The 72,089-nt window shown below is 44.8% G+C and overlaps 1 protein-coding gene across 1 annotated transcript; it reads left to right on the top strand.

The window, feature by feature from the left end:
* The first annotated feature begins 16,361 nt into the window (after positions 1–16,361).
* Positions 16,362–59,816, top strand: LOC113406142 (G-protein coupled receptor 143-like). The gene is made up of 9 exons (XM_026649062.1): positions 16,362–16,605; positions 18,237–18,346; positions 24,667–24,761; positions 27,455–27,547; positions 29,853–29,962; positions 34,389–34,497; positions 42,428–42,545; positions 45,038–45,290; positions 59,737–59,816. Exons 1-9 carry the CDS (start codon positions 16,362–16,364, stop codon positions 59,814–59,816), a joined length of 1,212 nt encoding a protein of 403 aa, XP_026504847.1.
* Positions 59,817–72,089: the final 12,273 nt, after the last annotated feature.

Genomic DNA, 72,089 nt, shown 5'->3' with positions numbered 1-72,089 from the left:
TGGGAGTTTTCAGTGAGAATAGGATCAAGCCATTGGTGCTGGAACTAGGGTGCTGCCTCACCCCCTGGCTTGACGTGGTTTCCATCATATACAGGGTTTACAGTTTGGTTCAATGGCCCTCAGCACCCCCACTAAAAAATTGTTTCACCACCCCGGATCAAGCCATGCAACAATACCTCACTTTTACTGGCACACCACATGTTGTTCAATTATAGGCAAAACCATCTCTCTGTTTACTTACTGTTTTCCCTTTCCTGCCTTTTTTCCCTTAGGCTCCTAACGTGTAAACCCTTATCTTCATAAACACAACAGCCCAAATTATTCTCTGGTGTAACATCACTGATCCTGATTCTCTGGCCTGCTCTGGCTCCTCCTCTGCACGTCTAGACTGGTTCATGGAGCTCAGAAACTGGCTAGATCTTGCCAGCTGAGAATTTCCCTGGGATTATGGGGGCCCCAGAATTCTGGCAGATCTGTGTCCCAGCTTGACTTAACCACTCCTGTGTAAAGGCATCTTTGCATGTGTTCTGGCACCTATCCATATACCGGTGAGTCACTTCATTTTCTTTTTTAATCAGATGTGCCATATGTGTCCTGCCTCCAGCAGGAAGAATTCAGTGGAGAAATAATTTACTCCATTTGTTTAATTGAATTATATCCTTGTATAAGTATAACTGGGTTCATAGAAGAATTAGAGAAGTTCATGGGGGATTGGTCCATCAATGGCTATTAGCCAGGATGGGAGGGACACAATCCTTTGCTCTGGGGATCCCTAAACCAAGGACTGCTAGAAGCAGGGACTGGATGACAGGGGATGGTTCACTGGATAAATTGCCCTGTTCTGTTCACTCCCTCTGACACAGGCCACTGTTTGAAATCAGGATACTTGGCTAGATGGACCATTGGTCTGGCCACATATGGCCATTCTTGTGTCCTTGAAGTAGTAGGAGAGAGGCTGTGAGGAAGTTTTGGGGCTGGTTCCCACTCATTGCCCTGACAGCACACGCTGCCCGGGTGCCTCTGCACACATAGCCTCAGGGAAGGCAGAAGCAAGGACTAGAGAGCAGAGTGGCTGCATGCAGTGCTGCTCTTCTGCTGCGGGGAACTCTGGGATACATCTGGAGGACTTCTGGGACCCAAGTCAAGCCACGGCTGCTTGCACACAGGAAAGTAATAGGGCTCGGAACCTAGGTCCCAGCTTAACATGGACTCGGACCCATTAGTCCTGCAGAGTTCTGGGTCCCTGGGTCTGAGCCCTAGGTTAGCACAATTGGTGTGTGAATGCAAGGGAGGTTTGGCTTGAGCCTTACATTGCTATGTAGACATACCCTAAGCCTCCTGAATCTGAGCCCAGGCACTGCCCCTGGCTGGAGTATCTTGGTACACCCTTGGGGTGCAGATCCTATGTCTAGTACTCCCTTCTTAAAGCTGAGATCTCCACGATCCAAGTGCCTAGCCCCTGTGATTAGTGCTGACCCCTCAGACTTAAGCTTAGGCACACCCTCCCCCAGAACTCCATCCACATCCGCACACTGTGGATTTAGGATTTAACTCTTCAGGAGCACATGACAGTGAAAACAAACAGACACACAGACTTTGCACAAGATTCTTAACACAATTAATTTTTACTTAGCATGAAAGAGATAGATCTAGACAAAATAATACACCACAGCAAGTTTCCCTGCCTCAGTTTACTCATCACTCTGGACAGCACTTTGGTCTTGGTCAGAGCCCTATGTGGTATCTAGGATTCATCTCCTACTGCTCATGGCTTCTCTTCAGATGCATGGAGCCTTGCTCCTCTCTCTAGGTCAGCTAGCTTTCTCTGACCTTGGCTGGTCCCACAATTAAACAGGATACCCTGCTACAAAGCATGCCCCTTTCTCTTCCACAAAGCTTCTTGTGTGCCCCATGAGTTCCTTAAGTTTACATGCCTTCCTACCAACACCTTATTTCTTTGTTCTGCTGTTGGTGATTTTCCATTCTCCATCCCTGCAGAGATATTGTAGGAGAGATATTAGCTTCTCCCCTCTTCAGCTACCCATTGTCCCAAGATATTTCCATCAGAATAGGTGACCATTAAGGATAACAATCAGCTTTTGCCCTTGGCGTGGCAAAGATGTTCTACAGCCTCTTTTAGCAAATGGTGGGTTTTATACCCACATAGTAGCATTCCATGATACAACAATGTCATAACATCAACCAGCATTCACAATTGTATATGGACAGATTCCCCAAATTGTCACAACCTCTAATATAGAGATAATGGCCAGCCACAAATGTGGTTCCAGATTCAAACCTCTCACATTCCAGAGTGCTGAGAGATGGACTTTGATACAAGACCCACCTACTGTGACAGCCTGTACTCTTATGGTCACCACTTTTACAAGACTAGGATAAATTTTGGACAAAGTATGCCTTGTGAAGTATCATTTGAAAACTCATAATCGGCTGAATATTATTGTTCTGGTAAAATATTTGTAGCAACATTATATGAGACAGGAAAGTAATAAGTGTCTACTGTATAATATTGCTGTAACATGTTCCAGAGTTAGAAAGGCAGGCCCAAACTAGCTCTTCAGAGACAAGGACACACAAGGGCCCCCAACCAGGTATCAGCATAATCAATTGGACAGTCACCTAGTTAAATGGCTATTCCTCAGCAGGAAGGAAGATGTGAATAAGAAATTTACATTGCATCACAGGAATGTTTCATACCTCATGTCCACAAGAGACTACACCCTAGCTTCAATCCTTGAAGAAGGGAGAGGGATATAAAAATGATAGTCAGTGACCTCCAACTCATCTCTCATTCTCCTGTCTCTCTGCTCATGACATCAACCACTCTCAGAGAACTGAACTAAGGGAGGAGTGGTCCCAAGCTGAAAGGAGATGCAGCCTGTGAAATTTACTGCAGTGTACGGTGAGCAAAACCTTTGCTTTTAAGTTCACTTAGCTTGTTAAATTAGGTATTTGCTTGAGTATTCCTCTTTTATTTTCTTTTTTAACCAATCCTGACTTTTATACATCATCACTGATAATCTCTTAAAATTTACCTTTCTGTAGTTAATAAACTTATCTTATTGTTTTATCCTAAACAGTGTGTTTGGATTACTGTGTGGGGAAACTCCATTTGGGATAATAAGGCTGGCGCATTACCATTTTCCTTTGATGAAATGATGGACTTTCTATGGGCTTGCATTGTTCAGTAGTGTGCTGGACAGTATAAGATGCACATTTCTGGGGGGGACTAGGAATTTGCAGGTGTTGCCTTGTATGTAATTCATGAATGACTGGCCAGAGGGCTCATGTAACTTAGCTGGGAGTGACTTTACAAGCTGAAGGCTGTGAGAGCAGGTTAGGAGTGGATGTTCTGACAGCGAAGCAGTTTCAGAGAGACCCCAGGCTACAGAATTAAGAGGACACAGCTGTTCAACAGTCCAGATTGTACCCAGGGAATGTCACACCTACCCATTGCTTTAGCAGCGTCACCATATTTCCAAGAGTCTCAGATGGAAAAAATGATGAAAATGTAATAATGAAGAAGACCAAACAGATGAGAAAGTAGCCAATGACTTCATTTTTCACATTTTCTTTAATAAGCTGGTGATATCAAAAATTCAGATGTAATCCTGTTCTTTCTATCTTTACATATACATAATTCCACTAAGCACAATGGCAGCTTTGTGTGCACAAGGACAGTAGGGTCAGGCATACAATGAAGCATGGGATCAATACTACAGACTCCAGCATGGCATACTGAGATATTCTATAAAATTTTTCATACAGCTCTTCCAGCTCTACCAATCGTGATTATCCAGCCCTGAGCCTAAGTGTATCAATTACATTGAATTGTGAGGTCATTTTATCATGTAGAAAGACTTCCTCTATGAGGTACAGTGAAACCAAGAAAATCACTTTGTTTGTGATGTGGAAGCAGAGAAAGAACTGACAGGAAGGGGATTGCAATGCATGAAAGTTTGTTAGCAAGAGTCAGGCTAACTGTAACCCTAATAACGCGAGATTTGTAGAAGCGAGGAATGTGTGAGGTGAGTGGGAAAGAACTGTGTGAGAAGTTGTTGCAACCTTGTGTAGATAATGTGTAGATAATATGGAATGTAGACTAAGAGTCTACATTAGTGAGCAAAACGAGATATCAGAATGACCTATGTATAAACAAAATGCAGCTGTTGCTCATTATTGTCTGTAACAAAAGGTATAAATGCTTGCTGTAATTGTTTACCTGTTGAGAGACCTGTTTAGCTCTCTCCCTCTATGCAATTGATAGAGAGAAAATAAAGTATCTGACTTGCTATACCCAAACAAAAAGTGAGAACTCTGTTATTCTCCGACAATTTGGGGGCTCGTCCGGGATGGCAACGCCCGCAGAGGCACCGGCAGCTGCTACGCATCGTTCCCCTTCGAACCCCATGGCGCCACAATAGAGGTAGGAAACCTTTTGAAATCTCTATTGGGGTGTCGGAGGAGGACTGTCCATGGGGCCGTCTGTCCCTGTTGGGCTCACGCCATCCGAACTTATTGACTGTGCAGCAAGGTCAGATGCAGAGCGGTTCTGGGGAATTGTTTTGCCGCCCCCACTAAGGTAGTAGTTGCGGTTCTGGGGACCTGTTAGTTTGGCCGCCCCCATATGCATATGAGAGATGCATAGGTATGCACCGGTGCTGAGGGGTTTTTACCGCCTCAAGAGGGGTTGTTACCGCCTCATAGTGTATTGAGTCCGGACAGAGGGGTTGTTTACCGCCTCAAGAGGGGTTGTTACCGCCTCATAGTGTAGATGCATCGTGGTACTTGGAAATAGAGGCCTTGGTGTGTGTGTGTGTGTGTACACCAGTGTGAATTGAGAGTTACCGGAAGACGCCCAGAGTACTCTGCGAAGTCTTTTGGCTTGTGACCAGAACTACTCTAACGCAAGCCCAGTAACTAGAGGATCTTTTTGGAGATCCGACCCACGGTGGGCTAACTCGGCCTGGCATCGTCCGGCGAGGAGGCTACCTTGGGTCTAGGAGTGTGTGAACCCATCTTCCCTCACCCTTTTCCTCTCTGTGTGAGCCACTGACAGTCTGATCATCTTGCTGGATGCAACGAGAGTAAGCGGCGCCGTCTCTCTGAGACTAGCCGACGCTCTTTGCTGAAGGGAGGTGTAGGAGGGTCGTGGCCATCCTCGTTAGCCTCTCCTGTGTGAGTACCCTGTAGGGAGAGATCCTTAATTTATGTGCCGCTAGCGCGGACAGGGCATCCTCCCTGTGTGTGTGATTGGAAAATGGGTGGGAGACAGTCAAGCATTCTTGCATGATCTAAAAAATAAAAAGGAGTCATATAAAAAATGGAAACTAGGACAGATTACAAAGGATGAATATAGGCAAACAACACAGGAATGCAGGGGCAAGATTAGAAAGGCAAAGGCACAAAATGAGCTCAAACTAGCTAAGGGAATAAAGGGGAACAAGAAGACTTTTTATCAATACATTAGAAGCAAGAGGAAGACCAAAGACAGGGTAGGCCCACTGCTTAGTGAAGAGGGAGAAACAGTAACAGGAAACTTGGAAATGGCAGAGATGCTTAATGACTTCTTTGTTTCGGTCTTCACCGAGAAGTCTGAAGGAATGCCTAACCTAGTGAATGCTAATGGGAAGGGGGTAGGTTTAGCAGATAAAATAAAAAAAGAACAAGTTAAAAATCACTTAGAAAAGTTAGATGCCTGCAAGTCACCAGGGCCTGATGAAATGCATCCTAGAATACTCAAGGAGCTAATAGAGGAGGTATCTGAGCCTCTAGCTATTATCTTTGGAAAATCATGGGAGACGGGAGAGATTCCAGAAGACTGGAAAAGGGCAAATATAGTGCCCATCTATAAAAAGGGAAATAAAAACAACCCAGGAAACTACAGACCAGTTAGTTTAACTTCTGTGCCAGGGAAGATAATGGAGCAAGTAATTAAGGAAATCATCTGCAAACACTTGGAAGGTGGTAAGGTGATAGGGAACAGCCAGCATGGATTTGTAAAGAACAAATCATGTCAAACCAATCTGATAGCTTTCTTCGATAGGATAACGAGTCTTGTGGATAAGGGAGAAGCTGTGGATGTGGTATACCTAGACTTTAGTAAGGCATTTGATACGGTCTCACATGATATTCTTATCGACAAACTAGGCAAATACAATTTAGATGGGGCTACTATAAGGTGGGTGCATAACTGGCTGGATAACCGTACTCAGAGAGTTGTTATTAATGGTTCCCAATCCTGCTGGAAAGGCATAACGAGTGGGGTTCCGCAGGGGTCTGTTTTGGGACCGGCTCTGTTCAATATCTTCATTAACGACTTAGATATTGGTATAGAAAGTACGATTATTAAGTTTGCGGATGATACCAAACTGGGAGGGATTGCAACTGCTTTGGAGGACAGGGTCATAATTCAAAATGATCTGGACAAATTGGAGAAATGGTCTGAGTTAAACAGGATGAAGTTTAACAAAGACAAATGCAAAGTGCTCCACTTAGGAAGAAAAAATCAGTTTCACACATACAGAATGGGAAGAGACTGTCTAGGAAGGAGTACGGCAGAAAGGGATCTAGGGGTTATAGTGGACCACAAGCTAAATATGAGTCAACAGTGTGATGCTGTTGCAAAAAAAGCAAACGTGATTCTGGGATGTATTAACTGGTGTGTTGTGAGCAAGACACGAGAAGTCATTCTTCCGCTCTACTCTGCTCTGGTTAGGCCTCAACTGGAGTATTGTGTCCAGTTCTGGGCACCGCATTTCAAGAAAGATGTGGAGAAATTGGAAAGGGTCCAGAGAAGAGCAACAAGAATGACTAAAGGCCTTGAGAACATGACCTATGAAGGAAGGCTGAAAGAATTGGGTTTGTTTAGTTTGGAAAAGAGAAGACTGAGAGGAGACATGATAGCAGTTTTCAGGTATCTAAAAGGGTGTCATAAGGAGGAGGGAGAAAACTTGTTCACCTTAGCCTCTGAGGATAGAACAAGAAGCAATGGGCTTAAACTGCAGCAAGGGAGGTTTAGGTTGGACATTAGGAAAAAGTTCCTAACTGTCAGGGTGGTTAAATACTGGAATAAATTGCCTAGGGAGGTTGTGGAATCTCCATCTCTGGAGATATTTAAGAGTAGGTTAGATAAATGTCTATCAGGGATGGTCTAGACAGTATTTGGTCCTGCCATGCGGGCAGGGGACTGGACTCGATGACCTCTCGAGGTCCCTTCCAGTCCTAGAATCTATCTATGAATTCCCTCTCACCCCCTAAGGGTACCCCATCTGATTTCATGTACGTACATTATGGTCCTAAAACCTGCAGGTATTTAGAGAATTGGAATCATTACACACGTGAAAGTTCATCTAAACAATGCCCACTAGAAGGTACCTTCAATCTAGATAAGATCATACATCTCAGAGGAGCTTTAATCACCAAAAAGCCTCTGACACACAATGGGAGCAATTTGTCTATTGAGGAAAGGAACGGGTTAATTTGAAATTCAGCTTGGTCCAGAGATAAAGAGAAAGTTAATCTGCGTTCAAGGTCAAGAATCAACACAGACCAGGCTAAGTACAAAAAAAAACTGCTTTCGGCCCCAGCTGGCTGTGAAAAAATATAGACATAGTCAAACCAAAGGCAATACAAGTTACAGTGCTGAGATTACATTTGCAAAGCTTAACTGTCCAGTGAGATCCAACAGTCTGCCTTTGCGACCCTGGAGCTGGCGTGGTTTGGGGACACTGAAGAAGCCACAGGCAGCCGGCCTGGACTGGAATCACTGAAAAGACGCCCCAGGAGACCCCAGGGCATAAAAGAACTGCCCTCCCAAGAGAGGAAGCAAGTTGGAGATTGCACAGCGCCTTCTCTCAACGTTATACACAGACGTGGCCAATCTGGATGTACGTGTGTGAGTATGAAAGTGTGCCTATTCTCAGCCGCAGTAAGTCTGAGAACCAGAGAGGGATTTAGCATTCCTCTCTCCACCCCGGTTGACCGGGAAGGGTGTCAGGTGGATCTACCCCAGTCGTAGCAGGACTGGGCAATAGAGAAGTTGGAGAAAAGGGAAGAGTTGTGTACTTGATAACTAGAATTGAGCAATTAAGAGCATAGATCATGAACCAGGCAGCAACTCAAACCTACGCCCAGGGCAAGTTGCAAGCCTTGAGACAGGACTTCCAGGCAGAAAAGGAAGCACTGGCTAAGCAAGTACCTTCAGGGACTTGTCAAAATTTAATTATTTGTGCTCAGTATATGCTGTAACAGCAGTGTGTTTGCCACAAGAGAAAATTGAATAGTTAAACGCCAATGGGCAATATGTTTTGCCCAGGTGGCAAGCCTCACGAGGGAGGACTCGGGTAGCCTTGTGAGTAAGAATGTTTAAGGGAAGAGACCAGGAAGGGTGGGGGCTAGTTGAGAAGCCCACCCTCCTAGCTAAATTGGTAGTGAAAAAGCCGGTGCCCATGGAAGGGACGGTTCAGCGAGAAAAGCAGGATCGGGCCCAAGCGGGCAGGCAACAGATAGAGAGATTGAAAACAGGTTGGAAACTTTGAGGGCATAGTCGAAGGAAAGGAGTAAGTAATTACACTGCTCTACAGCCAAAATGCTTCTGAAATAAATGTAGTCAAACTTTACTAATTCTGGGTCACTGAGAACGAAAATGATGCTTAAAATTGTTGATTGGCTCTAGTTTTCAAGATATGCTATTGGGTCAGTATATATGACCCTTGACTTGGGAATGGCGGAGGATAAGTGAGTTATAAAGGGAAGGGATCTCAATTTAAACCAGAAATGACTAAAATACATCTTTGACTGGATCTATGAATAAATCTATGACTGGGTTTGGACAGTACTTGCTTTTTAGGCAAAACAATGAATGATGCAATCTGAAGCTGGTATTGCGTCATACATGATATGAATTGCATCATGTTATTCCTAGAAGTCCTGGATGATGCAATCATAACGAAGCTTACATCACTCTGCTGAACAAATTGCCCTATATCAGCTCTAGAAATCATACAGTGTCGTGCTCTCTTATTTGTCAGTGTTTGATTTTGCAAAGGGACATATTTCTGTTTAGCCAAAGTGAGCAGAGATGCCTCGTACTTGTGTGAACTGTGCAGATAACTTCTGCTAGGTTTGTGGTGAAGTGACTTTCGCATCACAAAAGCACAGTATAACCACTATGGTTAAGAAAGCCTATCAGCTTTATTTTGGCTGCAAAATTGGAGATCAGGACAAGAGGTGGGCCCCACACATATGCTGCAACACTTGTGCAACAAATCTTTGCCAGTGGTTGAACAGGAAAAGGAAATCTATGCCTTTTGCAGTGCCAATGATTTGAAGAGAGCCAACAGATCATACCAGCAATTGTTACTTCTGCATGGTGCCTCCAGTTGGGAAAGGTGTGTCAAAGAAGAAAAAGTGGACTGTGCATTATCCAAACATTCCATCAGCTATACGCCCAGTACCCCACGGAGAAGGACTGCCAGTTCCTGATGCACCAGAATCATTCTCACTTGAGTCAGACGAGGAAGAGGAAGAGGATGAAACTTCTGGTCCTGAACCATCAATGTCACAGGACCCACATTTTCTCCCATCCTCCTCCTCTGAACCACACCTCATAACACAAGGTGAACTGAATGACCTTGTCAGGGATTTGGAACTACCCAAGAGTAAGGCAGAGCTGTTGGGCTCCGGACTACAGCAGTGGAATCTCCTGGCAGGTGATGTTAGGGTTTCCATGTTCCGTGACCGTCAAAAGGATCTTGTCCCATTCTTCTTCATGGAAGGTGATCTTGTAGCCTGCAACAACATCGATGGTGTGATGGCAGCCCTCAACATCGTTCACGATCCAGATGAGTGGAGACTGTTCATTGATTCATCGAAGACGAGTCTTAAAGCTGTTTTACTGCATAATGGCAATGTTTTGCCATCAATTCCAGTTGGTCATGCAGTCCATATGAAGGAAACCTATGACAACACGAAACAACTTTTGAGGTGCATAAACTATGACCAACATCAGTGGCAGCTTTGTGGCGATTTGAAGGTTGTTGCTCTCTTGCTTGGTCTGCAGACTGGATACACAAAGTACTGCTGTTTTCTCTGCAAATGGGATAGTCGTGCAAGAGATTCCCACTACATCAAGAAAGATTGGCCACTCCGACAGTCATTGGAGCCTGTGAGGAAAAGTGTTCAGCATCCACCACTTGTTCAATCAAGGAAGATTTTGTTACCACCCTTACACATCAAGCTGGGTCTGATGAAGAACTGTGTCAAGGCCATTGACAAAACACAAGCAGCTTTCAAGTACCTCTGTGGAAAATTTCCAAGGTTAAGTGAAGCTAAGATAAAGGAAGGTGTCTTTGTTGGTCCTCAGATTCGTGAACTCCTTTGAGATGATGCATTTGACCATGCACTGCGTGGCAAGGAAAAGACGGCATGGAAAGCCTTCCAGTTAGTGGCAATAAATTTTCTCGGAAACAACAAGGCAGACAACTACAGGTTGTTGGTGGAAAACCTCCTCAAGGCATACAAAAGCCTTGGTTGCAACATGTCACTAAAGATACATTTTTTGCACTCTCATCTAGATTTTTTTCCACCGAACTGCGGAGCAGTGAGCGACGAGCACGGCGAGCGATTTCACCAGGACATTGCAACAATGGAGAAACGCTATCAGGGCAAATGGAGCCCATCAATGCTTGCAGACTATTGCTGGACAGTGACAAGAGATGCTCCATTTAATGAATACAAGAGACAAGCCAAGAAGCACCGAGTAGACACTGAATAGGACTAAACTATGTACATAATAGTTTTTTGCCTTTTGTTTCATAATAAATTTTATTTATATAACCCCTTTTGCTGATTTTGAAAGTGTTACATAAACAGGACAGGTGAAATATTATCATGTAAAGCAACCATAAACACATGAAAAGACCTAGGTTTACAATTTATGATTAAAACTCTACTATCTACACAATATATATAGACATAAAATGTAAAAACTTAAATATCTTAGAAACAGTAGCCAATCAGTTGTTTCAATTGTCATATTTGAATTCAGCACATCAAAATACATAATAAATAGCACATTTTATCTCTGAAGCAGACGACGTCTCAAAAATTGTAGACCAGTGTTATAAGCATGGGGATTTCAAATCCCCAGGATAATAATTGGAATGGTAAAATGTGTGTAAGACAGAGTCTTTGTACCAAGGTGCAAGGCTCTCCTTTCTTCTGCAGAATAAAGCAACTCTTCCTTATCCCTGTCTGGCTGTTATTGGCTCTCAGCTAGGTGGACCCGATATTTCGGTGACAGTTTCTGGAGACTCCGCCGGGACTCTCCTAGCTCGGACATTGGACTCCGGATGGCTGCGGCGAACTGGGAACTGCGCCAACGGGGTGTTTCGCCCCTTTTCTCTGCTTCACCGCAGCCCCTGGGGTTCGTGCTCCGATAAGGTGAGTCCTAATAGGATAAGGAGACACTATCTGGTTCTGGTCTGGTTCTGTTTTGGTTAACCGGTTAATGAATTTCTGTCTTATACATTTGGGCGTTAGGTGTGTGGACGGAACTGAGCCTCTCATTCGTAATTCCTCAGAGTGGAAGCCATCGCGTGCGATGAAACTCTGAGGTCGAATTGGGATCCTTCTGTCCCATCCCCTGCAGCGGTCAGTATTAGTAGAAATTCCTGTAATAGGATCCTATTAGGCCATAATTCCCTCTGTTCTCTGTGTAATTCTCTGTTAGAGTGTCAGCAGGCAGATGGGTGTGTCTCTGGTAAAACCCTCTAAGGATAGCCCTTTGAATTGTATGTTAAGTAAATGGCCTTTACCTGGTGTTCAAAAAAAAAAAAGTTACACCTTGTGTAAAAATTGATGTGGCTAGTGTTGTGGAAATTGAATTGTGGAGAGGATGTGCATTTTCCCCAGAACATGTGCAGTGTATATTGTAGCTATTCTCCGACAGTGACTAAGCTAGATTTGAATATACTGTAGATGCCTGCTTGTGAAAGTTGTCAGTACATTGACACATAAGAATTACATAGACTTTCTTTTGAAATTTCCTTTTCCTCCGAATAATTTCTCCTGTTTGTCTTTTGCTGCTGCTGTTCTGACAGGAAAGATGCTTGTCTATTTTGAAGTGGAATATAATGGATCTGTTTTTCCTTGTTCATTTTTCTGCTGTATAGGATATCCACAAAATGGTTAAAGTGTGAACGTTGATGCTGAGAAGTTGTTAGGCAAAAGTGTTATGCTTTTAACGTACTACTCCTGAGGGATTTTGGCATAAAAAAAAATAAAAAATCGGCACACAATATTTTAAAATTCTGCAAAATCCTGCAAGTTTTATTTGTCAATAAATAAATGTGGAGGCTCCAGCATGGCAGTGGGGAGCACAGGCCACTGGCTGCACAGAGGTGGGAGATCACCCTACAGCCCCCTCCTCCCCGAGACACAGACTCGGCAGTGAGGCTGCACCTGACCCTGACACAGCGCAAGGGCCGGGCCTGCCCCAGAAACACCCCGTGGCCCTGCCCCTCCATGCCAGGTGCAACAAGCAGGCAAGAGGGACAGAGTCTCACATGTATGCCCGCCCAGTCCTGGCCCCCGAATCCAGGTGTGGGGTCAGGAAGGCTTAGTGTTGGGGGATCCAAGTGAGAGGGTTTTGTGTGGGTTAATCTGGGTGCAGGCAGCTCAGTGGGGGGTCTGGATGCACAGGGGCTTGTTGGGGGGTTCTGGGTGCAGGGGTAATAGGACTCTGCAGGGGAGTCGAGGTGAAGGTTGTTGGGGCTCAGCGGGGAGGAGGGGTCTGGGTTTGGGGAGATGAGGCTCAACAGTGGGGGAGGGGTCTGGGTGTGGGGGACTCAGTGGGGGGGTCTGGATGCTAGGGGAGTGGGGCTTGGTGGGGTGGGAGTCCAGGTGCAGCTGGTTGGGGCTCAATGGGGTGGGGGTCCAGGAGCAGGGGGTGGAGCTCAGCAGGATGGGTCTCAGTGGAGGGTGGCCTGGGTGCAGGGGGTAGGGGCTTGGTAGGGATCTGAATGCAGAGGGGCTTGGGCTCGGTCCGGGGGAGGAGTCCAGGTGTGATCCAGGTGCAGGGGTTCCAGATGGAGGGGGTGAGGCTTGGTTGGGTAGGGATTCTAGGTGTGTGTGTGTGTGGGCGGGTGAGGCTCGGTGAGGGAGTGTGGGCATGGGGGCGTTCAGATGCATGGGAGTTGGGCAGATGAGGGAGCAGTTCCTTGTGCAGTGTCCCCTCCCCCTGTGGCTGAAGAGCAATGGCAGAGGGGGGATGTGGAGCTCCCTGCAGCCGGGGGAAATTTCTAGGGGTGGGTCTGACCTGGCCCCGGATGTTCCTTGCAGGGGAAGAGAAGCTGAGCCCACCTCAGGATAGAAGCCACTGACTGGGACATTCCCAGTCCCGCACCCTCCTCCCTGCAGTGATTTACCTCTCAGCTGGCTCTGGATGCCTGAATCGATGTGCTGGCCCTGCTGGGGAGGGGTGCATGACCGCTCTTGAGGCTTCCCTTTGCTTCCCCATCAGAAAGTCATTTTTTTTCTGTGGGAAAGCAAAAAAATCTATGGGGGACATGAATTCTGCATGCGCACAGTAGCAAAGAATTCCCCCAGGAGTAATGTATGACCAGTCAATGAGAATTCATTCTGGTAGACTCATAGACTCATAGACTTTAAGGTCAGAAGGGACCATTATGATCATCTAGTCTGACCTCCCGCATGATGCAGGCCACAAAAGCTGACCCACCCACTCCTGGAATAATTCTCTCCCTTGACTCAGCTGTTGAAGTCCCCAAATCATGATTTAAAGACTTCAAGTTGCAGAGAATCCTCCAGCAAGCGACCCTGGTAATGTGATGCTTGTCATTTAGGGCCAGAACTTGCATCACTTAAAAAAAAAAAAAGTCAGATTCTCATTTGCATTCACGCTCTCAGAGTTCCAGAACAATGCAAAGTAGACTCAAACTGGGAGTACATTATATTTACACTAAATGTAAGGCCACTTTACATTGCTAGTATAATGTAAATTGGCCTTAGTTTAAGTGAGAATCCACCTGAATGGAATCTTTTAGTTTTTCCATTTACTTCAATGGAAGGCTGGTCTTTTACCCTTTCTGAAAGTTTGGTTGGGATGAAGTTTTTGTAGAACGGCTCTTAAAATGTTTCTAGTTTAACAGACATTCCAGCTCTTCTGTTCTTGCAGTTTAATTAACTATCATTTTAATTTCTCCAACTTGCCTCCACATTTACTATTGCACAAGACACAGAAGTTTTAGGGAAGATCCAGAAGTCTTTGCTCCGTCAAAACTTGCTGAATTTAGTGGAAGCTTTAGCTGACTAGGGAACTGCAGGATTTGGCTGCTAGATATTAATTTGGAGATGAAAGTATGGAGCAGTGTCTGAGTTACACTCATTTGGTTTTATAACTTTATGGTTTTAAAATATTGCCAACCAAATATGTGACCATTTCATACTACTGTGAATAGGGTAGTGGCAATGTGCACCATTACCCTCTGCTAGATGGAATCAGGACCTGTGGGTCATGGGACCCATACTGTCAACAGATAATGAAGATTCTCCTTTAGCTTAACTAGAAGGTGTCTGTTTTTGGAGTAGGGGTTTCTGCATTATAACCATGCTGCCACCATGTGAGTTCGGAGTAGCCATGGTATGTATGGAAGTGACCATGGGCAGTGGGTGAAGCTTCCTCTTGGGGAGGCTAGCCCCCTGCCCCATCTCTTCTGGCCGAGGCCCTGCCTCTTCCAGCCGAAACCACACCCCTACTCACTGCTCTCAGCCACCCCGTGGCCCTGGCCGGGTGCGGTGAGAGCTTGGGGTGGGAGCTGAGAGCTTGGCTGGAGTTCAGAGACCCTCCCCCGTTATGCCCCTTCCGCCCATGACCCCACCCCATTTTGCCCCTTCCCCTGCGGCCCTGCTCCCATTCTGCCCCCATGCCACCTCTTCCCCGCCCGAGACCCTGCCCACTGGACAGCTCCTCCAGTCCCAGGACCGTGGCAGGGGGAGATTTTTCCGTGGGCCTCAAATCAGCCACTGCTCCACCCAGCGGCATGAGGTTTGGGGTGGCTTACCCTCCCCCCGCCTCCATTACATGCTGCCCATGGTAGTAACAACCATGAAGTCGCTACGCCTTGTCATTCAGCACAGGACTGGTAATTGTTTTCCTTAACATGGTGTTAAACATGCAAGTTTATCCTGTATTTTTTGCATACACAACACTCCCACTAAAGTTAATCAGAATTTTTGAATGTAGATGAAGGATATCAATTTCATGAAAAATTAAGGCATCCATCCTGGAAAAAAAACTCCACAATTATTCATACCATTAAAAATCCAAGTCACTTCAGGTGTGTTTGTAGTGCTTCTGTGTTTACATTTTACATATGTTCCAACAAACAGTGTTAGCAGCAAGAATGTAGGTTGACACAAGGAATTTTAAGCAAATATTCAGGGAAAGCTAATTCTGAATTCATAAACGTGAGTATTTGCATAAGAACATGAATCAATAATCATATAAAGAAGGAACATAATTGTACTATGTAATCTATGCAAGTCAAACCAAACGATACCGCTCAAATTCTGAAGCTGGCACATCAAATCCTTGCAAAAATAAAAAAACTGCTCATGAGAAATCCATAGCCCACAATTCTTTCACTGCTGGATCAGCCCACAGCATATATACTGTTTCATATATGTTAAAACTTCCCGGTTTACAGTTTAAATGAGATAAGAATAATAGCTTTAGCCTTGTTTTTACCTCCCTGATTCTATGAGTTAGCATTTCTGATTTTAACAAGAGAGGTGGATCTCAGGAGTTGGGTGTGGATTTAGACTACCTCCTCCTCTTCCAAAAGTCTGGGAGTGCTTGGGTTTGGACCCAGAGCTCAAGTTAATTTACAATAATTAAAGTACGATGTGTGGGATGGGGCTAAAATGAGAGTTAAAATCTAATGCTCCTACCTTGGGGCCTCTATCCTCATTCATTTTACACCATCTTCAGTGCTCTGAAGGGCTTAGTCCTCCCTCATCACATACTGTACAAGCAGAAATATTTGAGTGAACTGTTGCCAATGGCTCAGAGCAGGGAAGAGGTATGTTTCAGATTACACTGCAATGGTATTGTTCTGATCTGATCTCCTTTCAAGGGAGAGGCTGAGAGAGGCAGCTTCAGGGGATTTAGCACTAGCAGCAGCACATGATCCATCAGTCGCGTGATTCTCACCACTGAAGGCTAATGGGAAGGATCAAGTAAAAGCTAAATCTCCCTTGTAGAAGCAACAGCAATTTTTTCTGCTCCTTCTCTTCTACCACCAACCAGACCTCCCATGGCTTCTCCCAGGCTAGAGACCTACTGCTGTCCCAACCGGGATGCAGCCACGCAACTGGTGCTGACTTTCCAGCCTGAGGTTTTCTGTGGAGTTTGCATTGGCAGTGCCTCAGTCAGTATGCTGCTCAGCATCCTGCAGCTCCTTCCCAAGCAGGGACAGAGTCCCCGGAAGATGCCAAAAGCTTCCTCCTCCACCACCATTCTTCTCCTCATCTCCGTTTGTGACATCCTTGGTGGCCTAGGTAAGGACCAGCTTGTTGTGCCTTGCCCTAGAGTGGATTCCCTCTGCCTGGAGGCAGTGTGGCTAAATGGATCCACTTAGCAGCCTAAAGAGCTCTGGGTTGGAAGAATATTGTTTCTGTTTTGCTGGTAGATTTGGGTTAAGGGATGCTAGGAAATAATGGGTCTTGATGGAAGAGAGATTTTTTTGAATGTTAGGTTTAACAGTTCAAATTTAAAATCAAGCACTCTTCAAAATCTGCACCTAAAACTAACAAAATCCAAGCAGACAGATGTTGGAAGTTTTTTCAATGGCTGACAGATCCAAAACTTAATTGTCCGTAAAGACTAACTTTTAAAAACATTCTTCTGATCCTTAAACACTCCAAACAAAGGCTGTAGCATTATGAAAATGCCAGCTACTCAACTGGGCAAATCGCATGAGCAACAAACCCAAGAGTGCTGCTTTAGATTGTGCTATAGATAGGGTATTGAAATCTATAAGAACCTTCCTCATCCAATGCCCTGCCTGGTCACAAGGAGAGAGCAGGCTGAGGAAGTGGAAGAATTAGGCAATATGCATGAACACCCATGTGTCAAAACTAAAGAGGTGTCTAATTCTAATCTGCCACACTATGAAACGTGCTGCCAAAGTATAAATTAACACTAATTGCACCATGTTCAGAGCTAAATGCAGAACTTCCTCTTCATCCAGGCTTTGCTGCAATAATATCTTTACTCTCACATTTTATATAAAATGATGAACTAAATAATATAAATAAATAAATAAAATAATAATAAATAATATAATCTGAAGTCCTGTGGCTGGGATCAAGGGAGAGACACCTATAGGTATTGTTCTCTACCTTCGAGATTTGCTCAGATGATACAGTAAAGAGCACCTATATAAGAATCTGGATAGACAGCCCTTTAATTTGATGAGGTCAAAAATGTGACAGAGGTTTTTCTGTTTTAATTATATGGACAAATCAGAACCAATTTGTCTTGTATCATCTTTGTCTGAGACCCTTTGTAATCTTTCCTGGGCAGGGATCAATTCCCGTTAAATGGTATATAAAGCATCATGGGTAGTGCTATCACATTATGATAAGAATAGACATCTTCACTGATTGCAAGCTGTGATGTCTTTTAAAGCAGTATTGAGAAGTGTTATTTGTTTCATTCATTTGAAAAAGAGGAAAAGAGTTGTTTGCAAAAATGAGAATAGATTAAGGGTATAAAAATACCTTTAATACTAAAATGTAAAGAGTTAAAGAGAAATGAATGTAAGAACATTGATATATGCAAATATAACAGAGAAAAGAGGTAAAAAGAAAATGCTTTAATTATGAGATTACTTTCATTTGATGACAGCCTGTAAGATGCTATCTAGTTCATTTTAGAGAAATGTGTGTCAGTGTTAATGAAATGACGTTTTTTTAAAATAGAACAGAACATTTTAGACTACAGCAACTTTAAACTTGGGTGCAGCATTCACTGATAGATTATGGTGAAATTTAAATAATTGAGTTGTCTTGTGCTCAATTCAAGCACAGTCCTTGCTTTGTTCACATGTAAAAACCAGGCTAACTGTGCAAGTATGTGACTCAAAACATATTAACACATTCAGAACACTAATGAACTTTCCCATTAGGTATAATCTTCAGATCAACTGTATGGATAGGCTTCCCAGACTTCATAGCAAACATCTCTGTGGTGAATGGAACTGATGTGTGGCCTTCTGCCTTCTGTGTGGGAAGTGCAGTAAGTACAAAACTCTTTTTTTCCTTGCTAGGGACACTAATTTGATAAAGGAAGCCTGAAGGACAAACTCTTCCTGATCTAAAGAAAATTGAACTATCATTCAGATCTATAAGTATAATGGGTTTCTGCCTCTCCCAAGCCCTACAAGCGAAAAAACAAGAGACATGTATTAATTGCTCACGAGGTACAAGCATTGGCACGCCCTGCTATGCAGCACCAGCTTAGAGTGGGAGGAGTGCGAGCTATTTCCTGAAAGCTGAGGCCAAAATTTTCACATGTGGGTGCTTAAAGCTAGGTGCTTAAATCATATCTGGGCATCTAAATGAATGGTTTGATTTTCAGAGATCCTAACCACCCACAAGCCCCAGTGAAGTCAATAAGGTAATTCAGATGTACAATGACTTAGGACAAAATCAAGCTCTGGGTTTGTATGGGACAAAGGTAAATGGGTCTCTGAGTGAGGTACTTTGTAATTACATACTGTATGCTGAAAATCAGACAGGAAATCTCGGGTGGGGAGTTTACCCCTTCTGCTAAATGAAAAATATGGTTGGCCTGAATAATTCTGGAGTCCTTGCAAATCTCAGGAATTTCAAAGTGACAAAACTGTTTGCAGGGTTTTATTACACTGTCATTCATACTTTAACTGAATGGGGTTCAAATATGGGGTGATGTATAAACTTAAATGGCATATAAATGCTATATCTGACCAATATTCATTTCAATTCACAGTTTTTACAGTAATATGGAGTCTGACAAATAGGACAGAACAAAGACTTATGAAAAGCCAGTGGGAATATTGGGTACCCAAGGAATTTCTGATCAAGCATGTACAATACTATAATTACAATCTAAATGTTGCTAAAGGATCTTTTTCTACACTAAAACAAAAATCTGATTAGGTTTGAAAAGACATAATATCATGGTGTTGTACAGAAACCTGTAACCAACTGCTACAAATCTGAATGACAATTTCCACATTAAACTATACGTACCATACAGCCAAAAATCAGTCATCCTACAACCTTTTCTAATCCCTCTCTATTTCTCATCACACACTTCTGAGTCTTTCCAGGTACAAGTAGAAAAAACAAGGGAAAAACATTATTCCTTGTTCACTGTGTACAAACTTGTATCATAGTCCAAGCCTGATTTTTTTCAAAAAAGAAAAAAAAAGAAAGAAAACTTGCCAAGATAAAAATTTTGCAGCAGTAAAGTGCAATTCTGAAAACATCGTAATTTCACTATGTTAACATTGAATGAATATTTTAAACAAAGTTTTTACCATTGATGCTGTTTATTTTTTGTCTTGATCCCAGCATGGATGATGAAATATGACTGGCCAGCATCAGGGTTGGTTCAAAGATTCACTTTCTGGCTCTTTTGCACTAGCAAAATACTGCAATATTTGGGTCTGCAACAGTGCAAGGGAATGTTTACATTTCAGAAAACAAAATGACAAATAACCCCCTTCCTACTCCCTTCTCCCACCTTATTCTCATTAGAATTCATGAAACCACTTATAGTCATGTAAAATGTATTTTCTTGATTTTGTTTAAAAAACAAAATGCCATGCATTCTGGCCTTAAACCAAATAGGCCTTGATTCATCGCCTTGGGAGACCCCCCTATACAAGCAGGGGAAACTGACTCCCAAGTAGATACACCCCCAAGAAAGAACAGAGTGTGTTTACAATGCCACACTCCCAGAGGTTTCCACCAGGACTGGCACTTCTACTTGGCAGCCAGCAGAGACTACCCAGGGGATGAGTAGAATGAGGATGTATCCACTTCCTGCTGACTTTTTCCCCCCATAGATTCCAGGGTCAGAAGGGACCACCGTAGAGCAAATCTTTTAGAAGAACCACCACCAATCTTGATTTTAAAATTGCCAAGGATTGAGAATTTAACACAACCCTTAGTAACTTTTGCCAATGGTTAATTACTCTCATTAAGCATAAATCTTTAACAATCTCCAATCTGAATTTGTCTATCTTCAGATTCCAGCCAGGGGCAGCGGAGCCTTTCCAAAAGTGGGGGGGCCAGGGGCCCTCACCCTGCCCCTTCTGTCCGAATCCCCGCCCCTGGCCAAGCCAGAAGCCAGAGCGGGCTGCGAGCCATGGACCCTCGGCCTCGGGGGGAAGAGGAGAGGCTGGGGTGGGGCCCATGGCAAAAAGTGGACAGGTGGAAAGTAGGAGGGCCATGGCTCCCTGGCCCCCCCTCTTCTGGCACCCCTGAATCCAGCCATTAGATTGTGGTTTACCTTTCTCTGCTAGATTGAAGAGCCCATTTCAAATATATATTTCCCATGTAGATACCTTTAATGTTCTCTTTTGTTAAGCTTAATAGATTGAACTCCTTGAGTCTATCACTATAAAACAGGGCACTAAAGGCACTAATCCTTTAATCGTTCTCATTCTGAACCCTCTCCAATTTATCAACGTTCTTCTTAAATTGCGGACACTGTAACTGGACACAGATTCCAGCAGTGGTCACACCAGTGCCAAATACAGATTCTCCTGTTTATGCATCCAAGGATCATGTTAACCCTTTTAGCCACAGCACCACACTGGGAGTTCATGTTCAGCTAGTTATCCACCCTCCCCCGACCAAATCTTTTTCAGAGTCACTGCTTCCCAGGATAGAGTCCCCCATCCTGTAAGTATGGCCTACTTTTTTGTTCCTAGATTAATACATTTATAATTAGATGTATTAAAACACATATAGTTTGCTTGCGCCCAGCTTACCAAACAATCCAGATCTCTCTGAATCAATGACCTGTCATTGTCATTATTTACCACTCCCCCAATTTTTGTGTCATCTGGAAACTTTATCAGTGATGATGTTATATTTTTCTTCCAGGTCATTGATAAAAATATTAAATAGAATAGAGCCAAGAACAAATCACAGTGGTCGATGATTCCTCATTTTCAAATACATTTTGAGACCTATCAGTTAGCTAGTTTTTAATCCATTTAATGCGTGCCAGGTTGATCTTGTAGTTCTTTAACAAATGTTGTGTGGTACCAAGACAAATGCCTTACAGGAGTCTAAGTTTATTACATCAACACTATTACCTTTATCAACTAAACTTGTAATCTCATCAAAAAAGAAGATGAAATTAGTTTGACAGGATCTATTTTCCATAAATCCACATTGATTTGCATAATTATATTACCCTCCTTTGATTCTTTATCAATTGAGTCCAGTATCAGCTGCCCCATTATCTTGCTCAGGATTGATGTCAGACTGACCGGCCTATAAGTACCCAGGTCATCTCGTATACTCTTCTTAAAAATTGGCACATTGGTTTTCTTCTAGTCTATGGAAACTTCCCCATGGTTTCAAGACTTATTTAAAATAAACATTACATTCCACTTAGCTACTCAGGCAACTCTTTAAAAACTCTTAGATGCTAGTTATCTGGGCCTGCTGATTTAAAAATATCTAATTTTACTAGCTGCTGTTCAACATCCTCCTGAGATACAAGTGGAATGGAAAGAGTATTGTAAGATGATGACTACATCTGCTTTGTTCCTTAAATACAGAAAAAATATGTATTAAACACTTCTGCATTTTCTATATTATTCTTGATATTTCTACCATTGCCATCTAGTAATGGACCAATACCATTGTTAGGATTTTTTTTGTTCCTAATATATTTTAAAAAATTCTTCTTTTTGTGCTTAACTCTGCTGGCCATAGATTTCTTCTTGAGTCCCTTTGATTCCATCATCAGTTTTCTACAATTCCTAACTTCTGATTTGTATTCATTACTATCAACTTCCCTTTTCTTCTATTTGTTTTAATATATAAAATGGCTGCCTTCACTTCCTTTCTAAACCAGGTCGGTTTTTCAACCAATATGGCCTTCTTCCTTAGTTGTGGGATTGTGTTTTTTTGGCCATCTAGTAAGGCATTCTTAAACAATTACAAATTATTATTAATCTTTTCCTGATTAAATTCTTCCTCCCAGCTTATTTAGATCATAATAGTTTTCTGCTTTGTGAAATTGATCCTTTGAAACCACCTATTATAAATATAATTGGTCTGGACTTTATTCTGCTTGCACATAATAAAGATGATCAAGTCATCGTAGCTTGTACCTAAGTTACCATTAATTTTTATTTCTGTGATCAGTTCTTCTGTATCTGTCAAAATGAGGTCTAAAATAGAATTCTCCTATGTTGGATGCCACACTTTTTGCCATCTGTAGTATTTAGAAATCCCAAGGATGTTTTAGTTCTGGTAGCATCAACCTCCAACATATGTCACTCTGATTGAATTCCCCCAGGATCACACCGCTTTTTCCCCCTGCACATTATAGATAGGTGCATAAGGAGCCAGTCAGTCTCTTCCCAAGTGTGATTTGGTGGTCAGTAGCAAACACCTACTAATACCCCATCTTGGACAGATGAAGCACAAATCTGTTTGAGGCAGCATTGACTAGCTCCATCTTCCCTAATGAGCTGGAAGAAGCCAGTGCAGATCTTGAGTGAATCAAGCCCACAGATTCTTTTAAATGGAATTTTTTAAATATTATTTTTCAAATGGACATCTTACAAAGAAAAAAAATTTAAAACTAAGCTCAAGTTATACACTGAATGCTATGAATAAAGTGCATTCCAGTGATGAAATTATTGGAGCCTGAAGGTGTATTGATGGCTTTAGTGATTGGGCCAAGGATCAACATCTCTGGGGAAAAGGAGTATTTTCAGATTGTGGAGGAGGGAATACCAGGGATTTGTTTTCAGACTTGTAGCCATCACTGATGTTTGGCTTAATAGCAAGCATCATGGTCTCTGCCTGGTAAAGAGATGCTACTATGGAACCATGGCAAAGGATATTCAGATGAAAATGGAGCCAAAATGAAAGAGGGGCTCAGAGGAACATTAAATTGAATAGTAAACATGTTTCAGACTAATTAAAAAGGGGGGGAAAGTATGCTGTAAAGAACCAGCTCATCAGGAAAAGAATTTTAGAATTTGTAAACACAGAGGAAAAGGTCAGATATCTTTATGTACACTCATGAGAAAAAATGAGAATTCTCAACTGTCAAATACAGTGGAATGTAGCTTGACTTAAACCTGTGCACAGCACTTTGGGTCATTACTGAAAAAAAACATCAGAATTAAAGTGTGGACATTTCACTACCACCCATCTCTTTTTTTTTTGTTTGTTTCTCTTGGGAACAGAGATTGTTGACTACACATAATAATGTCCTTTTACATTCACTTCACAGAATATGAAGGTACAATATAGCTACAATGATTAAGAGATACAAGTCCTTCTCTCATGTCTCAGGGCTGGTCTACACTAAAGCTGTCAATCGACCTAAGTTACACTACTTCAGTTATATAAGTTATGTAACTGAAGTCAACATAACTTAGGTCAACTTACAGTGGTGACTACATTGCGCTGTGTTGATAGGAGACGTTCTCCCGCCGACGTACCTTCTGCGTCTCAGAGAGGTGGAGTACAGACGTTGACAGGAGAGCACTCTGCTATCAGCTTAGCTTGCCTTCACCAGACCTGCTAAATCGACACCGCTGCATCAATCGCAGCAGTGCTGATTTAACTGTAAGTATAGACAAGCCCTCAGCTACAGGAGAGGCACTAATTTGCAAATACAGTAATTTCAAACATTCTCACTATAAATCTCTTTATGAATGTAGCCAAAAATGTTTTACTTTTGGATGCACATGTAAAATTCAGAGTTAAGGTTAGGCAAGGTTAATATCTCTTCTGGGCAGGAGTAAAGCAAGATTATCAAAAGGGGCCAAATTCTGCTCAACCTATTCATGTGAATAGACCAGTTGGCTTCAGTGGGATTACTCCTGTGATTCTGAGCAAGATTTGGCCCCTCATGGATCTCTGTTACAAAACCACACACATTCCATTAAACATGCTTGAATGAGGTCTCATCAGGGCTAGAAGTAACAGAGAGTTTTATTTTGTCCTGGTCACTTAGCCCTGGTCTACACTGGGGCGGGGGGGGGGAATCGATCTAAGTTACACAACTTCAGCTACGTGAATAACATAGCTGAAGTCGACATACTTAGACCTACTCACTGCAGTGTCTTCACTGCGGTGAGTCAACTGCTGCTGCTCCCCCATTGACTCCGCCTGCGCCTCTCACGGCGGCGGAGTACTGGAGTCGACTGGAGAGTGCTCGAGGATCGATTTATCGTGTCTAGACTAGACGCAATAAATTGACCCCCGCTGGATCGATCGCTGCCTGCCGATCCAGTGGGTAGTGTAGACATACCATTAGAGACTTTGTCAGCGGCTGTGACACAACGTAATCTTTTCCTTCTGCAGATGTGGATCCAGCTCTTGTACAGTACTGGCTTCTGGTGGCTGTTTTGCTATGCTGTAGATTCCTACTTGGTGGTTAGAAGATCAGCAGGGCTAAGGTACCAAAGTGAAATTAACTAATTTTTAATTTTAACTAATTAAATATCTACAGCTTTACTTTCTACATTAGGTGCGCATGTTTGTATGCATGTATTCAGGCACATAAATGAAGCATACACAAACATCTGATGTGCATATGCAAACCACGTATTAGTATGCTAGGTGCTTAAAGGGCCATGAATATGCTCCATTATTGATTACAAACTTGCATGCAGTTGCATGCACCTAAACTTTGAAAATCTGGGGTGAAATCCTACCTCCATTGAAGTCAATGGAATAAGTCCCATTGATTCCAATGGAGCCAAGATTTCACTCCAGTCCCTAATCTACACCATGAATTGAAATTTGTAGCAATAAAATGTTATTCTGAAAAAAAAAGTGTTGAAATACACCTACAATTTTTGCTTCAGGATTTGAGGTTTTATCTTTTCAATGCTGTTGTTAGTGTCCTGTTGATGTTTTCATTTTATAGAACATTTTTTTCAAGAAAAGAAAAAAATAACCTTATGTATTATATGTCTTCTATAGTGTCCATCACTGGAGTATCTAAACTCTCTGGCACTAATAGAATAATAGAAATGTAGGGCTGGAAGTGACCTCAAGAAGTCATTGAGTCCAATCCCCTGTGCTCTGGCAGTACCAAGTAAACCTAGACCATCCCTGACAGGCGTTTGTCCAACTTGTTTTCAAACGCTTCCAATTATGATCTCCTTTGGAAGCCTATTCCAGAGCTTAACTACCCTTATAGTTAGAAAGATTTTCCTAATACCAAACCTAAATCTCCCTTGCTGCAGATTAAACCCATTACTACTACTTCTTCTACCTTCAGTGGACATGAGAACAGTTGGTCACCATCCTCTTTATAGCAGCCCTAAACATATTGGAAGACATATCAGGTCACCCCTCAGTCATCTTTTCTCAAGAGTAAGCATGCCCAATTTTTTCAACCTTTCCTCATAGGTCAGGTTTTCTAATTTTTTTTTTTTTTATCATTTTTGTTGCTCTCCTCTGGACTCTTTCCAATTTGTCCACATCCTTTCTAAATTGTGGTACCCAGAATTGGACACAATACTCCAGCTGGTGCCTCAGCAGTGCTGAATACAGCAGAACAATGATCTCCTGTGTTATACATACAACACTCCTTTTAATACACCCCAGCATATTAGTCTCTTTTTGCAGCTGCATCACATTCACAACTCGTATTCAATTTGCGGTCCACTATAATCCTCAGATCCTTTTCAGAAGAAACACAACCTAGCCAGTTATTCCCCATATTGTAGTGGTGCATTTGATTTTTTCCTTCCTAAGTGAAGTACTTTGTACTTGTATTTATTGAATTTCATTTAGTTGAATTCAGATCAATTCTCCAATTTGTCAAGGTCATTTTGAATTTTAAACCAGGTCTCCAAAGTGCTTGCAACCCCTCCAACTTTGTGTCATCTGCAAATTTTTTAAGCATACTTTCTATTCCATTATTCAACTCATTAATGAAAATATTGAACAATACTGAGCCAGGAGGAACCCCAGTAGAAACACCCTCCCAGTTTGACAGCCAACCATTGATAACTACTCTTTGAGTACAATGGCCATGCTGTTATACTAGAGACAAAATATAAAGATGTTTCTAAATTGGCTGCCCGTTTTTGGAGTTAGAAGAACAAAAAGACCTTCAGTTTGCCAGTACTGAGCACAGAATTATGTGATATTATACCCAGACAATATTGAGCAATCGGATATTGGAGACACAGTGCAATTGTCAGATGTTATTATGTGCATCTCCAGAACAAGTACAAAAGTCCCCGATTTAAACTAGTATTAACTCTGGCCTGTATAGGACAAACTTGAATTTTACATGTATAGTGAAGCTTTGATGCCCAGGAATTATGGAACTGTTAAGCAGTAACAAGCTAGACTACGTGATTTCTAGTGTATATTATGAAAATTCTTCACATATTTTACCCTAATTATTTCCATCAAGGTTATCTAAATTCCCTGTGCCAGACAAGGCTATGCGCTGTAATGACATTCATATTATTTCCTATGGGCAGTGATTCAAGTGTTCAGAGACATGTATATGTAAGTCACACCACTCTAGCCTGAGGCAATATGGGCTTGATTCTGCTCCCACCAAAATCAGTCGCAAAACTTTCAGGTTCTGACTCTCAGCCTACTGAAGTCAATAGAAAAACTCCCATTGACTTCAGCAGGGTCTGGATCAGGCCCTTGTTGATGTAGATGAAGCAAAATGTGATCATAACTGTTAAAGTTTGTGATTTCCAAATCCCCAAAAGGGCTGAAGTTTATGTGACTGTTCACGCTGTTTGGGGAGCCCTTCTTCCTTCTCCTTATAGCTTTTCCCACCCCAAGCTCTACCTCCATGGGTCACAGGAAGGGAGGGAGCCTGGGGGGACTACTAGAGGCTTGTGTGGGCAAGAGTCACTTACAGCTCTGTTGACAGGAAGAGACAGAGACAGGGCCTCTTATCTCAACCTGAACAATTGCATTGACTTAGCCCAGCTCTTATTTTTCCCAAACCGCTTTACCTTTTCCTAGTTACTGTACTGCCAGTGGGATGTTGTTCTACCTGCATATATGTACAATTCTTTTGAATGGTTGCAATGTCAAATTCTAAAGCAATTCCAAATGCACATGATGGGTGACATTAACAGCTGCTTTTCCATTTCCATTCCAGTACAATTGTGTTGTACCACATGATGACATGGGGCCTGGCAATCCTGCTGTGTGTGGAGGGAATTGCCATGCTTTACTACCCTTCCGTTGCTAGGTAAGCAAGCTCTGTGATTACTTGAATGACTTTGTCAGTTTTGGAGATGGAGGGTCAAGTTTTTACCCCAATTACAAGAGTGTAAATGCCGAATATTGGAGTCAATGAAGTTACTCCGGATTTACAGTAAGGAACGTTAGAGCAAATTTGGCCCTGAGTGAATTAAGCTATGTCTACACTAGAGACCTTACAGTGGCACAGCTGTACCGATGCAACTGCACTGCTGTAAGAGCTCGCGTGTAGTTGCTCTATGCCAACGGGAGAGAGGTCTCCCATCAACATAGTTAAACCACCCCCCAGTGAGCGATGGTAGCTATGTTGGTGGGAGAAACTCTCCTGACAACATAGCACTGTGCACAGTACCACTTATGCCAGGGAAACTTGTCGCTGGGGGTGTGTGTGCATTTTTTTCACACCCCTGAGCAACATAAGTTTTGCCGTCATAAGTAGTAGAGTAGGCATGGCCTTAAAAATACCATATCCTATTTCTCTCATGCCCTATGCTCTGTCCATCCAACTCTTCTCCTATTCATGACTCTCCATTTTAGTATCAGGCTAACCCCTATGCCTGAAACAGCCTCCCTTTGCTTGTGTGATCCCTTCCTCTTTTAAATTCCTCCTCAAAACTCACTTTTCCTTCAATCACTGATTATGCATCAGGACCATCTACTCCTACTTTGGGTCCCAACCACTGAAAAAACAACAACTAGTGAAGTCCCAAAGATGTTCTTATACTTGTGTATGGTTTGATCACTGAATATAAAATGATGGGGTCTAAATTAGCTGTTACCACTCAAGAAAGAGATCTTGGAGTCATTGTGGATAGTTCTCTGAAAACATCCACTCAATGTGCAGTGGCAGTCAAAAAAACGAACAGAATCCTGGGAATAATTAAGAAAGAGATAGGTAATAGGATAGAAAATATCATGTTGCCTCTATATAAATCCATGGTATGCCCACATCTTGAATACTGTGTGCAGATGTGGTCGCCCCATCTCAAAAAAGATATATTAGAATTGGAAAAGGTTCAGAAAAGGGCAACAAAAATGATTAGGGGTATGGAACGGCTTCTGTATGAGGAGAGATTAATAAGACTGGAACTTTTCAGCTTGGAAAAGAGACGGCTAAGGGGAGATATGATTGAGGTCTATAAAATCATGACTGCTGTAGAGAAAGTAGATAAGGAAGTGTTGTTTACTACTTCTCATAATACAAGAACTAGGGGTCACCAAATGAAATTAATAGGCAGCAAGTTTAAAACAAATGAAGTATTTCTTCAGACAACGCACAGTCAACCTGTGGAACTCCTTGCCAGAGGATGTTGTGAAGACCAAGACCATAACAGGGTTCAAAAAAGAACTAGATAAATTCATGGAAGACAGGTCCACCAATGGCTATTAGCCAGGATGGGCAGGAATGGTGTCCCTAGCCTCTGTTTGGCAGAAGCTGGGAATGGGCGACAGGGGATGTATCACTTGATGATTACCTTTTCTGTTCATTCCCTCTGGGGCACCTGGCACTGGCCGCTGTCAGAAGACAGGATACTGGGCTAGATGGATCTTTGGTGTGACCCAGTAGGGCCATTCTTAAGTTCTTATGAATAACTTAACTTTGGTAAGTTCCAAATAAAACAATTTATACACATAACTCAGAGTCAATGGGTATGTCTACACTGCAGCTGGGGAGGCATGATTCCCAGCATAGGTAGACAGACATGAGCTAGCATGCTAAAAATAGCGGTGTAGACTGCAGTAGGGGCACACACCCTCATTGCTATTTTTAGCATGCTATCTCAAGCAGGGCTAGCACAAGTCTGTTCACAGTGCTGAAAAAAATCACATCTCCCAGCTGCAGTGTAGACATAACCAATATGGCCCTTCAGTCATCTGCTTGGGTTTCTGCCAGGACCAGAGAGAAACATGCCACATAACATGGGTGCTTACTTGCCCCATAGCCCATCCCTGACACGGCCATGGAAAGTGGGGGATTAAGGCTTCCACAGGCTCCTAGAGAGGGAGAAGATCATGCCAAAGAAGTTCTGTATCCTATTATCCCTTCTTCTTCCACCCTGTCTTAGCTTCGTTTTTTTTTTCCTTCCACCCAAATTGTTGGAAGGAAGCATTGAAACTCGACTGTATTTCAATAGTCTACTTTGTGACTCACTTGACCTGGCCAGAATCAATGTGTCACAACATTTTTGGATCTGTTTATTTCATTCCATATTTTTAGCTAAATGTGATGTAAGTAGAATAGCCAAGACTACAAGGTGTGAAGAAGAATTAATCTTTTAATGGTCTCTTCTCAGTTGTGAAAATGGCCTGCAGCATGCAATTCCTCATTACATCACTACCTATGCCCCACTTCTGCTAGTTTTGGTGGCCAATCCAATCCTCTTTAGAAGGACGGTAACAGGAGGTAAGTTCCTAAATGTCAACATTAGTTAGTATATGTAATGTAAAAAAATAATAGTAATGTAAAAGCTATGTCTGTATATCCTGATCTGTGGGGGAGTCCCTTATGAACAAAGCCATGTAAGGATGCAACTAGTCAAGGGAAAGAAATGCACCAGGATTTTTTAGCATAACAGCTAGGTACCAAAAGCAAGGCTCTGTCTACATGGGGGATTTAGCACCACAGCGGTGGTGGCCAACAACACCATCAACGTAGCTGTGCTGGTTCAAAACACTATTGTAGATGGACAAAACTGCATTGCATCTTCTCGAAATTTAGCAAAGTTGCCCTGGTACTTATAGCAGACTGAACTGTCTATGCTAGGGGCTTGAACTGGTGCAGCTATCGTTGGCCACTGAGAGTTGAAGTCAGGATTATTCTCTAGTGTAGACAAGGTCTAAGTCACTGAGATATTGTAATGAAATGCAGACTCCATTGGCTTCTCTGCAGCCCTCTCATTAATTGCACATGGAGTCAGATATTAGTTTTACATGTGGTCAAATATGATTGGAATTTGGTTACTCATGACTTTGATGTTAGGAACAAAGGCCTGAAATTGGGCTTGTACACAACTTCATCAGGGGCCTGATGACCACATCTACATGTATTCGAGAGAGGAGCCTGAAATAAAACCTCGGAGCCAAACAATCCCAGACTTTGTATTTAATATTACACCCACCCAATGCTCAGTGTATTACATAATATAAATCCACAAGTTTGCATTGAAATATACACACTAAAATATATAAAAAAAACCTCCTGAAACCCCCCCAATCCCATTACAAATGCAATCTCTGTCCCATCTTCCCTTCCTTCCCTCATTCCTTAATCCCCACTTCCAAGAAAAAGGCTGAGAAAACAGACAGGTTTTTAATAACAATAAAATAATAATGTGTATTGTTTATATCCTAGAGGCTCCAGCCAGAACCAAGACCTCATTGTGCCAGGCACTGTACACACAGAACAAAAAGACTGTTCCGCCAAATCCATCATACCAGGGTTCTGGTGAACCACAGTAGGAAGTTTAAACAACAAGGAGTACTTGTGGCACCTTAGAGACTAACAAATTTATTTGGGCATAAGCTTTTGTGGGTTAAAACTCATTTAATCAGATGCATGGAGTGAAAAATACAGTAGGAAGATATATATACATATACAATAGGAAGTTTGTGTCAGAGCCAAGAGCCCTCATCAAGAACACAGTCCATTTAGATGAGGAGGGGGATCTCAGCTTATTAGTAGATCATAGCTGCCATGGTACCATATGAGAAGAAAAGGAGTCTCTCTCTCTCTCCCTGACAGCCAAAGCCTTTATAAGGTCAAAAACACTTTAGACTTTACCCAGAAATCTGCTGGTAGTCAGAGCAGAGCACAGATGTAAACTGTTCTCTAATAATAAGCAAATAAAAGACAAACCCCTTTCCAAACACAGATGACTGACTTGGCAACTGCAGCTACCTGGGCATCCAGGAGCAGCTACATGTTGATCAAGGTGATGAAGCATATTATCAAGGGCCAATAAGGAAGGCTCTTCTGATGTTGCCTTGGTACCTGCAGTCCTGTAGGTATATAGAGGCTACACTTCTTTATCTTCTCTTCAGTGAGTAAGGGTTACTTCAGGCTGCACCCTAGCTTCCATGCTGTAAAGTGAACCAATATTGATGACTAGAGCAGCCATATCCTTTCAGTCTCCCTATTTTACATCAATCAGAAGCAACAAACAAGACTAAAGTCTTCATGAGAGAGCGCAAAGTGTGCCTGCGTCCCCTGTGAATGTCTGTATTGCACACAACCTAGCTGCCCATCTCTGCAGAGGGAGTCCTAAGTGACTTATAGGTGCAGAACTCAGAAAACAAAGGCATAACAATTGCATAGTTAAACACACTATCGAAACACTTGTTTCATTTTATGTTTTTAAAAGGTAAAACAGTTATGACCCCTCCTGTTACTTCCCATTTTAGATGGGGTTGATAGAAAGCCAGTGGCAAGTTCTGATGTCACCACCCACTTTTGGATGACACTGTTTTCTTTAATTGTTAAATGGATAAAGGAGATTATTTAATGAGGTTCCCTCCATCTTCTAAACTATCCTGCATAAAATCATAGAAATGTAGGGCTGGAAGAGACCTTGAAGTCATCAAGTCCTGCGCTGAGGTAGGACCAAGTAAAGCTAGACCATCCCTGGCAGGTGTTTGCCCAACTTATTTTTTTAAAAACCTCCATTGATGGGGATTCCACAACCTCCCTTGTAAGCCGATATCAGAGCTTAACTAGCCTTTTAGTTAGAAAATTTTCCCCTGATATCTAACCTTGCTGCAGATTAAGCCCATTGCCTTGTCCACCTACTTTCATTGGACATGGAGAACAATTATTCTCTTTAAAACAGCGCTTAACAGACTTGAAAGCTGTTATAAAGATCCCACCGCCGACTTTCAAGACTAAACATACCCAGGTTTTTTTAACCTTTCCTCACAGGTTAGGATTTTTAAACCTTTTATCATTGTTATTGCTCTCCTCTGGACTCTCTCCAATTTGTCCATATCTTTTCTAAAGGGCGGTGCCCAGAATTGGACACAATACTAATAGCTGGGTCCTCACTAGTGCCAAGCAGAGTGGAACAAGTACCTCCTGTGTCTTACATACAACACTCCTGTTAATAGACCCCAGGATATTAGCCTTTTTTGCAACTGCATCCCATTGTTGATTCCATCAATTTGTGATCCATTATAACCCCCAGATCCTGTTACCATCTAGCCAATTATTCCCCATTTTGTAGCTGTTCATTTGATTATTTTCTTCCTAAGTGAAGTACTTTGCACTGTCTTTATTGAATTTCATCTTGTTGAATTCAGACCAATTCTCCAATTTCTAAAGGTCATTTTTAATTCTAATCCTGTCCTCCAAGTGCTCACAACCCCTCCCAGCTTGGTGTCATCTGCACATTTTATAAGCATATTCTCCACTCCATTATCCAAGTCATTAGTGAAAATATTGAGTAGAACTGGAACAAGGTCTGACCCCAGAAAGACCCACCTAGATACACCCTACCGGTTTGACAGCAAACCACTGATAGCTACTGTTTGAGTATAGTCTTTCAACTAGTTTGCTTATGAGAATGTCACATGGGACTGCATCAAAAGCCTTACTAAAATCAAGATCTATCGTGTCTGGTGCTTCCCCCCTTATCCACTTGGCCAGTAAACCCATCAAAAAAGGAAATTAGGTTGGTTTGGCATGATTTGTTCTTTACAAATCCTGCTGCCTATTCCTTATAACCCTATTTTCTTCTTGGTGCTTACAAACTGATTGTTTAATCATTTGTTTCAGTATTTTCCCCGCTATAAAAGTTAGGCTGACTGGTCTATAGTTTCCCGGGTCCTCTTTGTTCCCCCTTTTAAAGATAGGTGCTTTGCCTTTCTCCGGTCTTCTGGGACCATACCTATGTCCTCCAGGAGTTGTCTAAGAGAATCGCTAACATTTCCGAAATTGCTTCAGCTCGTTTCTTAAGTACCCTAGGATGATTTTGATCAGGCCCTGCCAACCTGAATGCATCTAATCTATCTAAATATTCTTTAACTTGTTCTTTCCCTATTTTGGCTTCTGTTCCTTCCCGCTTGTTGCTTTGTTTTGACTATCTGGTCACCATTAATCCTTTTAGTGAAGACTGAAGCAGAACAGGCATTAAACACCTCAGCCTTCTTCATGCAGTCAGTTATTAGCTCTCCTTCCCCACTAAGTAGAGGACCTACACTTTCCTTCCTCTTTCTTTCCTGCCTAATGTATTTAAAGAACTTGTTCTTACTGCCTTTTTGTGCCTTAGCCTCTCTGATTTTGTCCCTACATGCTTGTGCTATTCTTTTGTACTCCTCCTTAGCAATTTGTCCATGTTTTCACTTTTGGTAGGATTCCTTTTTTGATATTCAGCTTATTAAAGAGCTCCTGACTGAGCCATATTGGTTTGTACCTATTCTTTCTCTCTCTCCTTTGCATTAGGATAGTTTGCAGTTATGCCTTTAATATGGTCTCTTTGAGAAACTGCCAGCTCTCCTGAACTCCTTTTTCCCTTAGATTTTCTTCCCATGGAACCTCACCTACCATTTCTCTGAGTTTGTTCAAGTCTGCCTTTTTAAAAGTCCATTGTCCTTATTCTGCTACTCTCACGCCTCCCTTTCCTTAAAATCATGAAATCTATCATTTCATGATCACTTTCACCCAAATTGCCTTCCACCTTCTGTTTGTTACCAATTCTTCCCTGTTGGTTAAAATCAAGTCCCATCACAGCAGGAACCTGAGCTACAGCTTCTCCTCTTCCCTTTCCCACTCTCTGGATCCCTGTAAATAAAAAAAAACCCATAGCCATGTACTCATTATACAGTTCTGTACTTTCCAGTTGCCTCATTGCTCAAAGGAAGACAAGGAATCTACACAGAGAATGAAAGACGCCTGGGGACGGAGATTCAGCTCCGCTTTTTCAAAATTATGCTGGTGTTCATTATATGGTAGGAGGCGTATTTTTAAAAAAAACTCTGAATACTTCCCAACTGTGGAAGGTGGGGTGTGTGAACGGCATTGGCGGGCTTGCTCTATTTGTTTGTCAACCTGACAGTTTCAAGGGGAGGAATTGTCTAGAAAGGAAAATGTTCTAAATTATTTTACTTAGTAGCTGAAGCATTAAGCTGCCTCTTGCAGCTGTGACACAAGTTCCAGAATATACAGCGGGGGGGGGGGGGGGGGGGGGGGGGTTGGAGAAACATGAAAACAAAAGCCTCAAAGAAAAATGGTAAAAAAGATAAGTAGGCATTGACTGGGTAGATAGCTGCCTAGAGCAATAGTCTGAAAAATACAAAGATTGCTATGGTCACTCTCCACAAGAGTAGCCTCAATATGGTCTGGCTGTGGAATTTCAGACCACTTTTTCCCATCTCCAATATGATATCCTTAGGCAAAACTGTGTCCCAAAGAAAACTGCCATTCTGCAGTGGCAGCTTCCTTATAAAGCAGGGGTCGGCAACCTTTCAGAAGTGGCGTGCCGAGTCTTCGTTTATTCACTCTAATTTAAGGTGTCGCGTGCCAGTAATACATTTTAACATTTTTAGAAGGTCTCTTTCTATAAGTCTATAATATATAACTAAACTATTGTTGTATGTAAAGTAAATAAGGTTTTTAAAATGTATAAGAAGCTTCATTTAAAATTAAATTAAAATGCAGAGCCCCCCGGACCGGTAGCCAGGACCCGGGCAGTGTGAATGCCACTGAAAATCAGCTCGTGTGCCACCTTCGGCACGCATGCCATAGGTTGCCTACCCCTGTTATAAAGCATGTTGCAGCTAGTACAAAAGATTCTGGAGTACTACTGGGAGTGACAGGTGTTGACTGCTCAGCACAAACTGCTGAACAAAAATAGAAGATCCTTTCGGAGGAAGAAATTCTTATTTGCTATTTGTATTACACGAGCACATTTGAGATGAGACTGGGGGACCATCATGCAAGGCACCATACAAACACATAGCAACAGATGGTCCCTGTCATGAAGAACTTGCTGTCTAAACCTACAAGACAGAAATAGGGTAGGAAAGGAAACAGTGCCAAAGAGGGGATGTGGCTTGCCTTAGGTCATGCGTGGGAGCAGCTTGTTAAAGGGGACTGGTTGGGGGGAATGGAGCAGGGAAGAAGTGTGAGGGGAGCAAGGTGGAGGGAGAAAAACATGAGGTTTTCACATAGAATGGGAATGACCCATTTGACTATGCAGGAGAAATACAGAGAAACTGCACTAAAGTCTGTTCACTGGGGCTAAAACCTGGGCTTTCTGACATACCCTCTCTTTGGCGCTGAAGATTATTGATTCATTTAACTTGATGTTTGCTATCTGACCATGAGCTGCCCTCATTGGTAAGAACTATTGATACGTTATGGCAATTTCAGAGTTCGTGGTTGGTTAGGGAATGATGTGCAGCAATGTAGCAATGCTATATATATTTAGTGTATGTATGAACATTGCAACTCTATTTATATGCCGTATTATAATGTGCCCTTGATACTAGAGTCCCCCCCTAGTGTCAGGACATAGTGTTGCAGGGACTTTTCCTCTCTAGCACCCCTTGTTGTCCCAGGTCTGCAATGGTCAGCTGCCTCCATGGCCCAGTGGCCAGCTCTTCTGGCCAGGTCAGGTTTCAGTCCAGTCCCCTTCCAGGGTTAACAGAACACAAATTAAATCTTAACTCAAAATAGCCACCTGGGCATTAAAGCCCACAATATAAACACTAACCCTTCATAGATACCCAACATTGTCAAGGTTGGGCCTCTGACTGGGCCAGGTTACTTGGGTTAGGGCAGGAAAAGCCTTCTTCCCCTTTCCTGGCTTCACCCAGAATTGGCCTGTAGTAGGTACAGCCACTGCTTTTTATCTGGCCTGCTGGGCCCTGATTGGCCTCTACCTGCTCCTGGTCCTGGTAGGTGCCGGAGAACCAACTCTCTCTGGTTTTGCCTGTAGCTGATCCTGGGAGACCTCTCTAGGCCAGTGTTTCCCAAACTCGGGACTCTGCTTGTTTAGGAAAAGCCCCTGGCGGGCCGGGCCGGTTTCTTTACCTGCCGCGTCCGCAGGTCCGGCCGATCGCAGCTCCCACTAGCTGCGGTTCACTGCTCCAGGCCAATGGGAGCTGCTGGAAGTGGCAGCCAGTACGTCCCTCGGCCCGTGCCGCTTCCCGCAGCCCCCATTGGCCTAGAGCAGCGAACCGTGGCCAGTGGGAGCCACGATCGGCCGGACCTGCGAACGGGGCAGATAAATAAACTGGCCCGGCCCGCCAGGGGCTTTCCCTACACAAGCGGCATCCCAAGTTTGGGAAACACTGCTCTAGGCAATCCATAAATGTCTGAAATCAATGTCCTTCCCTTCTGGCAAGGCACCTTCTTCTGCAGGGTTTGCTAAGGCAGTGAGGCCTCTGGGAAAAGCAGCAAATGCCTGGTACACCACGTCACAGGCTGCAAATATAAGAAGGTGCTGATGATGACATTCCCCATTGTAGACTGTAGTACATTCTAGTCTTGTGTTTTCTAATCAACTTGATTTAATTCTGCATTTTATCAGCCTGCAGCAGGCTGGAATGCTAGGATTTCATTCCGTTTGGTTATGTCTATTTCTTTGTCTCAGGCTGGGGCCTGGTCTACACTACGAGTTTAGGTCGACTTTAGCCGCGTTAAATCGAATTAAGCCTGGACACGTTCACACGACGAAGCCCTTTCTTTCGACTTAAAGGGCCCTTTAAACCGGTTTCTTTACTCCACCTCCGACGAGGGGATTAGCGATAAAATCGGCCTTAGGGGGTCGGAATTGGGGTAGTGTGGACGGAATTCGACGTTATTGGCCTCCGGAAGCTATCCCACAGTGCTTCATTGTGACCGCTCTGGACAGCACTCTCAACTTAGATGCACTGGCCAGGTAGACAGGAAAAGCCCCGCGAATGTTTGAATTTCATTTCCTGTTTGCTGAGCGTGGAGAGCACAGGTGACCACGCAGAGCTCATCAGCACAGGTAACCGTGATGGAGTCCCAGGATCGCAAAAGAGCTCCAGCATGGACAGAACCGGAGGTACGGGATCTGCTCGCCATATGGGGAGATGAATCAGTGCTGGCCAAACTCCGAAGCAGTAAACGAAATGGCAAAATATTAGAAAAGGTCTCCAAGGCCATGAAGGACAGAGGCCATAACAGGGACGCACAGCAGTGCCGCATGAAAATTAAGGAGCTAAGGCAAGCCTACCATAAAGCCAGAGAAGCAAACGGAAGGTCCGGGGCTGAGCCGCAAACATGCCGCTTCTACGCGGAGCTGCATGCCATTCTAGGGTGTGCAGCCACCACTACCCCAACCATGTGCTATGAGTCCCTCACTGGAGAAACACACAGGGAAGCGGGTTTGGGGTACGAGGAAGATGAGGATGAAGATAATGTAAATAGCTCACAGCAGCAAGGATGCGGAGAAACCGGTTTCCCCAACAGCCAGGATATGTTTATCACCCTGGACCTGGAACCAGTAACCCCTGAACTCACCCAAGACCCTGTGGGCACACAGGGGACCTCTGGTGAGTGTACCTTTGTAAATATTACACATGGTTTAAAAGCAAGCGTGTTTAATGATTAATGATTAATTTGCCCTGGCAATCGCGGCCAGTACAGCTACTGGAAAAGTCTGTTAACGTGTATGGGGATGGAGCGGAAATCCTCCAGGGACATCTCCAGAAAGCTCTCCTTCATGTACTCCCAAAGCCTTTGCAAAAGGTTTCTGGGGAGAGCTGCCTTATCCTGTCCGCCATGGTAGGACACTTTACCACGCCAGGCCATTAGCACGTAGTCTGGAATCATTGCATAACAAAGCATGGCAGCGTATGGTCCCGGTGTTTGCTGGCATGCAGACAACATCCTTTCCTTATCGCTCTTTATTATCCTCAGGAGAGTGATATCATTCACGGTCACCTGGTTGAAATGGGGCAATTTTATTAAGGGGACATTCAGAGGTGCCCCTTCCTGCTCTGCTGAACAGAAATATTCCCCTCTGTTAGCCACGCGGTGGGGGGGGAGGGGTGAAGGGATCATCCCAGAGAATTCTGTGTGTGTGTGGGGGGGGGTAGTTGGGTTTGTGCTGCATGTTAACCCGGAAACCCCAGCCCGTCCTTTTACATTGCAAACCCATTTTAAATGGCCAACCCAACGGGTGCTTGGTATGGTTAATGAGAGCAGTACTGTTTGAAACCATCCCCACATGTTAAGAAGGTTAAAAAAGCCAAAAGACTGTGTCTTACCATGGCTGCCTGCAAGCTGAAATCTGTGGCCTGGCACTGCGTGAGTGATCTCTCACACCAAACCGGCAGGCCCTCAATATAAGAGGAAAAATGCGACCTTGTAACGAAAGCACATGTGCTGTGTGATGTGAACAGCAAAATTTAACGTGAAAGAGTGTACCCATTGTTCTCTAAAATGTATCTTTTTTAACCACCTCTCCCTTCTCCTCCACCAGCTGCAAGTCTTTCTCCTTCACAGAGGCTAGTGAATATTCGAAAGCGGAAGCGAAGGATGCGTGATGAAATGTTTACAGAACTACAGACTGCCTCCCACGCTGACAGAGCCCAGCAGAATGCATGGAGGCAGTCAATGACTGATTATAGAAAAGCCCAATATGAGCGAGAGGAGAGGTGGCGTGCTGAATCTCGGGCTCAAGAGGAGAGGTGGCGTGCTGAATCGCGGGCTGAAGATGAGAGGTGGCGTCAGCTTGCACACAGAAGGCAAGAGTCGATGCTCCGGCTGCTGGAGCATCAAACTGATATGCTCCAGCGTATCGTTGAGCTGCAGGAAAGGCAGCAGGAGCACAGACCGCCGCTACAGCCCCTGTGTAACCAACAGCCCTCCTCCCCAAGTCCCATTGCCTCCTCACCCAGACGCCCAAGAACACGGTGGGGGGGCCTCCGGCCACCCAGTCACTCCACGCCAGATGATTTCCCGAGCAATAAGTGTTAAAGTTTTAAAGTTTTAAACTGCAGTGTGTCCTTTTCCTTCCCTCCTCCCCCACCCATCCCGGGCTACCTTTGCAATTATCCCCCTAGTTGTGTGCTGAATTAATAAAGAATGCATGAATGTGAAGTAACAATGACTTTATTGCCTCTGCAAGTGGTGCTCGAAGGGGGGAGGGTAGGGGAGGGTGGGGTGGTTGGTTTGCAGAGAAGTAGAGTTAACCGGGTGGGGGGGGAGGGGCGGAGGGTTCATCAAGGAGAAACAAACAGAAGTTTCACACTGTAGCCTGGCCAGTCACAAAACTCGTTTTCAAAGCTTCTCTGATGTGCACCGCGCCCTGCTGTGCTCCTCTAACCACCCTGGTGTCTGGCTGCGCGTAATCAGCGGCCAGGCGATTTGCCTCAACCTCCCACCCCGCCATAAATGTCTCCCCCTTACTCTCACAGATATTGTGGAGCGCACAGCAAGCAGCAATAACAATGGGGATATTCTTTTCGCTAAGGTCTGAGCGAGTCAGTAAGCTGCGCAAGCGCGCTTTTAAACGCCCAAATGCACATTCCACCACCATTCAGCACTTGCTCAGCCTGTAGTTGAACAGGTCCTGACTTCTGTCCAGGCTGCCTGTGTACGGCTTCATGAGCCATGGCATTAAGCGGTAGGCTGGGTCCCCAAGGATCACGATAGGCATTTCAACATCCCCAACGGTTATTTTCTGGTCCGGGAAGAAAGTCCCTTCCTCCAGCTTTCGAAACAGAGCAGACTGCCTGAAGACGCGAGCATCGTGTACCCTTCCCGGCCAGCTCACGTTGATGTCGGTGAAACGTCCCTTGTGATCCACCAGGGCTTGCAGCAGCATTGAAAAGTACCCCTTGCGGTTTATGTACTCGGTGGCTTGGTGCTCCGGTGCCAAGATAGGGATATGCGTTCCGTCTATGGCCCCACCACAGTTTGGGAATCCCATTGCAGCAAAGCCATCCACTATGGTCTGCACGTTTCCCAGAGTCACTACCCTTGATATCACCAGGTCTCTCATTGCCCTGGCAACTTGGATCACAGCAGCCCCCACAGTAGATTTGCCCACTCCAAATTGATTCCCGACTGACCGGTAGCTATCTGGCGTTGCAAGCTTCCACAGGGCTATCGCCACTCGCTTCTCAACTGTGAGGGCTGCTCTCATCCTGGTATTCTGGCGCTTCAGGGCAGGGGAAAGCAAGTCACAAAGTTCCATGAAAGTGCCCTTACGCATGCAAAAGTTTCGCAGCCACTGGGAATCGTCCCACACCTGCAGCACGATGCGGTCCCACCAGTCTGTGCTTGTTTCCCGGGCCCAGAATCGGCGTTCCACGGCATCAACCTGCCCCATGAACACCATGATTTCCACATTGCTGGGGCCTGTGCCTTGTGAGAGGTCTAGGTCCATGTCCATTTCCTCATCACTCTCGTCGCCGCGCTGCAATCGCCTCCTCCTCCTCCTCGCCTGGTCCTGGTTTTGCTTTGGCATGTCCTGGCTCTGCATATACTCCAGGACAATGCGCGTGGTGTTCATAGTGCTCATAATTGCCGCGGTGATCTGAGCGCACTCCATGATCCCAGTGCTAGCTATGGCGTCTGGTCTGAAAAAAGGCACGAAACTAGTATCTGACGGACCAGGGGAAGGAGGGAGGGAGGGAGGGGCGAGTGACGACATGGCGTATAGGTACAGGGAATTAAAATCAAGAAAGGTGGCTTTGCATCAGGGAGAAACACAAACAACTGTCACACAGAATGGCCCCCCACCAGAGATTGAACTCAAAAGCCTGGGTTTAGTAGGCCGTTGATTTGACGGAGGGAGGGGGGAAGGAAATGAATACAGAACAAATCTATTTTTTACATCTTAAGACGACAGTGCAGCATGACTGATAGCCCTCAGCATTTTCTGGGTGCTTGGCAGCAAGTACTGGGCGCTTGGCAGTTAGCCTTCAGGCCTAATGCACGATCTGCTGCTCAGGGAAGACTCAGCTAACGTGTGATGAGCCAACAGGGCGCGTGGCAGAAAATGGCCTACTACGACTGATAACCATCTTCATCAAAACAGTTCCATAAGACTGCCCAGGTGCCCATGATTGACAGCCACTGCTGTACGACGAGGACGGTTACCAGTCGTAATAAACCATCTACTGCCAAAAGGCAAAAGGGCTGGTGCAATGCAACCCCACGGCTGCCGGCACCCAGATCGCCAATGAAGGCTACCAGTCATGCTGCACCGTCTACCGCCAAAAGGCAGTTAGCTGCTGCTGCTGTGTAGCAATGCAGTCCCACGTCTGCCGGCACCCAGATGACATATGGTGACGGTGAGCTGAGCTGAGCGGGCTCCATGCTTGCCGTGGTATGTTGTGTGCACAGGTAACCCAGGTAAAAAGGCGCGAATCTATTGTCTGCCGTTGCTCTGACGGAGGGGGAGGGGCCTGACGACATGTACCCAGAACCCCCCGCGACACTGTTTTGCATCATTCGGGCATTGGAATCTCAAGCCAGAATTCCAATGGGCGGCGGAGACTGCGGGAACTGTGGGATAGCTACCCATAGTGCAATGCTCCGGAAGTCGACGCTAGCCTCGGTACTGTGGACGTGGTCCGCCGACTAGAGCACTTAGAGCATTTTATGTGGGGACACACACAATCGGCTGTATACAACCGATTTCTATAAAACCGGCTTCTATTAATTCGATCTAATTTCGTACTGTAGACATACCCTGGGTTAGGAAAGGGATTTTGTTTCCTGATCATATTCTCCCAAACCTGCTGCTCCTTCATATTGTTGGCTACAAGCTTTAAAAAACAGACTTCTCCCTCTCCCTGCCAACAATCACCACAATTACGCTTTGGTAACAAAACCACTGTATATACAAACAAATCTGTCTTTTTCTTTTCATCCTCTTTATCCCTGCAACAGCTGGTTACCGAACATCATCAATGAGAGCCTGTTGTTCTACCTTGAAATGCAGCCAGATATCAATGGAAGCCCCCTGAAAAATGTTAGAAATGCTGCACTGATCACATGGATTATAATGGTAGGTCAACCATGATTTTTATTAGTCTTGGAAGTAGCTTCTGTATGACAGGCAGCAGCACCAATGTAATGAGTGTTTATTTCTTTCAAAATATAATCTCCCCTCAATAAAAAAAAAAAAAAAAAATGGGAGAACATTTTCAAAATTACAGAAACTATTCTTCATATGAAACTCTGCAAGAAGAACTAAGGGATAAATTTTGCCCTGACTGACCCTCTGTGCATCCCTACTGAAGTCAAGGTGATTCATTCATTTTAAAGACCAGAAAGGACCGTTATGATCATCTACTGTGTCTTCCTTAATAACAGACTACGGAGTTTTCACCACTGAGTCCTGAATACAGGCTAACAACTTGGGTGCTTACTAACAATTTCAGCCTGTATTTGTAACTAAGATCATTTTCTTTGCTCTTTAAAGCTGCTATGTAGAAAACATCTGTATATACAGAGAGAAAAATATATTGGTCTTTCAGAGCAATGATCCAAAATACTGTAGGAACACTACTAAAGTATTTTGGACCATTACGGGACTGTAATTTTCCTATCACCCCATAAGCGTAATGTTCCTGGAATAGTCAAATGAGGATATTCTGGAGCTGATGATGCAGGTAGCTTCTTTGGGGAGATCTTAAATATCTGCAAAGCCTCTTAGTAAAAACACGCTCTTTGTTTTTCTTTTTGAAATGACAGAAAAATTTTCTAGAGGAGGGTCAAGGGTATATTTGGATGAGTTTTAATTAAGTGAACATTAAACACATGAAAGGCACTAAAACTCTCTTAGTTGGAGTTATGGCATAGCTCTAGCTGTGAATAATTCCCTCCCTTCCCACTTTCTGGGAAACTTATAGAGATTTATAGAATTTGAGGCCAAAAGGGCCCATTCGATCATCTAGTCTGACCTCCTGTATATCACAGACCATTACATTTCACCCAGTTATCCATGTACTGGGCCCAATAATTTGTTTGGCCAAAGCATATCTTCCAGAAAGGCATCCAGTCTTGATGTGAAGATGTCAAGAGCTGGAGAATCCACTACTTCTCTTGCAAGTTTAACCCATGTTACCACCAATTTTTCTTCTCTTAAAACGGTCTCCTCTATTTTTGTATGTGCGCCTTGGCTACAGCCCTCTGCCCACAGAGGACTCGCCGGGGCTTCTTTACAAACATTGTTTCTAAATCTACCAGTCAGTAGAGCATCAGTATTAACCTTTCAATGTTTGCAGCTGAGCCTGGCTAATCTGGCCTGAAGTATTATGGATGAATGTACACCTCCTGTGCATGGAATATTCCCCCATTCCCAGAACACACACGATACCCTGACACCTCCATCTCTGCATACCTAATTCTCTCTTTCCAGATTTTATCCTACATTAGTGTTACAAGGGATAAATTACTCCTCTTCCCACTCCCCCAGCACACCCTGCTACCCTCTGACAAGCAATCAGGCACCCCCAAGTACCTACCTCTCCATTTCCAGGTTTCATCCTGTATTAAAGGGTTAAGTGATGCCACTCACATGGTGCCCCCTTCTCTCCCAAGGGCTGAACACACTCACGTGACACAGCTCTCAGCTCTTGCTGGCCTGGAGGGCAAGAGGTCAAGTCTAGGAATTGAACTGTTTGTAAGCTGGCTATGAAAATAAAGTGCTGATTTCCCACGAGAAAAATAGAAACATCCGAAGCATTTACTTGCCAAATATCCAAGGAAGTGGGGACAGAGGTGATTTTTGAGAGACTGTCTCAGCTGCCCAGTTTTTTAATCCAACCAAGATGGACTTGTTCATGAGTCAGCAGCGGTTACAAACTGATTGATCACTGTTTAAGAACTTGGTTATCTGTGAGTGGCTGCTCTCAGTATGTTTGGCTCTGCTTTCACTGAAAAATTGCTCATGCAAAATAAAATTCATAAGACACAGTGGAGACTGTTAAAGCACAGTGAGGGCCATATTTATCCCTGATACAACTCCATTGAGTAGCTGAAGTCAAACCAGGCAAGCATTTGACCCCTTGTGTTCTCAGAGTTATTGTGTACCAGAACAAGGGCTTTGGTTTCTTCCCTGGATTTGCTTGTGGCTAGAAGAAACATAACATGTACTTTCATCTGGATGCAGATGGGTGAGTTTTACATTATCTCTCAAGGCAGCAATTGTTCACTGTGAAGAAAGTCTGTATGTCTACACTGCAATAAAAGACCCGTGGCCAGCAGACTTGGGCTTGTGGGGTTTGGGCTATGGGGCTATACAATTGCAGTGTAGACATTTGGGCTCAGAACCCAAGCTCTGGCCTGGTCCCTAATGTCTATGCTGCAATTGTATTGCCCGCAGCCCTGCGAGCCCAAATCAGCTGACCCAGGCTTTGAGACTTGGTGTCGTTAATTTTTTTTTTTGCCGCGTAGATGTAGCCTTAATGCACAGGAATGGTTTCACTGTACTTGAAATTCACCACTCTGTTGATTTTAATTCCCATAGCAATTCTTCTTTCTTGTCTCTTCCAGGGAGTGCTGAATCCAATGCAAGGCTTTCTCTTCACACTCACTTTTTATGGCTGGACTGGGTGGAAACTGAACCTGAAGTGGCAAAAGAGAGAAATACCGTGGGAATCAATGTCCACATCAGCTGTTGCTGACAATGGCTACCCTTCTGCCATTGGCTCCTCTGTGAACTACCAAAGCAACATCCACGACTCGAAGAAGACAACAGCAGCCAGCAGCCAGCAGACCGACGAGGCCTTAAGCATGCTGTCTGAAGGTAACACTACCAATGATGACAGGTTATCCAGAAACTCTCCTATCTACCAGGGCTGGTAGTTTGTATCTGCATAAAGCTTAATGTTACCTCTCCCATTGCCATGACCCTTGATTAACCACTGCATGGAGTGCATCACTATTTGCTCCAGGGCTTGGTTGGGGCCTTGTCATCTGTCACATCCTATATATTTCCTGGAGGCATAAATGATAACTTATGTCTTCAGTCCTCTTGTAGGGAGTGTGGGAGAAGATGATACTGTTTGATGAATGCCTGATTGCTTTCCATTATGTTGGAGCAGTCTCTTTGAAGCTCAGTGTTTCTTAAGTAACCTCATTGATTTCTTTTTGTATATTTTTGTTTTAACCTCTCTTGCAACCTGTACTTCAGCAGAATATTCTTTTGTTTAATAAACAAATTACTATTGTGTTGGGTTTTTCTAACTCTGGCCCCTTGCCTGACTTTCCAGAGGTGCAGCTCTATATCTGGAATTCTATCGCTAGGATTGTAGGGATGCAAAATTGTCATCCTTAAAACAATGGTCAAATGTTGGAAAGACACAACTGTGACACAGATATGGATTTGCATTGTTTGCATATAGAACCCTGCTTAATAACTCTTCTTTTACCATGCCCATTTGAATTTTAGTGGGATATTTAAGTGTGCTTTTATCTAAATGCGGTTTCAATTAATAGGAATATAGTCTTTTAGTACAGTGCAGTCTGGTATTTATACCATTAAGGGATGCAGGGTATAATTTTCAGTCATCTAAATGACTTTGGTGCCTAAATCCCATCAAAAGACAGTGAAATGTAACCTGCAGTCCTTTCTCTGAGGAGTGTTCTATTTTATATCCTGGTTTACTGAACTCAAGGGAATTCAAACAACAATATTTATTTCCTTCCCTAATTACTGTGCTCAGCACTGTGGCGTCTAAGCACCTGTGCCCAAATACTTGTTAAAACAGGATGATCGTTAACTAGCAATTGGGGCTCAGTCTACAGTGCTTATGCATGGTTGAAAGAAGGGTAACCTAGGTTACAGTGTGGTTTGACAAGCCTATACTGACCAGCCCAAACTGATCACCAGTTTTAAAAAACATGCTAGTCCTGGCATAGGTTAGAACAAATCTTTAAGTCAATTCAAACAATTTTGTACTGGCTGTCCAAACTGTGTTATAACTGGTTCTGGTACAACCATGTTTAAGCATAAATAGATTGTCAAATCCCATGGAAACCCTGTGTAACTTTTTTTAAATTTAAGAGTAGAATGATAACAGCCATACTGCTCAGAGTTCCAGGAAGGTCAGAGAACCAGGTGCAGCTGGAGCTAAAAAAACAATTGATCTTACTATAATCAATAAAAAGGTGATACAGTAAATTGATAAATGCTGGGACTGATCTTTAAAGAGCTGCAGTTGCTTTGTAGAAAACCTTTAAAATCACAGTCTTTAAAAACAATCATGTCTATCTTTTTTTCTCCCCACCCCCACACCTTTTCTTTTGGTTGGTTGGTTGGTTGGTTACTAGGGCCATTTGCATGTAACAGGATATTTTATTTTGTAAGAATTAATTTCCTCTGCTCCAGAAGCCCTTATCCTTTGTAAAACTGGTCATTTCCACTGACGCTAATAGTGACGTCACAGACAGCGGATGAAGATTTCTGGAGCAGATTTAAATGGATCTTTACAAAATAAAGATCCTGTTTTCATTTAAGTGCAAGTAATTTTTAGGAGCAGAAAGAAAACAAGACTATTACAGGTAGAGAGAATTGTTGTTAATCTTCTCTCAGATGCTACTGTCGTGGGCAGCAGCACAAACCCTTAAAATAAACAAATGGATCATGCCTTCAAAGGCACAGCCATGTGCTGAGGATGGATTTGCAAGGTGACAGTTTGTAGTGAGAAGCCCTAGAAGTCTGGTTAACTAATCCAGCATTCCTTCTTCTGCTCCAGTGCATCAAAGTTGCCGAGCACATCTGAAAGGGGAAAATGACCACTTCACAGTCCCTTCCCCTTGTACTCCGCAGCCTGGCTGTACCCCATTTGGGGAGACTAGTGCCACTGCTGACCCTGAGCAAAGAACAATGGCTCTGCTCCCCACTTACAATGTGGTTAACACCTGTGCAAGATCCTGTTACTCACTTGCCCTCCCACTTCCTTCATCCACAAAAAGCTGGCCATAATCTGCCCCAAAAAGTTTTTCAAAATCAGACTTGAGAGCTGAGCGGTGCTTTAATACATTACCAGTCTGTGCAGGATATTATCATAAGACAACCAAACCCAAACCTTTCATGAAAGCCTCTTGCTGCTCTGACAACACTGGCTTCGATGACTAGGCTAATTTTGGTGCCTTGTGACATACATATACTGTATGCTGGGGGTAAAGCAACAGTGATTTTTAATTTAAAAAGAAACTTAATGGTGAGGAAAGTGTTACCACTCCCTCAATTCCTGTGGCATGTGTACTTGAGCTATTCCTCCTTTGTTCAAAAATGGAAGGGTAACTGTGTGTCCTGCACATTTGTACCCAGTCAACACTCAATTTTACTGCATGTGTAACTCCGACAGACCCCGGTCATTGGCATCGAACTGGAGATCTCTGGAGCTTAGTGCATGAGCCTCTACTGCATGAGCTAAAAGCCAACTAGCTGTTGGCTGAGGCTGTAGAGCAAACTCATTTAACTCTCTCTAAGTGGTCTCAGTGCCACTAGATGGGACAGAACATCACACCCAGAAGGTGTGTGGGTTACACAAGCAGACCATAAAAAAATAGCTCTCCTTCCCTTACCATGCACCAGATCAGTTCGTTACAAGCAAAGTATTGCATTAACTTACCTTAGCCTTCTGCAGGTATTTGATTTACGTATTTAGAAGAGGAAAGTCTTCAGTAAGATACACTTACATTTGGAAAGGCATAACTATTCATGTAAAACAATAGATCGTTGTAGCTATTAAAAATATGTAGTTAGAAGGAAATTCAAAGGTAACATTAACAACAACTGTTTGAGAGTCAGGAAGCTAGAATGTGGGACCAGTAGTGTAAAACACCTACCTCCCAGCAAGTCAGGAAATACAGCTATGTTTCAACACCAACCTGAACTCTGCTTATCCACTCTCAGTGGGTAGGAGACCCCCTACTAGTTATCACACGATAAAGAATTGTCTTCCCCATTTTGTAGATGAATTACAGTTGTATGGTCTTGGATTTTATGATGGTAAATCATACAGCCAGCCTATATCGGGTAGGGGGTTATCTCAAGCTCAATTTGGGAGCATACTGGGAGTCTTTTCAGGTTGAATGTGGAAATATTTATTGCTAGCCCATGTCTAAAGTGTTCGGTCTCAAATTAGTATTGGGAAGGTGGCTCAGGGAGAGTGGAGACAGAATCCAATCCACAGTAGGACAGTAGCCTGAGTCAGGGTCTTGTGGAACATACATGAGATGTGACTTCTGCCTTAGACCATGTCGGGGCAGGACAGTCTGGGCTCTAATTAATAGTAATATCTACAGTTTACTGGCCAGTCCACACTTTTCTCTGGGACAGTGAGGTGTCCGTGACTCACAGCTGAAAGGTAGATGTGAGATGGTGATCGGGTCATGGGCAGAATTACTGAGCACTTATACATTCAAAACAAGTTACATTCAGCTCAGATAACATGGGTTAGGGACATACCCATTATTAATTGTACATGATCATATTTTGCACACACCAGCGCATAACAAAGCCCAGCTAAATGAACACTTGAAGAAATAACATTGTAAAATATATAAATAATATAACAAAGCTAGAACATAATTTTGAATAAAACCATTAATGCAATGGAATCCTCATGATATGAGTATTTGTGCATAGTGGTAGGTGATTAAACTAAGTATGTTCCAAAAGCTATATGACAGTAAGAAGCTGGATTGTTAAACACAAACACACAATATATGTTCTCTGCACAAACTTGACATTTGGTTTTAGGTTGTGTTAATTATAACAGTAAAATGTAAACTGTCAGGAACACAGTGTGTCTTATCCCCTGCTACCATAGGATGCATTTTTCCAGACCAGACTGAATTTATCCATCGGAGTAGAGTGGGGCTACATTTTGCCCAGCCAGTTTTATACATTTAATTAGTATTCAATCTGGGCAGATGTTCATGCTAATTGCATGGCTGAAATGCGAAGAGGTAAAGTTCTTGCACACCAAAGCTACACATTTGAGGTTCCCCTAGCTGTCAAATGTTTAAGTGTTCTGTACATCTCTAACTAAATCCTTCCTCTGATCTCCCTGATTATATATACTGAAGAGGCATTAGAATCTAAAAGGCTTAGCATGGCTTTGGTCTAGGATGCCTTCTTCTTCTGCCACCCAACAAGTACTCCTGAAGGCAGCATAATATGTATGTGAGGAGAGGGGCGTCATCTTCCAAGATTCAGTTGACCTTGACAAGGGAAGGGTTTATCAAGATCAGATATACAGCAGTTACACATGGGGATGCCTAGGGCAAAGGGTGGATAAGGTAACCTCATGTTGGGAAAGTCCAGATGAACCCGGATGGTGGTTTGGTCACTCACCTGTTAAAGAGCATGACTATATACACATATATGTACAGGATGATTGTTGGGGAAGCACTAGGTTTGCTGGAAACAAGCTGTTGAGTACTGTCAAACCCCTGGAGGCATTTGGTTATTTTGTCTCCCAATTACTGCTCCCCTAGAATGTTGCCAGTTGTATAAACATATAACTCCCAAACTCTGTAGGTATGGATCACACACATTTCTGTTTACACAGAAAGAAAGCTGCACTCGTTCGAGTGTCTGTGGGTCACATTTTCAAAAGATTCCTTCAGCAGGAGCTCTGAGACATGAGAAAATTCACCGATTGACTGAGTTTACATTAAAAAACAAACAAACAATCTCCACTGTGAAACTAACTGATCCCCGGCCCTAGCCCCACCTGCCTGCATGCTGGTACTGTAGAGATTGGAAGGACCCCTAGAAAGATCAGATTCTTAACTACAAAGAAAAACACTGTAACATCATCAAGACCCACAGCAGTCACCTGGTTTAGAATGTTTTCCTAGCCTTAATCCTAACCATGCCCCCTGCCAGGCATGTTTAAACCTGTCATTGCTAGGAGACTTGCTGTTTGGTAAATTGACACAGAAGATCAACTGCAAGTAGGGAGCAACAAGTGTTAAGACTTTTTTTCTTTGTTGTTCAAATGAAGCCCCTTAGAGGACATTTCACATCTGATAGCATCATTAGTGTTCAAAGGCAGATGGAATGCATGAGATCACCAAAACACAGATAGAGAGAGCCCTGTGAAATTTGGTCAAACAAAATACAATAGAAACTGCAGCAAGAACAAAAGTGTGGTAATTCAAGTGAAGAAAAGCATGTGTTTCTAATTAATACTGCAGAAAATTAACACAAACACATGTATTATTTGGAGGTAGCGATGGACCCAAGCTACAAAGCTCAGATCTGGATCCTGATCTGAACTTCTTCAATGTTTGGAGTCCTAGGAATTGGGCCAGGTTTCTGTACTCTGAGAAGATAGAAAATTTATTCTGTACTTCTCCATCATGAATGAGTCAATTGGTAATGAAACAAAACTGATTTGATTTGCACGTCACTGTGTGTCTTCAAGTTACTATGTGCTAAGCAACAGCTAAGACATTAAGGCCCCATCTACACTGGCAAGTTTGTGTGCAGTAAAGCAGCTTTGAGCGCTGTAACTCCCAAGGTGTACACACTGCCAAGCCACTTAGTGCACAGAAACTGCGCAGATGCAGTGCTAGAGCTTTCTGCGCCACGGCTACAGCACTGCGGTGCCAGTGTAGACATGGTGGTGATTATAGCGCTGCGATTGGCCTCCAGGAAGTGTCCCACAATGCCTGTTCTCACCTCTCTGGTCATCGGGGTTTGAACTGTACCACCCTGCCTTCAGGTGACCAACCGTCAGCCCCACCCCATACATTCCTTTGCAAATTTGAAAGTCCCCTTCCCGTTTGCTTGGTGATGCGTGCAGCAGTCTCAGCGCATCTTTCCAGGTGGCCATGCCTGCTCCACACACCAGGCAATTCCCTGTTTGGAGTAATGCTGAGCTGCTGGACCTCATCGACATTTGGGGGGAGGAAGCAGTGCAGTCCCAGCTGCACTCCAGCCATCGGAATTATGATACCTACGGACAGATTTCTAGATGCACTTTGACCCTGAAAGGGGGCCATGACCGGGACACACTGCAGTGCAGGGTCAAAGTGAAGGAGCTGTGGAACGCCTACCACAAGGCACGGGAGGCAAACCACCGCTCCGATGCTGCGCCCATGAGCTGCCAGTTCTACAAAGAGCTGGACATGATACTCGGTGGCAACCCCACCTCCTCTGCACAAGACCCTGTGGAAACTTCAATGGCTTGTCTGCCAGTCGAGAGTGGACTGAGCCAGGAGGAGGCAATCTTGGATGAAGAGGGGGAGGGGGACCCAGAGACAGAGGATGACTCGGAGGTCAGAGTTGCATGCAGTCAGGAACTCTCTTCTACCCCGGAGGAGCCTACCCAGTCACAGCAGTCGGAGCTTGGCAAAGCACAAACAGGAGAGAAGGTCCCTGGTAAGTGGATCTAATTTTGGGAATTGCTGAAGCGAGTTGTTGGGGGCAGGAGGGTTGCTTAAGCGAGTTGTTGGGGACAGGAGGGTTGCAGAAAGCAGGCTTGTCTCCCACCTCATGCCTAGTTTGAGCAGTGGAACAGGCTGTTGATACATTCCCTCACTTCACGGGAATCTGCCTCAGAGATCTCCAGGAAACTCTCGTGGAGATACTGGGAAATCCGCTGCCACAGGTTCCTCAGCAGAGCTGCTTTGTTTTGTCCATTAATGGTAACTTTCCCGTGCCACTTTGCCTTGACGGGTTGGGAGACCATTGCTTCACACAGGCTAGCTGCATAAGCATCAGGGTGGAAGTCGCAGGCTTGGAGAAGACTCTCCCTTTATTCCCTGCTCACCCTCAGTAGCGAGATATCTTCCATAATAATCATCTCCTGTGGAAAGTGTGGGGACAGGAATGATTATTAGGACCCCCTACAGTGCTGGCTCTCCCCAAGAGCCATGTGCCCAGTGTACAGCAGGGTCCGGGAACAGGATTTTCCCTGCCCCTGTGGCTACTCACCATTTTGGGGGTCTTGTGTCTCATGTGTGCTTGCCTGGGGTCAGCCAGTTAGTGACAGGTGTGTGAGTACTGTCTGTGTTTTAAAGCACTGAAACAGTGTTGTCTTTGTTGCAAACAATACTGCTTCTGTAAAATGTTGCGTTTAAACTTCACAGAGGTGAGCTTGGGAGCAGAGCTCCCTCTTTGTTATCAGTGGCAGAACGGCTGCACAGAATTAGAAAGCATCCAAGAACAACTAAGGAGGACTTTATGCGTGAGGTTATGATGCACTCCGCTGCTGAGAAAAAAGAATTGAAGGAGTGGTGGGACAGCGAGAAGAGGGACCGTAAGGAGAACGCGGCACACCAGAAAGAAGCCATGGAGCGACTCTTAACAGTTATGGAGCGCCAAGTGGACACGCTCCAGGCGATACCAGCTCTTCAAACAGAGCAGCTCCGTGCCCGCCCTCCCCTGCAGCCTCTGTCGCAAAACTCTTTCCCATGCACCCCCCACACTGCCAACACACTCTTATCAACCTCCTGGCTCCACACACTACCCGCAGCATTCCACTCCTCCCCCTCACAGGCCAGCAGTGTGGAGTCCCAGTACCCACTGCACTCAACACCCATCCCTCTGCAGTTTGGCTCTGCTGAAGTCCAGCACCCACTGCAATATACTCCAAAGGAGAAGGTTGGGTATGATCCCTGGACATACACAAATCTGTAGCCATTCCGGGACCCCTCCTCCTCTTGAGACCTTCCCTTCTCCCATCCCCCTCCCTGCTGATGATGTTTTTCATTTGACTCTCTCCTCTGATTGTTGTTTGTGTTTGTTTGAAAGCAATCTTTATTTTATTAAGTGAAAGCAAAAAGAGCACTGCAAAGCAACATACAATTATGTTAAGGTCCCTTCTTGCATCATGTGCACCAATCACCTCCTAGCATTACAAGCACTGCAATCCCGAGCATAGCAACAAATATTAGTGGCTTTCAGCTTCAGATTGCTGCCTCAAAGCATCCCTGATCCTTATGGCCCCGTGCTGTGCCCCTCTAATAGCCCTGGTCTCTGGCTGTTCAAACTCAGCCTCCAGGCGCTGAGCCTCTGTGGTCCAGTGAAGCTTTCACCCTTCCCTTCACAAATATTATGGAGCGTACAGCACATGGCTATAAGCATGGGAATATTGTCATTGTCCAGGTCCAGCTTCCCATAAAGGCATCGCCAGTGGACTTTTAAACGGCCAAATGCACACTCCACAGTCATTCTGCACTTGCTCAGCCTGTTGTTGAACCGCTCCTTGCTGCTGTCAAGTTGCCCCATGTATGGCTTCATAAGCCACAGCATTAAGGGGTAGGTGCAGTCTCCTAGGATCACAATGAGCATTTCGACTTCCCCTACAGTGATCTTCTTGCAGCTTCTTGAAGAGGCCAGTGTTCCAAAAGATGCGTGCGTCATGCACCTTTCCGGACCAGCCTGCTTTAAAATCTGTGAAACGCCCATAGTGATCCACAAGCACCTGGAGAACCATTAAGAAATACCCCTTGCGATTAATATACTTGGTGGCTAGGTGGTCTGGTACCAGAATTGGAATGTGTGTGCAATCGATCGCCCCTCTGCAGTTAGGGAAGCCCATTTGTGCAAAGCCATCCACAATGTCACGCACGTTGCCCAGAGTCACGGTCTTTCGGAGCAGGATGCGATTAATGCTCCTGCACACTTCCATCAACACGACTCCAACGGTCGACTTTCTCACTCCAAATTGGTTAGCAACCGATCGGTAGCAGTCTGGAGTAGCCAGCTTCCACAGTGCAATCGCCACGCGCTTCTCCAACAGCAAGGCAACTCTCATTCTCGTGTCCTTGCACTGCAGGGCTGGGGCGAGCTCATCACACAGTCCCATGAATGTGGTTTTCCTCATGCGAAAGTTCTGCAGCCACTGCTCATCATCCCAGACATGCATCACAATGTGATCCCACCACTCAGTGCTTGTTTCCCGAGCCCAAAAGCGGCGTTCCACTGTGGTCAGCACCTCCATGAATGCCACAAGCAACCTTGTGTTGTAACTACTACACGTGGCGAGATCAACGTCACACTCCTCTTGACTTTGTAGTTTAAGGAATAACTCCACTGTCACTCGTGACGTGTTGGTCAGTGCAAGCAGCATACTGGTCAACAGCTCGGGATCCATTCCAGCAGCCCGAAAGAGTCAGGGCAGGGCGCACAGTACACAAACTGTTGAAAGATGGTGCCAAATGCAGACGGAAGCACAGGGATTGCTGGGATGCAAAGCAATGCATCATGGGGCATTGGGACAGGACCCAGGATGCCCCACAACCCCTTCCGCCTTCCCACAAGTCTTAGCGACAAGAGAGAAAAAGTTGCTCTGTGGGATAGCTGCCCAGAGTGCACCACTCTCAATAGTGCTGCAAGTGCCGCAAGTGTGAATATGCTATTGCGCAGGCAGTTGTCAGTGTGAACACACAACAGCGGTTTTCCTTCGGCACTCTCTGAGCGGCGCTGTAACTGCCAGTGCTGTAACTTTGCAAGTGTAGATGTGCCCTAAAACTCAGTGAGTTGAGTCAGCTGATCACGGTGTGATCATAACACTCTGTTGGATGTATTTTCTTTTTCATCTGTGTGTAGCCAGCTTGTGATTTGGCTCAATTTTGGCTTGACTCTGCCTTCAGCAAGACCAAGTCTAACTCCCTGTTTAAGAGGCATAAGAAGACTAGAATTAGAATAAGAGATGAAGATGCAGATGTATTGAGTTCAAGAGCTACTGGAAAAAGATGCCTGTTACTCTTCTATGCTACAATAGGTGCCTTCTCTACCCATATGAAATAGTATGATTACTTTTAGGAGAAGGTATAATATATGCTGGAAATAGGACCAACATTTAAGTGTGGAAAGTGACCTGCTTGTGAAAGTACTCTGGCTTGAGAGGAAGGAGAAAAGGCTACATAAAGGTCTCAAAGCTGCAGGCTGAAGTGAATGTGACAAATGTTTAGAAAACAAGAATGCTAGCCATGAAAAGATATATATATATAAAACAGAGAATGCATTCCCTCTTTGGGAAGTTGTGTGTTTAGAGTCAGGAAACAAATATTTTAGCATGGGGACTTTCCCTAAAGGCTTGTCTACATAACTAGTTAGTGCATGGCAAGCCAGGGTGTGAATGTAGAGCACACTAGCTTGCTGGCACTAACTGGCTGTGTGGGCCCTCCTAGTGTGCACTCAAGGTTCCACAGTGAATTGTAATGTCCTCCCTTCCTGATACAGTGGCTTCCACTAGGGTGAAATGACACTCCTGGTATCTAGGTACAGATAGCAATAGAGTTAAGCAGACCGCTACTGGAATGTTTTGTTCAGTTCTGGTGTCAACAAATCAAGAAGGATGTTAAGAAATCGGAGAGGGTTCAGAGAAGAGCCACAAGAATGATTAAAGAATCAGAAAACATGCTTTATAGTGAGACTCAAGGAGTTTAATCTATTTAGTTCAACAAAGAGAAGATTAACGGGTGACTTGATCATAGTTTATAAGTACCTACACTGGGAACAAAAATTTGATAATGGGTTCTTCAGTCCAGCAGACAAAGGTAGAACAAGATCCAATGGCTAGAAGTTGAAGCTAGAGAAATTCAGACTGGAAATAAGGCACAAATGTATTTATTTTTAAAGTAATTAACCATTGGAGCAATTTATCAAAGGTTGTGATAGATCTCCATCATGAGCAATTTTTAAATCAAGACTGATGTTTTGCTAAAATATGTAGTCTAATTCAAACAGAAATGAACTCAGGGAAGTTCGATGGCCTGTGTTGTAGAGGAGGTCAGACTAGATGATCACAGTAGTCAAGCCTATCTTTATAATCTATTCATCTAAAATAACAATAAAAATAAACATGATTGTGTCTGTGAGGTTGTTGAGTCAGAATATTCAGTGGGTTTTAGTACAACTTTGTGATCACATTGAATCCTAAAGTACTGCAAAATGGAATGCTTAGTAGTAGATTGGTTGACATTACCTGATCTTTTGCAGTTCCTTAGCAAAAGTAGATGAATTATCCAACTATACATCAATGGCTTCTCTCCTGCAATCAGAGGTGACATGTGGAGGGGGGCGGAGGGGGCACTTTTCCACTCCCCCCCCCCCCCGATTTCTGCCAGGGTTTGCCAGCCAGGTGCCCCACTCGGTGAGGCAGCTCCTGGAGCTGTGCCCAGGGGAGAGGGAGCAGCAAACAGCTGGGAGCTGCAGGGAGGGGCTGCGAGTCAAGCTGTTTTGGGAGGGGACAAACCTTTTAATTATGCCCCCCCCCTCCCCAATGTCAGGAGGTACCAGTCATCTCGGCACAGATTCCATCTTGCCATTAGGCTAGGAAGGAGCTCATCCTAACACTGCTCTTAAGGAAAAGTTTGAGAAAAGAACGCAGCTTTGCCAAGAGGCATTGCACAGGAGCATTCAGAATACATGTATCCATTTGGTTTGGGTAAACAGGAAGAAGACGTTTCATATAGGACAGAGGAGTGGAGGAATGAGTTGGTTCAAGAGAATGGATTATTGAGATCTTCAGCCCCTAAAAGGGTGGTATGAATCCAAATCCAGGTCAGTAGTGATCTAAAGCAATTGTCCTCCAATGGCATTTTGGTGACCTCTGTGAAATTAGTCTGTGGCCTTAGCCTAGTTCCCAGATCACAGGTATCAACTTCACAAAAATGACCACTGCAGAGGTAATCCATTTTCATCTTTATTGAAAGTTTCAGCAGAGGTCAAGAATTGAAAAGACATGGAGTCTGATCTACACTCTAACTCTTGTGCAGTTGGCCCTTTGGGTCAGGGATTAGGCCCACTAGAAGGGAAAAATTGGCTATACCTGCTCTGCAGATAATTAGAACAGTCTCCAAGATGTTAATTTGGGAACTTCATGAGCACTAAATTCATTTAAAGAAACAGGAGATAAGGTTGCTTTGCTCTGGGTCACATGGGAGAAGCTGACTGACAACCATTAGAATTAAGGGGAATTCCTAGTGGTTCCAACTGGAAGTATTTAATTGTTATGAAGTCTTGGAGGTTTGCATTCTGTTAACAAAGCTAATGTTCCTAACATCCATTTGTGCCTCTCTCTCATCTGAATGGAAATCACTCTCTTACTTACATTCCCAAGTTAAAGTATGGTATTCCGTTAGTGTGAGTAAAACCTCAAACCACAACAGACTTAGATACATAAGATGGATTACACCAGGATGAATTTGGCCCAGAGAGAAAGGAAATGATTTAGCCTTTCATGGCCAATGGTAAGAACAATGATAAAAACAAAACTTGGTTTGATTTAGAAATTATATCGATTGCAGGTAACTGTCAAATAAAAATAAACCCAAGAGCTTGTTTTTCTATGGTATTCAGGCAACAAACAATACTGTTAAGTGCCACAGAAAGGTTTATTTCAAGTTTTGTGTATGAAAGGAGCCTCCATCTTCCATTTATATATGTGAAGATCTAGTTAAACATGAACTAGAGAGTTAGTTTGCAAGATGCTGCTGCCCTCCTTTTTGGTGGCCAAAGAGGAAATGTTATCATGCTCTACACCCCACAAAATACGTTTTTTGCTAGGACTTTAGCAGTAGGAATATTGTTGCAACTCCAATGCCACAGTTAAGTTATCTAGTAGTAGGAAATACAACAAAACAGAGCACTTTTACAGCGGGAATCTTCCAGTGGCTGGATTAATTGACTTCAGAACTACTTTGCACCACTCAGGTGGCATGTGCTGGCATGGGCTGATGGTATTTTGAGAGTGCAGGAGTACCTTTAATGCTTACCTAAAGAGAGTGTTTCCTTTGGGTAAAATTTACCTCACCTCAAAGCATGGATTGATGGGCTTTGAGCAGGAGAAGTGTGAACATAAGAACAGCCATGCTGGGTCAGACCAATGGTCCATCTAGCCCAGTATCCTGTCTTCCAAAAGTGGCCAGATGTGTCAGAGGAAATGAACAGAACATAGCAATTATCTAGTGATCCATTCCCTGTTGTTCACTCCCAGTTTCTGCCAGTTAGAGGCTTAGGACACCCAGAGCATGGGGTTGCATCCTTGATCATCTTAGGTAATAGGCATTGATGGACTTATCCTCCATGAACTTATCTAACACTTTTTTGAACCAGTTATAGTGTGTGGGTTTCGAAAGGTAATGCCTCATCTCAGTCTGTGGGTGGGGAACTGTGGAGCTCTGGATCCATTATTCCAAATCCCAGGCTCCAGGTAGTAGAGACCATAACATTTATCCATCCCCTAGAGTTGGACTTGTAGCCATTGGATCCACAAACACAGTCAATCTCCAATCCCCCATCTCCAGGCCAACCTCCTATTCTAGCTTCTCGCTCCCTTTCTTGTCTTCCCTGGCCTATTTGAAACTGGTGCAGAATCTAGCACTGATATGTACAGGGTGTGGACAAAGGCCCCTGTACATCTGTTCTGCAGTATCCTGAGAAACCATGGAAATGTGTAAAGAACCTCTCTCTCTCTAAAAATAAGGTAGCATTTTAAAACCATTTAGTTCTGAGAAGTTTTGTTCAAGAAGCATAAAGAATAAATTCCATCATACCTGCACTAGATGAAGTATTCTTGTCCTACCTCTCACACTCCCAAGTAGTACCAGAGCTAACAACAATATCTGAACCTAGGTGGACATTAATTTCAGCTAGGGAAATGTACAAGCAACTGGCTGCAATGCTCCGTAGCCTACTACAGCAGATCTTGTGTGAACTTTCTTTTAAAAAGCCAACTATCTCCCTTCAGGCTACAGTGTTCAACAAAATACCACAGTTTCTGTGGAAATGTCATGAACTTCATTCCCCCCCCCCCCCCCCCCCCCCCCCGCCATCATGTGCCCGCATGTGACAGGGAGATCCGCATTTTTGTTGCTTTAACAAATATCTTTGCTCAAAGCACCAGAAATTATTGGCCAAAGCTCACAGACTCTCCCACAATCACATTAAGTACTCTAAGTTTAATAACTTAGCTCCCCAATAGCTCACTGGGTAATGCAATCAACCATTTCCCTAGGAATGCAATTACACTGAAAGCAACAAGGCACAGGGTAGATAAAGATAACTTTTGTTGCCCTCACATACTGTCTGTCTGAATACATAAACCTTCTGGCCAAAGAGCTCTGTGGTCTGAAAGCTTATGTACCGAGGCTCCTACTGTATATGGTTAAACAGAACTAGCACCTTGCCATCTTATTTTTTTAAATGACCCAGTCAGTAATTATTTCCACCTATTTCTGAAAGTAACAGAGTCCTTTCTCTTTTGTTTTGCTAGGTTCTGATGCTAGCACAATTGAAATCCAGATCCCAAGTGAGCTACATGACTTAGAGGATAATGATCCTGATGCTAAATAACTGGAAAACTGTGAAAGGCATAAAATGGGTATCTGGAGACTTGAAGACGTTCTCAAGGATTTGCCTGATTGTTTCCCCTCTTTTATAATGCACGTATCTTCCTCCCCTGCCCCCCAGCAACACCCTCAGTACATGTCTGATTGCTGAGCTCACTTGCTCTTAACAATTTTCTAGCATTCAAATTGAAAGAGCACTTTTTTTTTTTGATAGATTTAAATGGCCTGAGCTGTGGACTAGACATAGAGGGCCAGATTCAGAGATAATGTTTAAGGTAATGTGAGTTAGGATCCTTTACATTCACTCTTCCTGACACATGGCCAGGAAGTCTAGAAAGTGTAAGTTAAAATACAGAAGAAGCACCTACTTATGAGGTGCTTTCTCTGTTCAGCTCTCTCTTTTCACCCTTTAGTATGTAAACGTAACAGGGTGTGCTTCCTTGCGTCTAGGTCTGGGAATGTAGCTCTCACTGCATCCGGTGCCTCCTTGCTGCGCATTGGTCTGCGAGTTGCTTCTGTAACTTGGCCCTCTGGCCAGGTCACCATTTCATAGAATCATAGAATATCAGGGTTGGAAGGGACCTCAGGAGGTCATCTTGTCCAACCCCCTGCTCAAAGCAGGACCAATCCCCAGACAGATTTTTACCTCAGTTCCCTAAATGGCCCCCTCAAGGACTGAAATCACAACCCTGGGTTTAGCAGGCCAATGCTCAAACCACTGAGCTATCTCTCCCCCTACCACTTCCAAGGTTACAAAATCCAACAGGACAAACGATCCAAATGCCATCTCCTGAGGGTGTTCATCCCCAGCTTGGGGCTCTATGCCACTCTACCAGTGGCTAGCAGGGGAACTCGGGCCTGCCCACTACACCGGATTCCAGTCCAGGGATTCTTCAACCAGCAGTCTAGATCTGCTCAGGCCTAGTCCCTGTTGCTGTTTCTCTGGGCTCCTTCCTACCCAGCCTCTCTATTGTCTTGCCTGTTTCTGGGTTTACCCCTGGAGCTTACTCTATTCCCTGTGGCTACTACACCACTCCTAGCCTCTTCCCAGACTCTTTACTCCAGGGTAGGATCTCCAGGCTTACTCTCTGTCTGGACTTCTTCCTTGTCCCTGATGGTCTCCCTCCTCCAGGGAGTGACTGCAGACTCCTTCCCCTGCAGCTCCCTTCTGCTTTCAGCCTCCTGGCTTTATAGTGCTGTCCCAATCCTTCCCCAGCAGGACTTCACTCTTAACTAACCCTGGCCCTGCATCTTGCCAGGTAACTAATTGGCCTCTCAGGCCCTTGATAACCCTAGAAGGGCTGGTGTGGGGTACATATCCCAGTACAGTGAATTATACAAATTAGACTCCCTTTGAGTCAAATTCTAAGGTGATGTGCAAAGGGACCTGTAAATTACATGATAAAGTGGTGAAAGTCCAAGCAAGTAAATCAAGGAAGTCTAGATGGAATCTAAGTTGGCGTAACATACACATTGAAGGGCTGGATGTAAATTATACTCACTTATACTCCCTCTTCATTTACTTAAACTCATCCCTGAATTTGGTCCACATGGTCCAAAGAGATGATTCATTTGCCAAAAAAATAAAAAATAAAAGACTTATGTTGAGACTGATGGATGTAATTATGATTATGATTATGTACTCAAGGAAATTTAATGCAAATTCCTGTCAAATCTAGATTAGCATGATTTAGGTTGTTTTAGGGTGACTGATTAATTCAGCATACTGATTGATTGTAAAAAAAATTGTTTCTGGCACAAGCTGGGTGTATTTTTAGAGGGAAAAATCTGATCATTTTGAATTTGTACATCATGCACTGTATGTATGGTACCTTTCCTGCTGGTGGAAAATGCCATGCTTTTATTGATATAGCTTTGCTTCTTTTTGGTTTGTTAAAATGCCATGGGCCAGATCTTCATCTTGAAATCAATTAAGCTATTCCAATTTACACCAACTGAAGATCTGGCTATGTGAGACATTCCTTCTGGTTAAGGTCCTTTTAATTGGTTGTTATAAAATTAACTGCAGCTTTTATGTATGTATTGTCCTTTAATGTTCACACTAAGACTTTGAACCTTATAAAGATGAAGGAGCTATAGGTCAAATTGTGTTGTCAGTTACACTAGTGTAACTCAGTAGAGTTGATGGAGTCGGTGGAGTTACTCTGGTGTAACAGAGACAGAATTTGGCCCTATGTATTGAGTTTGGACTCCTCTTTGAAGATAGTTATATTTTCAGATTATGACAGGAACCATTCTTTTGGCTGAGTAGAAGGGACATTTTTTTCCTTTCTGGACAGGATGACTCAGGAAGAAGTGAAAAAGCCAATAGCTGCTTTTTCATTTACCTCAAATGCAGCATATCCCTAACCAACCAAATGAGTATTTGAAATAACTGTAGGTGTTACTTTGTGATGTTAGAAATAACTCTTTGGGGAAACACTTCTTGGTTTAGAGGCAGAGGAGATAATATACCTTTCCCAAGATCTGGGTAGTGTATTCATTTTAGGAGTGTTTGCAGTGGGTTGGAAGAGGAGGTTAATCCCTAACCATCTGTAATCTGCACTGGAAATCACCACACTGATTTTAGCTCAGCAGTACTTTATACAGATAAATATTGAACATAACTGGAATAGTGACATTCTCCTCCTGGAATCTTACCAGAGGTTGATGTAGAAAGTCCTCAGATTCACAGTGCCTCAACAGAAATATTTCATCAACAAGAAATCCATCCACTGCTGTAGAGAAGATCAGAGAAAAAGTAATTCACTTCCACAGACTGAAAAACAATATACAGCTTCTCTTCAACAAATTGTACTTAAAATAGGCACCTAGCCACCGCACAAGACAGCTTAAGGTCATCTACCAATGACACTGGTTGGAGAAAGTCAGTTAAAAAACTAATTTGAGGCATGCTATAACACACTCCTGTTAGAATAGCAGACATTTGAAGCTTTCCAGGGCATGAACTGTGTATTCATCTGTGTTTGTACTGGGCTCCCATCCTGGTTTGGGACCTTTGGCAACTACCATAATACAAATGATTAACAGTGAGTTGTTTCACATTATCCATGTGTCTGTTTCTTTACTGAAAAGTAGTTTTTGAAATGGTTAAGAGGGAGAAAGCTGTATGACTGTGTGTTGCAGTAAACTTTGCAGCAAATGTGCAGAAACTTCTCAACATATAACAAATTCCTATTACTTGAAGTTCCTCTCAGTCACGACAAGTTTGCCAAATGGAGATCAGCCTGCCACAGATCCTCAAAATGGAGTAAATACTAATTAATATCAAGATGTAAATTATTTACAACAAAAACATATTTTGAAATTGAAAATATTGACTGATGTTCTTGTGACGAACTGGGACTGTTCTTAATGTGGTCTGTGAATGCTGACAGGGGAGTGTGGCTAGGACGGTCTGCATTGGGGGATGGGAGACTGACGGACAGAGAATACCTGAGCATGTAACATGAGAACCCAGGAAGGGGGAGAGGCGAGGTGACACCTTTGCCCGGGAAACTGAACAAAGGCTGTGGGAGGGGTCGCTGAAGGCAGAGTTGGAGAAGCTGGCTAGTGACCATGGCTGGGAGGCAGACAGGGCTCTGACCTCCCAGGGGGGCTAGGGTGCCCGGGGACCCCAAGATGGACCTAACTGAGGGGGTCCTGTTGTCTGCGCCTGCAAGACCTGTCTTGGACTGTATTCCTGTTGTCTGCGCCTGCAAGACCTGTCTTGGACTGTATTCCTGTCGTCTAAATAAACCTTCTGCTTTACTGGCTGGCTGAGAGTCATGGTGAATCGCAGGATGCCGGGGGTGCAGGGCCCTGAGTCCCCCCACACTCCGTGACAACTGGTGGCAGCGGTGGGATCTACTGCACCCCGTGGATGGCGCTTCCTGCAGTAAGTGACTGGGGAGAAGTAAAACGAAGGGGGATTGACGGGGACCAGGCGTGCTGAAGAGTCAGAGAGAGACGGTTATCACCCCTGGGAGTGTGTGACCAGCGAGAAGGACTTTTGCAGTAACAGGGTCCACCGGGGGATCGCAGCGAGTGGTCCCAGGGGCGGAGGAGTCTGCAGCTCGACCCTGGCAGAGAGGTGGTGACCTCGAGAAGGGCTGGCACACTAGGGGTCTCCCTGGAGACTGTGGGGAGCGGTGAGCACACAGGCCTGTGAGTGGCCAGCAGGAAGATGTATGCCAAGCGGCTTAAGAGCGACCTGGTGGAGCTGTGCAAGCAGAGGGGGGTGCGCACTGGAAGGCTCACCAAAGAACAGCTCATTGCCGAGCTGGAGAAGGGAGATCGCTCGAATGAACTGATCCCTGTCTCTGAGGGAAGCAGCCTGGCAAATGCAGCGCAGGCCCCAGTGTCTGTCCCAGCTGGAAGTGGTCAGCCGGCTGCTGAGGGCTTCCCGAGACCCCTCCTTCCTATGCCTAGGGGAAGGGTGGGGAGGAGCCCAGCAAATACCGAGGGCGCCGTGACCCCCCCGGCCAGCAGGGGATCCTCCCGGCCACGCTCGCCGGCCAGCAGGGGATCCTCCCGGCCACGCTCGCCGGCCAGCAGGGGATCCTCCCGGCCACGCGCGGCATCCGTGGAGTGGAATGGGAGAAAGAGCTAAAACTGAGAGAGCTGGAGGATCGTGAACAACAGAGGCATCATGAACGGGAGGAGAATGAGAGACAGAGGCAGAATGAAGAGAGACAGAGGCAGAATGAACGGGAGGAGAATGAGAGACAGAGGCAGAATGAAGAGAGACAGAGGCAGCATGAAGAGAGACAGCGTCAGCAGGAACTGGAACTGGCGAGGCTGAAGGGCCGCGAGACCCCGGCTGCGGTGAGTGAGGGGGGACCCAGGACTGCACGGAGCTTTGATAAGTGCATCCTGGCCCCACGTAAGGAGGGGGAGGACATGGATGACTTCCTGGATGCCTTTGAGACGGCCTGCGAGCTGCACCAGGTTGATCCTGCAGACAGACTCCGGGTTCTCACCCCCTTACTGGACCCCAAATCCGTGGCATTGTACCGCCAACTGGAGGAGGCGGAGAAAGGGGACTACGAACTATTCAAAAAGGCCCTGCTACGTGTGTTTGGGCTGACTTCTGAGATGTACCGGGAAAGGTTCCGGAGTCAGGATAAAACCCCTGAGATCTCATACCTGCAACTAGCTGTCCGCATGGAAGGATACGCCAGCAAGTGGGCTGATGGGGCCCAGACGAAGGAGGACCTGGTTAAACTGCTGGTACTGGAGCAACTGTATGAGCGGTGCCCATCCGACCTGAGGCTGTGGTTGAGGGACAAAAAACCAGAGAACCCGCGACATGCAGGCCGGCTGGCCGATGAGTTTGTAAAGAGCCGGTCAGGGGATAACAGGGAGGAGTCCCAAAGGAACAGTCCCACCACAACGCAGAGAGAGAGTCACCATGGGACCTCCCAGCGGGAAAATACGGAAAACCCCCATCAAAGGGGAACATCCGGCATCAGGGCCATCTGACCCACTCGAGGGGACCCATGGGACATGGGCTGCTATCACTGTGGCCAGAGAGGCCACATACGGGCCCAGTGCCCCAGGCTCAGGGACAGACTGAGCAGACCAAACCCACAGAGGGTTGACTGGGTAGAGACCCAGCCGGGTGAGAGGCAGCACTCCCAGGGAAGGGGGGCTGGCAGAGTACCACCTGCTAAGGAGGGAGGAGAGCTCCAGGCCAGCTCCTCTGGGGGGCTGGATGCTCCAGACTCAGGGTTTTTGGTTTATATGGTGGGCGCGGGGCGGTCCCTCCGGAGAGAGTACCTTGTTCCCCTGGAGGTGGATGGGAGGAAGGTCAATGGATACTGGGATACGGGCGCAGAGGTGACGCTGGCCTGGCCCAAGGTGGTGCCCCCAGATCAGGTGGTGCCCAACATCTACCTGACTCTGATGGGGGTGGGCGGGACACCATTCAAGGTACCTGTGGCGAGGGTACGCCTGAAGTGGGGGGCCAAGGAGGGCCCCAAGGATGTGGGGGTACACCCGTATTTGCCCACTGAGGTGTTGATGGGGGGGGACCTGGAGGACTGGCCAAGCAACCCCCAGAATGCACTGGTTGTGACCCGTAGTCAGAGCCGGCGAGGAGCACTGTGCCCTGGCCTTGGGGAGGGTGCCTTGCCTGAGGCGCAGGACCCTAACCTGGTGGGGAGGGAACGCCCAGGGACACGGCTCAGGGAGGCTGCGGCTTCAGACCCAGCCGGCGAGAAAGAGCAGGTGGCCATCCCTGTCCCAGCTGCTGAGTTCCAGGCCGAGGTGCAGAAAGATCCCTCCTTGCAGGAGGTTAAGGGACCTGGCCGACCTCAGTGCGGTACAGACCATGGGGAGAGGCTGCCGGAAAAGGTTCCTGTGGGAGAAGGGGTTCCTGTACCGAGAATGGGCTCCCCCAGGGAAAATGGAGTCAGGGGGGATCAGGAGGCAGCTGGTGGTACCCCAGAAGTATAGCCGCCAGCTGCTGTACCGGGCCCACGACACCCCCCTCCCAGGGCACCAGGGAACCTGGCATACCCAGCAGAGGCTGCTACGGAGCTTTTACTGGCCTGGGGTCTTTGTTACTGTCCGACAGTACTGCCGATCCTGTGACCCCTGTCAGAGGGGGAGGAAGGCCCGGGACAAGGGGAAAACGGCTGTAGGACCCTTACCCAGCATAGAGGAGCCTTTCCAAAGGGTGGCCAAGGTTAAAAGGGGGGCTCTGAACCAAGAGAGCCTGAAGCACAGACCTCCAGACTGGAGCGCTGGGAGAAGACCACAGCCCAGTTGGAACCCCAGGGGTATTGGGGTGGGAAAAGGGCACAGGCCGCATAAACCTTCCCACGTGCGAACTACGAGTGCCATCGAGCACCCCCGACCTAACGGGGGGCGTGAAACTGGAGGGGCCTGGTGTAATTCTCACCAAGGAATGGGAGGGATGCGGGGCCATCCATGGGAATGGGGGTAGGTTCGAACTTCCCCGGGTCACTGGCTGAAGTGACCCCGCTCAGTTCGGTCTCGGAGGGGGGAGAGATGTGACGAACTGGGACTGTTCTTAATGTGGTCTGTGAATGCTGACAGGGGAGTGTGGCTAGGACGGTCTGCATTGGGGGATGGGAGACTGACGGACAGAGAATACCTGAGCATGTAACATGAGAACCCAGGAAGGGGGAGAGGCGAGGTGACACCTTTGCCCGGGAAACTGAACAAAGGCTGTGGGAGGGGTCGCTGAAGGCAGAGTTGGAGAAGCTGGCTAGTGACCATGGCTGGGAGGCAGACAGGGCTCTGACCTCCCAGGGGGGCTAGGGTGCCCGGGGACCCCAAGATGGACCTAACTGAGTGGGTCCTGTTGTCTGTGCCTGCAAGACCTGTCTTGGACTGTATTCCTGTTGTCTGCGCCTGCAAGACCTGTCTTGGACTGTATTCCTGTCGTCTAAATAAACCTTCTGCTTTACTGGCTGGCTGAGAGTCATGGTGAATCGCAGGACGCCGGGGGTACAGGGCCCTGAGTCCCCCCACACTCCGTGACAGTTCTAAAGTATTCTTTCAAACTGTAGAAGGTTTTAGCCTATGAGCAGCTGATATGCATGGAAGTACCAAATGTGAGTACCTAAATGGAAGGATGCTGATTTCCAGAAACACCTACAGCTCTCACTGAAGCCATGCTTCAAAACAAATGTATTTGCCAAAGTGTTCCTGATACATAATCAAATTCAGGAAAGGACAAAAATAAACCACACACACAGAATGTCCTAAAACCTGGATGTGATAAGATCTAAATTCTCTGCAAAAGCCATTGGGTCATCATAATGAAGATACATTTACCTGCACTTGGACACTATAGCAGAAAGAAAGATGATTTTCTAGGTAGGACACTGGACTAATTAGGAGGCTTAATTCCAATTTGGGTATCATGGTTAACACGCCTCTTCAATGTTACGTGGAAGGTGGGTGCAGTACCTCTGGACTAGGAAACTGGGGTGGTGGTCCCAATCTTTAAGAAAGGAGACCAGAGGGTGTGTTCCAACTATAGGGGGATCACACTCCTCAGCCTCCCTGGCAAAGCCTATGTCAGGGTGCCGGAGAGGAGGTTATGCCCATTAGTTGAACCTCACATTCAGGAGGAACAGTGCAGATTCCCTGCTGGCCGTGGAACAGTGGACCAGCTCTTTGTTCTCTCACAGAAACTCGAAGGGTTGTGGGAGTTTGCTAATCCGGTCTACCTTTGTTTTGTAGACCTGGAGAAGGCATATGACTGCATTTACAGGTATGTCTTGTGGGAAGTGCTGTGGGAGTATGAGGTGCCGGTGCTGCTTTTGCGTGCTATCCGGTCCCCCTATTCTCGGAGTGAGAGTTGCATTCCTAGTCTCAGCATTCTCAAGTTCGTTCAAGGTGGGTGTTGGACTCCACCAACGATGTGTCTTGTCCCCACTCCTGTTTGTTATGTTCATGGACAGGATATCAGGGCACAGCCAAGCTGTGGGTGAGGACTTGGGGGTGGCATCTCTACTGTTTGCAGATGGTGTTGTCCTTGCTTCTTCAGACTGCGATCTCTGATGTGCATTCAAACGTTTCACTGCTGAGTGTGAAGCAGCTGGGATGAGAATCAGCACCTCCAAATCAGAGGTCATGGTCCTCTCCGGGAAGAAAGTGGACTGCTCTCTCCAGGTGACGGGGGAGCAGCAGTCCTTAGTAGATGAGTTTAAGTATCTACGGGTCTTGTTCACAAGTGATGGCAAGTGGGAGCGGGATCTAAACCGGCAGATGGGTGCGGCGGCGGTAGCGAGGTGGGCGCTGTACTGATCCGTGGTGGTGAAGTGAGAACTCAGTTCTCGGATGAATCTCTGTGTTTACAGGTCACTCTACGTCCCAATCCTCACCTATGGTCATGAACTTTGGGTAATGACCAAAAGGACGAGATCATGGGTACAAGCTGTGGAAATGACATTTCTCCTCAGGGTGGCTGGGCTTACTCTCTGAGGCAGGGTGAGGAGCTCGGCTATTCGGGAGAGCCTCAGAGTAGAGCTGCTATTCCTCCGGATCGAGAGGAGCCAGTTGAGGTGGTTCGGGCACCTGATAAGGCACATCCCACTGGGCACATCCCATTGGGCAGAAGCCCCGAGGCTGACCCAGGACACGCTGGAGGGATTATATCTCCCGGGTGGCCTGGGAATGCTGGGGAACCCCCCAGGAGGAGCTGGAACCTGTTGCGGAGGAAAAGGAGGTCTCATCTTCCCTGCTCTCCATGCTGCTGCCACGACCCTCACTAGGAAAAGTGTCATAAAAGAAAAAAAAGAAAGAAGAAGAAGAATTTCCAATTTGATCCCAAATCTCTTTAGAATCCATTGCCAAAGGGGTGGGGTTAACTCAGGGACAAAAGGGGTTTAAAAAGCCAGCTCCTAAGCGACCAAAGGAGCTAGCGAACAAGGGGGTTTTGCGAGGGAGTTCTCCAGGTAAAGGAGAAGCAAATATGTGACTGTTGGAATGAGTTTATTGTATGTTTGTTGTTGTGTGCTTGTTTGCTTGCCCTCGTGTGCCTAATTGATTGACGTTTATAATGTGCTCTGTTTGTGGGGGCTGTGTGCTGAGCAGCCTCCCTAGGCAAGGCTGAGAGCTTCTTAACGAGACTCTAGCCTGCTATCCTTTGATCCCTAGTTCCTTTAGGATCCCTTGACTAGGGGGTGGGGCTAATTCAGGAAGAACAGGGGTTTAAAAAGCCAGCTCCTAAGTGACCAGAAGAGCTAGTGAACAGGGGAGTTTTGTGAGTTTAGAGAGAAAATGTGAGTACGAAATACACCTAATAAACATTCTCTAAATGTAGACAAATAACACCCTCCCCGCCCCCCCAAAAAACCGCTCCTCACATACAAACAAACAAAACCGCTGCAAGAGTAAAAATAATGCAGGCAGCAGCACAGTGGGGGCTATCCAGTTTATTGAACTGAACACAGCATATCTGGATACCTGCCCTATGGGCAGGTGGCATGGGTGTGCATTCGGTGCAAGGAATACAGGCTCTTGAGACCAGAGTGGCTGAACTGGAGGAGCTCAGGGAGACAGAGGTACATAGACGAGACTTTCAGAGACTCAGTAGAACGGTCCCATCCCCAGTTTGACAGCCTCTGTGCTGTTGAGGAGGATGAAAGTCTAAGGGAAGGAGAACATCCAACTGGAGCAGAGGGAAACGATCCCATAGTTGGGAGTCTCTCTCAAGATGACGTCATGGTAACCTCTCACACTGAGAATACCTCTCTGGGGAAGAGGATCGCTGTTATTTAGAAAAGAGAGGTAATAGTAATGGGGGATTCAATTATTAGAAATACAGATATTGGATTTGTGATGACTGAGAGAACTGCATGGTGAATTGCCTGTTGGATGCAAAGGTCATGGACCTCTCAAGAAATCTAGTCAGACTTATGTGCAGTGCTAGGGAGGGCCAACGGTCATGGTATATGTAGGTACCAGTGATATAGGGAAAGGTAGGAGTGAGGTTCTGGAGGACAAATTTAGATGGTTAGGTAAGAGATTAAAGCACAGGGTCAGTTAGACAGGCAGAACTGCAGGGTCTCAATGCCTGGATGAGATGATGATGTTCAGAGAAGGGATTTAGCTTCATTAGGAACAGGGGAACCTTTTGGGAACGGCCGAGCCTTCACAGGAAGTATGGGCTCCACGTAAACTAAAACAGAACCAGATCACTGGCATGTAAAACTAAAAAGGCCGTAGAGAAGTTTTTAAACTAAGGCCTGGGGGAGGGGAGAAGCCGACAGGTATGGAGGAGCAGATGATTCTGACAGACATATATCCCTTAGGGGAGCAGTTATTAAAGGGGATACTCCCAATAAAGAGGAGATGATAGAAGTTGATAAAGTACAGATAGGAACTGAAGAGAAAAAGTTGAATGAAAAAGAGTCCCATTCAGTTACATCACATGGCGGCAGACAACTAAATATTGACAAATTTTATAAGTATACAAATTCAAGATGTCTATATTCTAAGGTAGGTGAACTTGAGTACCTGGAATTAAATGAGGATATTGATATAATAATAGACATCACAGAAACTTGATGGAAGAATGATAATTGATGGGACATAGTAATACCAGGTACAAAATATATAGGAATGACAGAGTAGGTTGTGTTGGTGGGGTAGAGGCACTATATGTGAAAGAAAGCACAGAGTCAAATATAATAAAAATCTTAAATGAATCAAATGGTACCATAGAATCTCTAGGAATAGAAATTCCTTGCTTGAATAATAAGAGTATGGCAGTAGGAATATACTACTCACCACCTGACCAGGATGGTGACAGTGATTGTGAAATGCTCAGGGAGATTAGAATGGCTACAAAACCCAATAATAATGGGGGATCTCAAAGGGAACATGTCACCTTAGGTTGGGATGCAGAGATAAAATTTCTAGACACCATTAATGACTGCTTCTTGAAGCAGCTAGTTTTGGTACCCACAAGGGAAGAAGCAATTCTTGATTTAGTTCTAAGTGTCGCACAGGATCGGTCCAAGAAGTAAATATAGCTGAACAGTTTGGTCATTGTGACCATAGTGTAATTAGATTTAACATCCTTGTAGGGGAAAATTACCAAACAAACTCACCACAGTAGCATTTAGTTTCAAAAAGGGGAACTACACAAAAATAAGGCCAGCTAAACAGAAATTAAAAGGAACACTCACAAGCCTGAAATGTCTGCAAACTGCATGAAAACTTTTTAAAAAGACCACAATAAAGGATCAAATTACATGTATTACCCCCACCTGAGCCATTCTTTGTAGGTGTCAAATCTGAGGAGCTGTCCCAGATTGCGGTGTCGTTAGAGGAGGTTTTGGAACAAATTGATAAATTAAACAGCAACGAGTCACCAGGAACAGATGGGAGTCACCCAAGAATTCTGAAGGAACTCCAAATATGAAAATGCAGAACTACTAACTGTGGTGTGTAAACTATTGCTCAAATCAGTCTCTGTACCAAATGACTACAGAGCATTAATGTGATGCCAATTTTTTAAAAAGGGCTTCAGAGGCGATCCTGGAAATTACAGGCCAATAAGTCTAACTTCAGTACCAGGCAAACTGGTTGAAACTATAGTAAAGAACAGAATGATCAGACACATAGATGAACACCATTTGTTGGGGAAGAGTCAACACGGCTTTTGTAAAGGGAAATCATGCCTCACCAATCTATAAGAATTGTTGAGGTCAACAAACATGTGTACAGGGGTGATTCAGTGGATATAGGGTACTTGGACTTTCAGAAGTTCACTCACCAAAGGCTCTTA

The sequence above is a fragment of the Terrapene carolina genome, unplaced genomic scaffold (assembly GCF_002925995.2).
Source record: "Terrapene carolina triunguis isolate 2854851 unplaced genomic scaffold, T_m_triunguis-2.0 Scaffold23, whole genome shotgun sequence".
In the NCBI taxonomy this organism is placed as follows: Eukaryota; Metazoa; Chordata; order Testudines; family Emydidae; genus Terrapene; species Terrapene triunguis.
Note: the sequence above shows the minus strand (reverse complement) of the source record. Positions and strands in the feature narration are given on the sequence as shown.

Bases quoted from the DNA above. Each gene is read 5' to 3' on its own strand.
- LOC113406142 (XM_026649062.1), top strand. From the start codon at position 16,362: ATGGCTTCTCCCAGGCTAGAGACCTACTGCTGTCCCAACCGGGATGCA. The intron at 24,762-27,454 runs GTACCAAAGTGA...TTTCCATTCCAG, and splicing joins AGAAGATCAGCAGGGCTAAG to TACAATTGTGTTGTACCACA. The intron at 29,963-34,388 runs GTAAGTTCCTAA...TGTACTTTCCAG, and splicing joins TAGAAGGACGGTAACAGGAG to TTGCCTCATTGCTCAAAGGA.